Genomic DNA, 72,089 nt, shown 5'->3' with positions numbered 1-72,089 from the left:
CTTGCGATACTTGGTTGAGCTTGTAACATCAAAGCATTTATAACTTACTATAATTACGATATCAAGAAACCGATGACACGTTGACCCAAAAGATTCTTGATCGCACACTTCGTTTAATCTTCGGTAAATCAGGCTCAAAACGTCATCACCCAGTTGTGTAATACACCAACTCTGTTTTTTGTCACTTACGTCCATTCCTGAATCTCGATCAATCAATATTATATTATACTACTCTGTAGATTAAAACACAATAAACAAACAACAGTACATCAATTCAAATTTTAAAGAATATAGAATGTAATTATTACAATTATAATTGAATTAAAAATTAAATAGTTTAATTCAATTACCTGGTCAGGACTGCTGCAATCCAGTTCTCTTCGCAGAGTTTTGTTTCACAACTGGTTTCGTAGAATTTAAGGATTGTCGATAGGTTGAAACCTAACCTTAAAGTACCAATAAATTTCATATTTAGTCCCTGGTCTCTTTCAGTGATACAGGTTTGTACCCTTTTACTTTCTTGTTCACATTTTTAGTTCCAAGCTTACATAATACTCCGTATTTTTATTTTCTTTTTCTCTTTTATGATTTTATCCACTAAATTTAACAAATAGGCCGTTAAAATCTCCTTATATATGTATAGATGAAGGTGAATTTGATACAAAATGCTAAAAAGTGTTTTAACTTTTTACCACAGTAAAATTCCCTTTAAAGACAACCATCCTTGTTTATTTGGTCGTCCCTAAGACTATTTGTAATGGTTGGGGCGTGAGTTGCTTTTTGTATATTTTTTATGACTAGAACGCGTGGGTTGTTTTTGTGAAGTAGTGGTGGTGTGGGGTTTTGGTGTGAATTAGGAGTATTATGATGACGTGTTAAAATATAATTGGGTTAAGTATTAAAAGGGGGTAAAAATAAGATTTTTAAAACAATAAAAATTAATAAAATTGCAACCCACTCTATTGCTTTTTTCGTTGAAGGGCAAGGAACGCCTCAAAAAATGCCCCATCCCACGCATTGATACATCATAAATTGGTGATGATTGCTTGCCACCTAGGCTTGCCACGCCCCCAAACTTAACCGATACAATCGGTCTAAGAAGTTCTACATGTAACAGGTTGAAAGAGCCTGATAAACAACTGGATTCCAGCGTATTATATTGTATACACCAAGAGAACTGATGCATATCAGCCACAATAACACACTTGGAGCGGGAAAAAAACCCAACTCGATGTGTGTCGTAGTCAGTGCTGCAAAAGCCAGCCGACTTGGCCGATGCGTCGATTGACGCGTCGTTTTTTAGGCATGGCCGATGCGTCGTAGCTAAAAAGTCGATCGAAGGTAAAAAGTCGGTCAAAATAGGAAAAAAGTCGGTCAAATTCGAAAAAAGTCGGTCAAAGTCAGTCAAAGTCAGTCAAAGTCGGTCAATTTTACTTTTTATTTTTTGTAATATTGTTAATAATTATTATTAATTATTCATATTTATTGTAAATGTAATTTTTATTTTAAGATTCGATATATATATATATATATATATATATATATATATATATATATATATATATATATATATATATATATATATATATAGTGGTAGGATCAAGAGGGAAGTAACCAATCGGGGGGAAGCGGGGGGAAGCAAAAACTTTTTTTTTTCTTTTCATTTTTTGAAAAAACTTTGTTCACAAACATTATAGATGGGATGAAAATATGAACATTTAGTAGAGACACTTTGTGATAAATGTTTTTATTTTGGCGAGAAAAAGCTCGAAGAAGTAATATATAACAATTATCGTGTTTTTCAAGTGTATGTTGAGGTTTTAGCTATTGGGCTTTAGATATTAGGGTTTAGATATTAGGGTTTATAGGGTTTAGATATTAGGGTTTAGAAATTTAGGGTTTAGGGTTTAGATTTAGGGTTTAGATTTAGGATTTAGATTGAGTTTTTAACACGAACGGTTTAGAGTTTAGGGTTTAGGATTTAGGGTTTAGGGTTTGGTGTTTTGGGTTTATGGAATAAACCCAAAACACCAAACCCTAAACCCTAAACTCTAAATCGGGCTAAATTTTAATTCACAAAACATGAAAAAAACGTTCATATTCTTCACGAACAATATTATCTTGAATGTTATTTTGGTTGATCGTTTTCCCGCCTAAATAATAACATTCATCACGAAGTGCTGTGACGACCCGAAAATTTTCGACCAAATTTAAACTTAATAATTATATGATTTCGACACGATAAGCAAAGTCTGTATTGTTGAGTCTTAAAATACTTGGACTGTTTGCATAGATTCAGTTAACCTTTGAATATTCTCGACGATTCACGAACTATTATTTGTATATATATATATATATATATATATATATATATATATATATATATATATATATATATATTATTAGAAATAATAAAATATAATTTAAACATTAGAATTATATATGTAAAAACAAAATATAAAATAATTATGTTGTAAATTAAAATTTATCTATATATATAATTAGATATGATTTCTATGTATAATTATTATCATTACATCCATAAGTATTATAATTATTATTATCATTATTATTGTTATATTGATATCAGCATTATCAATTTAACATATAATGTATAAGATATGAGATTTGATAAGCATAATTTGTTATATCAATGTTATTATATTTACTCTCATTATTATCAATATTAATTAATATTAATAACTGTATTATTAATATTATTATATATAATATATAGATAAGGAATTTGATACATTTGATACGTTATATTATTAATATTATTATTAATATTATTGTTATCATTACTAATAACATTATTATTATAATTAGTAGTAAAAACATTTTGATTTAATTATTATTATGATTATTATATTTAATATTATTACTGTTACCATAGTTATCATTATTACTACTATAAAAATAAATACAATTTATTAGTATTATTAGTAATGATATTATTATTATTATCATTTTTATTTAGAATTTATATGATTATTAGTACTTTTGTCATTATCCTTATTATTAGTTTTATTTTGATTATTAATATTATTAATATTATTTCTATTAATATTTGTATTTTTATTAATTCTAATATTAATAATTTTATTATTATTATAAATGTATTTATATTTAATTATTATTAATATCAAATATATAACAGCATGTGTATATAATTGAATTCAGCTGTATATCACAATCTAACTATACTTGATTGTCCTTCTTGTCTCTAATCTAGTCATCAATCGAACCCAATCACAAGAAGCAAACAAAATCTGTTATACATCAATGATAATTGTACAAATCAGTTACAGCAAAAATCAAACTTTTTATTTTTTTTATTCTAGTTTCTGTCCTTGAGAATCAATCTGTCGATGCCCGTGTGGTTATACAACATGTGAATTCTCAAAGCTATTAGAAAAATCATTGAACTTGTCAATTACATTATCAATAATCACTATCCATTACAGCAACTCAAATTAAAACAGAAAAGAGAAGAAGCTGAAAACATATAACCTCTTTTCTATGATCAAACCAAACCATCATTTGAAACCGCCACCTTCCTCCACCCTAACGCCTAGAATCACCACCTCCGTTTAGGCAAACCACCAAGAAACTATCAGACCATCATCACCTTCATTGAACTATCACCATCTAACTTCATATAATATCCACAAGTTGATTCATAGTGCAATATTAATTGCATTTTCTCTTCCAACAAACAAATAAATGACAACACCCAGTTGATATCAATTATCAGAGGTAATTACATGTACATACATATCATCATAAGTTGCAAATCATCACCTTAGCGTTTCAATTTCTTTCTTTTCTGTTTTTAATCAAACCGCCACCACGACCTTTCTTCTTTTTCTATTCGGCCACCTTGTATTTTTGTGAAATCTAAATCGAACCAAAGGATCACTACCTATATATCCATATTCGAGTACATACATATATTATAGAATTATAAACCATCGTATCTGTTTGTGTCCCTAATCAACATCTTAAAACTATACACTATCATACACCCATGCTATCTCCTGCCTTTCGTTTCATATCCTATTCGACAAACCCAAACAGCCATCAACAACATAACCAGAATCTGCTACTATGCTACGTTTCGGTTTCTCTTTAAACCACCTGCAACTGCAACCAATTGAACCATCTTCATGCTGTCTGTCCTGTTCTCTAATTATTATCACCACCATTCGAACCCCATAACCAAACCTTGCAGCCGCTAGACTCCCTGTGTACACCCATTAATCATCATAAACAATACCCTCTTCCATTGTGAACATCCTAACTGCAACCTTTATTTTTTTTCTTTTTTTTTTTCTTTTTTTCTCTGATTGATTTCTGCTGCATCCTCTTTCTACTTTTAGTTGATAATGATGATAAAAGAAGAGAGAATGATAATGATAATTATGTTGGAGAATTATTTAATAACCAAAGACCCCACCTTGTTCCTACCTAATTCACGATATAAAGTACTGATATTTAATCGACTTGGATTTTTTTTTTCCTGTTTTGGGACTGCTAATCGAAACCCTATTGCTACCGGTGATTGGATTGATCGGTTTCTTTTGCTGAAAATTCTATATGGGCCATTATTTACTAATTGGGCTTGTTTAAAATCTGGGTTTATTAAAAAGCTGTTGGGCCGAGGGAGATTGGAGGGAGATTGGGCCAGAATATATAGAAGAGAATGGGATATATAATTATTATTATGATGATACTTAGATATTGATTATAGTAAGTCAATTGATGATGGTTAGATGATAAAAAGATACATGAAATGATAAATATTGTAGAGACCCGTCCTAATCCATCCGGACGGAGTCCATATCGATTATAAACGATTCACAACAGTTGATTACATCACGAGGTACTTGACCTCTATATGGTACATTTTACAAACATTGCATTCGTTTTTGAAAAGACAATCTTTCATTACATCAAAAGTTGACGGCAGGCATACCATTTCATAATATATCTAACTATAGTTGACTTAATAATAATCTTGATGAACGCGACGACTCGAATGCAACGTCTTTTGAAATATGTCATGAATGACTCCAAGTAATATCTCTAAGATAAGCACATGTACAGCGGAAGATTTCTTTCGTGCCTGAGAATAAACATGCTTTAACGTGTCAACCAAAAGGTTGTTGAGTTCATTAGTTTAACATAAATAATCATTTCATAATTTTAATAGACCACAAGATTTCATATTTCCATTTCTCATAAACATACGTCCCATGCATAGAGAGAAAAATATCATTCATATGGATTGAACACCTGGTAACCGACATTCACAATATGCATTTAAGAATATCCCCATCATTCCGGGATCCTCCTTCGGACATGATATAAAATTTCGAAGTACTAAAGTATCCAGTACTTTGGATGGGGCTTGTTGGGCCCGATAGATCTATCTTTAGAGTTCGCGTCAATTAGGGTGTCTGTTCCCTAATTCTTAGATTACCAGACTTAATAAAAAGGGGCATATTTGATTTCGATCATTCAACCATATAATGTAGTTTCGATTACTTGTGTTTATTTCATAAAACATTTATAAAAGCGCATGCATTCTCAGTCCCAAAAATATATACTGCAAAAGCATTTAAAAGGGGAGTAATGAAACTCACGCATGTAAATATTGTAAAATAGTTAATAAATCATTTGCATGTATTCTCAGCCCAAAAACGTAAAGGGTAAAAGGGGCAAATGAAAACTCACCTATTGTATTTTGTAGTAAAAATACATATAACGACAATGATCAAGTGTAGGGTTGGCCTCGGATTCACGAACCTATATTCAATATGTATATTAACACATATAATTGTAATTGAACAAATTATATATGTATTCATTAGTGATATCGTTTTATAGCTTATATGTTTCATTAAATTATTAATATAGTTATTTTGTATGTATTGAGTATATTTTTACATAATATTACTTGTTTTAAAATAATAGTTATAATAATACTAAAATAATATAAGTAATGATAAAAATAATAATAATGTTAATACTACTAATAATAATAATAATAATAATAATAATAATAATAATAATAATAATAATAATAATAATAATAATAATAATAATAATAATAATAATAATAATAATAATAATAAAGAGACTACCTTGTAAAAGGATCTTTAAAAAAAAAAATTGCCCCAGTAAGGAATCGAACCCAAGACCCCTCGCTCATACTCAAACACACTCAACCATCTAACCATTCTTGTTTTACTGTTACAATCTCTAACCCAAATCAATATAAATCGTTTCTGTTTCGTTTAACTTCTTTAAACCAAATCATATAACCCCATCAAATATCACGCCCCAAATAGCAAATCAAGGATTGTGGCCCAACAGAAAATAAAGGAGTTGGACCTTAATCTAGGAGGAGTAGTGCGGCCCAATCAATAAGTTCAAAGGATATCAGTTGCAGCTATGTTTCTGTTCGATGGAATTCAGGAACCGAAAATAAAAGAATATTAGTCCACTAACTTCATGTAGGGTTTAGGATTCAAGAGGTATCATGGAGTATTATGTCATTATTAATAAAACGATCCATCTGTCCTCCACTTCTCCTTTTTATATTCCAAGTGCTGCATAGAATTGTAGGCCATTAGCACGTTCAAAATATAATCACTTCTTAGTGATAGAAATCGTTGCTTCGAACAGGCAGAGAAAAGAAAAAAAATATTCGATACAACAGCACGCCATATTTTTCTGTGTTGGTGAGTTTCGAAGGTACCAGAAACAGAAGCAAACAAATAGCAGGAAGATATGGGGGTTAGGCTGTTGTGAGTTCGAAGAAAATTAAGAGAGAGATTGAAAGAGAGAAAGAGCTAGAGAGGAAGAAGGTGGCGACAATGGTGGTTCATGGTGGTGATGATTGTGGTCATGGTGGTTACGGGTTGTTCATGATGGGAGTAAGGAGGGTGGCGATTGATCAGAAATAGAACACATAAGTAGCAGTAGAAACGGGTGACTTGTGGGTTTTATTGAATAAGAAAAACAGGAAATAGAAAGTGTTCGTTGGGTTAGGGTATTTGTGGAGGTGATCGGTGGTGTGAATTGTTGCCTGAGAACAGAAGTACAGTGGCTACAATTGCAGCGTAACAGTTTATTTATAAACAGAAATCACGAAGATGATTTGCAGGTTTTCGAATAAAAAAAATATAACAAGTGGGGTTCGATTTCAGGTGATGATGGGATGAGTGGTGGAAGGTTGGAAATGAAAAAAGTGATCGTAGGGGTGGTGTCGTGGGGCTGTTACACAAAAGCAAGCAGAGCAAGCAGCAATGGAGATGATCTCGGTTAACAACAACAAATCAATTATGTAACGACCCTGGATTTTCCAACGTTTAATTAATAATTATTATTATTAATACTTGTGATTTAACGAATGTATTGCTATACATTTACTTGCTACCATACATGATTCTTGAATGCCGGAAACGTCTTTGGGATACACGAAACTTTCACGAATAATATTTTTAGAATATTATTTACATTCATGATTAAGTTTATTAATCATTTTGATTAACTATGGTTATTAGTTAATCACTTGGGCTTTTATTGGACTTACTTGTTAATTACTTGAACATGGGCTTTTATTAATGGTTATTGGACTTAAGAGCCCACTCTACTTCTTTAATGGACTTGTTAGCCCATTTTTTTTATGTAAGTATTACTCTTAAGATGAAACTAGATGGTTAAGTGCATGGAAGACTAGTTACTATGTAGTTGCACCTTATCCCCATGAACACACCCTTATTAACCATCTTTTTTGACAATTACATGAGATTAACTTGTGGATATTTCCTTCCCTTTTGATTCCCTTCAAGCCGCTGGCCAAGGGGCCTTTTGGTGGAGTTTTTGATTTACTTTTTGTATTACTTACTCTTGCTTTCATTTCACTAAAAACACACATTCACTTGCTTGAATATTTTCTCTCCTTTTTTCTCTCAAATACTTGTAAGTATTATGAACAAATCCTCTCTTTTTCTTTATCTTAAAACCGAACCAACGACCCTTAAATCATCATCATCTTTGTTCTGTGTTGTTAATTGTTTGTAGTTGTTAGTTTTTGTTACTTGTTATCATTTACTTACTTACTGGGTTTCAAGAATCAAACTTACTAGTTTCATTCTTCTTTTATCTTGTTTTTACAAGAACACTCAAGAACATAAACAGAACATAAACTTACTAGTTTATGTTCTACACTTAATGTATCAAAAGATTGTAAGTTCATAGTTGTTAAACTCATACTTGTAATTCATGTTAGTAAACTTTAAAGTTTACTTTCTTAAAGATCAAACTTTGGTTTGAGTCTTTAAAGTATAAACAACAATGAACTAGTTACTTGTTTACTTAGTTTATATCTTCATTTTATGCACTTTTATTTCATGTTTTTTGGTTGTTATTGGTCAAATGTTACTAGTTAACTTTGATCTCATTAATCTTGAACTAAAATTAACTTTAAAAGTTCAAGAACATGTAAGTAAGTTTCTTTAATTATAACTTGGTACACTTATGTTAGATCTAGACTTTTGAGTCTTGGATCTTCAAGATCAAACTAAAGAACTATGTTCTACAACTCAAGATCTTGATTTCATGAGTTTACTTTCAAGTTTGTAACTTATTATTAGTTTTAAAGTTCATGTATGTGTTAGATCTAAGACTTTGATGTAACTTTGGTTCATCAAACTTCATACAACTCTTAAGTGAGTTGTGCTACATGTCTTAGACCTACACTTGTGTCATAATAGTCAAAACTTTGTTAATATTACTTTTACATTTCATGTATGTGTTGAATCTAAGACTTTGATATAACTTTGGTTCATCAAAACACTTGCAACACTTAAGTGAGTTGTGCTTCATGTCTTAGACTTACACTTGGGTTATGATGGTCAAACCTTGGTTAAAATGATGCAAACACATCAACGAGTTGTATACTTGAAGCTATATTCATCAAGGATGAGAACCATGATAAGCATCGAGCACCAAGAACCACCGGAACCTACTGACCCTAGAGTTTTTCCGTTTCTGGGTCTGATCAGTAAGACCTTGGCTGTTTTAATGTTGATTTTCAGATAGCTCTATTCTAGTAGATAACTTTTCATATAGGACTCTTCTAAATCCGAGTTACGGTTTAGGATTTATGGCCCTCCGATCGTCACTATGTCCTTTTAACGTTGTGCAGAAATTTCTGACCTACTCGCAGTTAGACCGTCGCCACGGTCAAACGAAGACGAGTTTGCTTTTGTAAATTTTACCACACTTAAAGGACTCATATACGGAGCTGTAGCCAATGGTCTCACCTTATTTCAGTAAGGGTAGAGGCCGTGGTGACTGACTGAAGTCAGCCTTTGTTTTAAACTACTTTCATAAACGAAACGTACTTTACACCTTTTGTTAAATGATGAATGATGATGACCCTTAAGACCTTATTTACATAATTTTAAACCTATTCGGAAGATTTACTGACTTAGTACTATTTGACTTAGGTTGAGGACCCGTTTGGACGACCTTCATCACTTGCACACTTTTCCCGACTCGACTTTACCGCTACTTTATCATTGTGAGTTATAGCATTCCCTTTTTACTTTAACTTATTTTGGGAACTGAGAATACATGCGGATTTTATGTTTTACATACTAGGCACGAGTACTTAAACTTATATATGTGTGGGTTATACAACGGCATAAACATTCCCTTTAGCTCGGTAACGTTTAATCATTGGTTTTTGAACCGTGAACGCGAATCTTAGATACGGATCCATAGGGTTTGACATCCCCACTCGGGCTAGTCGTGCTAGCATTTAATGAGTGTTTAATACTTCGTAAACATACGCACTTGCCAAGTGTACTTTCAGGGGGTGATATATTATTTAAACGTTAAGTTAGTTACCGAGTGCCCACGGTTGAGCATATACTTAAACATACTGATTTGGATTACTATTTTGAAACGCTCGTTGTAGCACTGAAATCTCGTGGCCTACTTACATTACTGTTATACTTAAACTATAGCTCACCAACCTTTGTGTTGACGTTTTTAAGCATGTTTTTCTCAGGTGCTTAAGGTTGCTTCCGCTGTTGTACTAGTCTTGCTGTAGACAACCCGCTGCTTTAGAGATGTCCTGCATGAACGTTTACTTTTGCATACAAACTTTATTACAATTATTATTTGCTTCTACTTAGTGAAGCATGCTTTTGGGTTGTAAAACATTCGATGTTGGTTATGACATCACTATTTATATGAATGCAAACTTCTTTTGAAATCGCATATAGTACTTAACCTTGTAATGATCCTGTTGTTGATGGTCCGTACATGATGATTTAGTACGGGGCATCACATTTGGTATCAGAGCATTGGTTGTAGGGAATTAGGTTGCATTAGTGAGTCTAAGACCGACCCGATTAGGATTCACTAATAGGACTAATCTACAACTTGTTGGTTTACTTGTTTCTGCTGAACTTACTGCATGCTGCTGCTTACTTTTACTACTATATGTCGTATGCTACTACCTGTTTTGACTACTGCATGCTATTATCTACTTTCGATTGCATGCTACTGTGTTATATTACTGCATGTTACCGTTTACTACTACTGCCTGTCACTGCTTACTTCTACTGCTGTATGAACTTACTGCATGCTACCGTTTCCTTTTACTGCTATGTAAACTCGCTGTATGCCTTTGTTTACTCTCGCTACTGTAAACTACTATCTGTATTTAACATGTTACCTCGGTATGATACTGTTACTATTGCCATGCTACGTGTTGCCGTAAACGATCTAGGCTGCTGTAGTTGATATGCCTGATTACACTCTTGCTACATGCCTATTGTTCGCTATACCGACTTGGAGAACTCATCTTTCCGAGTTCAGATGTTTTCCCGAACTACTTTCCCACTCGTCTAACCATAAGAACTAATAGTGTAATCCACCTGTTACTACTGCTCCACCGTTCCAGAGATCAAAACATTACTTCACGCGATCTAGAAGACTGTACAGTTGACACATATCCTGTACGCTTTTGTGACCGTCACTTAACTCTTTCATTCCTTACCACAGCTCGACGGTCTAACGACACTTCTGGACTTAGGTCCCTAACACTTCTATATTTGGGCATTGAAGAAGTCGGGAAGGCATTCCCTTTAACGAGGTCATAGTGTCTTCTACTGATGCTCAGCCATACCCACGGACTTGGGAGTCGCCTTGAGACATATCGTATCACTACTTGCTACACGTACAACTCGGCACGAGACCCAGATTGAATTTCTAGAAAGGAATCTAACGATGTTACTTGAACCCGAATATTTTGAAGAAATTTTGGAGCACTTATGCATTGATGCCTGACCTATGGAGCTTACGCATCCACACCGAGAAACCGTAAGATTGATTATGTAGATTTTATTTTAAGACAACACAGGTAAAGCACTGTTAGATGAAATTGAGTAGAACTTGAAGTGATCACGTCACATTGACAATATGAAGTGATATTGGAATGAACGTACGATTTAGTACAATATAATGATGCCAGGCCAGCATGATTATATTGAAGTAAATCATGCAGAAGTTCCAATGTTACTACATGAGGAATATGAGGTGGTCGAGGGAAAATTTTGGCAGGGATCACTTGAGCATACGCATTATAGTCTATTAAGGGTAAGGAAGGAATAACCACGTAGCCCAGATACTGTACAAGAGGGGCCTTGATTGCAGAATTGATAACCCGAAAATTTGTTATAGATATCGACACCCTGAGCATTTAATGAAAAAGTTCTCATATAGGAAAAACTTTAAACTTACCTGCGGTAAAGAAATCATTATGGAAACTTGCATGGATCCTGATTCTTGTTAGGGTACATTTCGGCACAACGTTTTATTGTTTCGAAGTTGTTTAATACTAGAATGATAGAAACCTTACATCTAAGAACCTTAGCATTATCATGAATAGTAAACCATCAACAACCATGAGAATTAAGTATTCTATAGGACACAAGCAAATGGTAAACTGAGGAAGATAGAGGAATAATTTAAGGTAGTACTTTAAGATTAATAGGTGGGTCATTGGAGATGACCTGGTATTAACCAAACTTGGAAGTTTTAATGTAGTAGTTGAAAAGGGATTAGTTACCTACGTACATGCATACGCTATTCGAAAAGATTGATAGAATTTTTCACAGTAGTACAGTAAGATTTGATTTGGGATGAACTTTAAGATTAACCTAATACTCATCGAGCCAGGAAGCTTTGATGAAATAGTTGGAACGAACTGACTTTCAAGGAGGAAAGCGGAATTTATTTATAATGGGAAAAATTTATTTGTATACCTCGCAAGAATGGTGAAACTATTATGGGGAGAGATGTAGCCCGAAAACTGAACCTTATTAGTTACATGACAACACCCCGAAATCCCACAATGGAAATGGGAAGAAATTCATCATTAACTACCAGAGACGGTATGCTGATAGGACATCATCTGGGTTATTATTGACCATCTCGCCAAAACTGCTCACTTTCTAGCCATGAAAGAAACCGATACAATGAACAAACTTGCACAGCGATACTTAAAGGAAATTGTATTCCGTCACTTCAGCAATTCAAATTCTATATTGAGGATTACCCAAGAATCTCATTTGGTACTCATTCTTACGCAACTCTAAATCCTAATTTATTACGAGGAATTTCTTAATCGATGATAACCACAACCTCATCCTTCTCACTTCAATATTAGTCATACCAGTTCAAAATTTTCCAAAAATCAATGAGTGGTTAACCCTCATCCTCATACTGTCCCATTCGTACCTCACTCATAAGCAACAGCTTCACACTTAGGCATTTTTGGTCAAGGGACTTATGCCCTACTAATAATTGTCAATCTCATCTAAATTTAATGGTTTTTATTACCTCAAATATCACTCGAAATTTTCAAAAGTCTTTTACTCGATTCTCATCAATCTTTTCCAACTTGTAACCTCCAAAATATGAAAAATTTTGTTTGCCAAAATTTTACACACATTATTTTACTGTGCTATCCTCTCAAAGCTTTATAAAAATAAATTTATTTTATCTGCCATTCATGCAAATTTTTGAAATCGTATCCGTTATGTAAAATAAAGTAAATGATTACTTATTTTTGACAAATACATATGAAACTTTACTTTCACTTTTACAAATCAAATCTTTTATTCAGAAGATATTATAATTTGAACGGTACGTGTTGTACATAACCCTAATTTACTAAGAACTTCGTTTCTTCTCTTGCATTGTCACCATAAACAATTTCTATAAAACTTTCATTGCGTATTATACAAAACTTTTCGTGTTATTCGTATCCAAGTCATCCTAAAAGCTTTATAACCGTCGAAATTGAAAGATTCATGTGTATGTGATAAAGGCACTGACTACCACGTCATGTAAGGCCTTCGGGCGTCCGCTAACACTCAAACCATTCAAAACTATTACGTTACCCCATGTATTTATTTCACCACACGTGTTGGAACAATGCTCTTTCTTACATGGCTCTAAGTCCTGACTCATTCCAAGGAATTCTCATTTAGTGGTATTAATACCATCATTATTCCGGCTTTAATACTAGTCATAACCTGTTTGACACTTTGCAAATTCAAGAAGCAATTAACTTCTCGTCGTCGTGCTTTATCCTTCGTACCTCATTTTTAGCAACGGCTTCGCACGTAAATATTTTTGGCCCAAAGACTTGTGTCCTGATAATTACCAAAACTACATTTATGTCATTAGTTTTCATTACCTAGTAACTGGTCACCCGAGGATTCCAAGCTTTTTTTTTTTCACTCAATCTTTTTCAACTCGTAACCTTTGAAATACGAAAAACTATGTTTATCAATTTTTTTTATTTCACGTTGTTTATTTATTCTAAAAAACTTTTCGGTCACAAGATTTACAGACAATGAAAGTACTAAAAACTTTTCCGTCACTTAAACGATTTATAAAATCATATATGTATAAATTTATACTTACTTATTTTGATACTAAGTTATATCTTCAAAATATTTAAAAACCGCTCCTTTACCGAGTTATTCAACTTAAGTCAAATAGTTTTAAGCAAAATGGTACACGTTGTACCTACTCCTAAATTTACTAGGAACTTCGTTCCGTCTACATTGTCACAACAAGCGTTTAAAGGTTTTATTTTTCAAAACCCCCTTAGTTAATTTTATTAAAGGTTTTCATATTAGACTACACCATGTATGGATCACACTTTTCTCGCCCTCCGTTAGAGATGAAACTTACTATTAAGATCTTTGTTATAAAAAAAACCCTTGAGCCACTTTGGATGGCGGTTTTATAAAATTTGTGAGAAAATCTTTGCGCCCATAAAATGTTCTTTTAAAAGCTAAACATGACAAAAACGAGGGCCGATAAATCAATTTTTTTTAGGTACACTCATTGGCCACCCTATTGTAGGAAAGGTACTAGGTGGTTTACTGTTCTCAATACTCCACGGCAAATCACAACACCCTCGTAAACCTCATCTCTATGAATCAGTATGTTGAGACACAAGAATCATATTTGGAGATTCTTTTCACTCGGAGTAAACCATTCGTTAGAACCAAGGGTTCACGTATCTTCTCATCCGCACAACCCCTTAAGTACACGGATAAATTCGGAACAAACCACTCAAAGAGTTCACTCTCGATTCAAAGACCACACCTTTCGTGCGACTTTCCTTCGGAAATGTAATATAAGATACTTTGAGAACCTATGAATCTTGTTATCCCTTGGGAGGGGACTGCTTAAAACATTTGCGACACTGATGTGGATACTCTATATGTTCCTTCCTTCATTGGTTGCAACTGTATGTTGCTCTAGTTAACGTTAACCCTACTTCAACATGTAACTGAAAGGATGAAGTTACATTACAGAACTGTGCTTTCATTACATCCAAGGGTAGGTTCACCTGCAGTATGGTAAACTAGGTGATATTCCTCATTATTAGTTCAGACCGTTCTGAAGGCACTATGAATAATTATGGCTTGCAAGTCCGATTGATCACTTTTAGCTAAAATCTCAATTCACTTATTCAAATGAAACGTTCTTAAATATCGAGTTCCTATGCCTATGGCCTCCTTCCGAAACCAAGAGATTGGTAAAATCTGTGGCTAGCGCTATCCAGACATCAAATCGCATGGTTGTAATCACTATGTTTTCCATTCTACCGTCAGCTTATATTACGACATTCACGCTCAATGTTTTAGATGAGCTTAGAATCATTCATGATGCATTTCACGCATCCAACTTACCGAAGATGCCTGTAAGGCTAGACACACCATCTTTCTTTTTGTAGATATACATTCAGATGACATACTCAGGTTAATCGGAAACGGAATCAATTTGTTGATCTCTTAGGACAAGAGACTTAATTAATGGCATGTACCCATTCTTACTTTCATACACCGAAATACCTTTCAGGGTAAATAACTTACTTCTGAGCCCACGGGTCTCACGGAACTTTGATACACCCCTCTTAATCGATTACGGTACCATTGTTGGTCACTCCTTAAAATTTCGGGACGAAATTTTCTTTAACAGGTGGGTAATGTAACGACCCTGGATTTTCCAACGTTTAATTAATAATTATTATTATTAATACTTGTGATTTAACGAATGTATTGCTATACATTTACTTGCTACCATACATGATTCTTGAATGCCCGAAACGTCTTTGGGACACACGAAACTTTCACGAATAATATTTTTAGAATATTATTTACATTCATGATTAAGTTTATTAATCATTTTGATTAACTATGGTTATTAGTTAATCACTTGGGCTTTTATTGGACTTACTTTTAATTACTTGAACATGGGCTTTTATTAATGGTTATTGGACTTAAGAGCCCACTCTACTTCTTTAATGGACTTGTTAGTCCATTTTTCATGTAACTATTACTCTTAAGATGAAACTAGATGGTTAAGTGCATGGAAGACTAGTTACTATGTATTTGCACCTTATCCCCATGAACACACCCTTATTAACCATCTTTTTTGACAATTACATGAGATTAACTTGTGGATATTTCCTTCCCTTTTGATTCCCTTCAAGCCGTTGGCCAAGGGGCCTTTTGGTGGAGTTTTTGATTTACTTTTTGTATTACTTACTCTTGCTTTCATTTCACTTAAAACACACATTCACTTGCTTGCATATTTTCTCTCCTTTTTTGTGACGACCCGGAAATTTCCGACCAAATTTAAACTTTAATCTTTATATTATTCTGACACGATAAGCAAAGTTTGTTAAGTTAAATCTCAAGAATTTTAAACTGTGTTCATACATTCATTATAACCTGACCAAATTCCGACGATTCACGAACCGTTATATATAAATAGATATGTATATGTATATATATATTATAACTTAAGAATGTTAATGAAGTATTAAACGTATAATACTTTACACGAACGTATTTGTTTCAATATGATTTTCGACAAAATAAAAAAAATATATTAAATGATTGAATTATCAGAAACATTGAATTATGATTACAAGTCTCTGTTGAGAGGTCCACTATGATTTGAGAAAATCTATTCCTCTTAACGATATTCAGAATAATTTGTAAAGTTATTTATAAATAAAAACAAAAAGTGTCATTTACGAAAGTTAGACAAAAGTTAGTGGAGAATTGGTTTCCATAATATTCTATTAATCTATTTTCAAACGTACAAAGACGTTTTCAGTTTAAAAAGAACTTTATTATTAAAACGTATATAACCTTTATAAATACCTAGAATTATTTTTGACAACTCATTACTTAACCAGTATAATAAATATAACGATATTTATATTTTATTTCATTAAATATATATAACTATTTAAATTAATATTATATATATTTATACGCGTATTATACATACATAGTTTTTATACTTTTACTATACTTTAACTTTACCTTTACTTTACTTTACTTTTACTTTACTTTAACTTTAATAATTCACTTTAATAATTCATACTTTAATAATTCACTTTAATAATTCATACTTTAATAATTCACTTTAATAATTCATACTTTAATAATTCACTTTAATAATTCATACTTTAATAATTCACTTTAATAATTCATACTTTAATAATTCACTTTAATAATTCAAAAATCTATTATAAATAGAATTCAATAGGTTTCATTATTTCATAGAAACTTGAAAATATATTTCTCTAAACTCTCTCAATCGATTTATATATATATATATCTATATATTTGCTCTGTATTATTTCAAGATATTATTAGTATACATAAAATATTACGACGGAGTGCTGTTCGAGTGATTTCAAAATAGTTTTTTTTGAATGAGTCGAAGCTAAGGAAATTATGGGTTATAACTATGGAGGTGATGGGTATGGTTCATGGGTATGCTCGTGAGGTCAATCTAGTGTTTATCATCTCCGTTACATCTACGTACTTTCCTGCAATATTGAATCTCAATATTGATACGTTCGTGAATCCGAGGCCAACCTTGCACTTGTTAAATGATGTTATATGTATTTTTACTACGAAATACAGTATTGTGAGTTTCATTTGCTCCCTTTTTAATTGCTTTTGCAATATATATATTTTTGGGCTGAGAATACATGCGCTGTTTTATAAATGTTTTACAAAATAGGCACAAGTACTAAAACTAATTCTACGTGGGTTTAAACCAGAAATATACCCTTAGCTTGGTAACATTAAACTACTTGTCTATGTACGGTAGGCGCGAATCCTAAAGATAGATCTATTGGGCCTGACAAACCCATCCTGACTATGGGATGCTTTAGTACTTCGAGGTTATTTTAAACACACCTGATCTGGTGTACTTCAGAGGGTAAAACATGAACGTTAAGGCTTGTTACCGGGTGCCTACAACTTATAGAATACTTTTATACACTTGCGAGTGTACATATATTTATAAACGGAAATCTTGTGGTCTATTAATATATTGAAATGATTGTTATGATAAACCTATGAACTCACCAACCTTTTGGTTGACACTTTAAAGCATGTTTATTCTCAAGTATTAAAGAAATATTCCGCTGTGCATTAGCTCATTTTAAGGATATTACTTGGAGTCATTCATGGCATATTTTGAAAGACGTTGCATTCGAGTCATTGAGTTCATCAAGATTATTATTAAGCCAATTATAGTTGGATGTATTATGAAATGGTGTGCATGCCATCAACTTTCGTTGTAAAGAAAGTTTGTCTTTTAAAAACGAATGCAATGTTTGTAAAATGTATCATATAGAGGTCAAATACCTCACGATGTAAGCAACTATTGTGAATCGTTTATAATGTATATGAACGGGTCCTTTCAGTTGGTATCAGAGCAGTGGTCTTAGCGAACCAGGTCTGCATTAGTATGTCTAACTGATAGTCGTTAGGATGCATTAGTGAGTCTGGACTTCGACCTTGTCTGCATGTTAAAAGTTTTGCTCATCATTTTTGTCGAAAATTACCTGCTTATCATTCTTAGTCTAGACACATCTTATTGCATTGATTGCATGAATAGTGTATAGACAAAATTCATATATTAGCGTATCTTCTAATTCATATCTTAGTGTATCTGTTACTGTAAACTTTGCCTGACATATTCCGTAAATTCCTCCGTAATCTACGAAACCTTTTGCTCTATATAATTAGAATACCACCCGATAGCCGGAAAATCATTTCATATCGAAAAATTCTTTATTCAATCGTACGAAATAGAATTCGTCATTAGTTCAAGTCCCTCGGATTCTGAAATGGAATCCCACTCAAGTTCCGAAAGCAGTGTGACCGGAATGGATCAACCAATTAGTCATCATCTATTCTGGATGAATTGGGGATGGGTTCGTAGCCTCCTTAATTATTGGAGACAAGAAGAAGGTGATCCCTTCCATCCACCACATTGCCCTCTTGGCGAAGAACCTGAAGCACTTACCGGCGAACCTATCCGAAACACCATTTTCTCTCTTATTTCTAGAGTATCTCGTCACGATTACATACTACACCAAATTCTAGATTTTATTTATCCGCTCGTCCGAACCGACAATCACCCCGGTGTAATAGAAGAAGTCAACGAGCTTCACGCTCGGGTAGTGGCTTTGGAGAATATGGTGCAAAGGTTACAAACACCAGCACCAGCACCAGCAGCATAAACAGTACCACCATCAGCAACACCAACAGTACCATCACCACCACCAACAACAACATCCACATCTCACACCGCAACATCACAATCTGTATCTCAAACATCAATGTCATTCGCCCTGTAAATATCCAGGAATATCAACAACAACAAATGATGAAGTATTAATTCATAAACTTCATTGAAGAGATATCTCTGCGGCAGTTATGTAATCTCCAAAATCTTAGAGATTATTTAATTCTTACCGTAAATCGGATGAGTGAACAGAGATGGTAGAGTAGAAACTTTGATCGAAAATGGTGTACGATTTACAAGCTAGAATTGTTTTACCAACAGCATCAACAGGACCGTAGCATCATCAACACAGTTAGTGCCGTCAGTATCGTCAGAATCAACAGCACCTGTAACATCACAAACTCTGTCAGTTCAAGAATCATTGTGGACATCATTACGAATCAACAACAAATATATTGTATCAACGAGTTATGAAGTATCAACTCATTTCCAATCGAAAGATTTATATGTATATTTTATATGTATAAATTTTTAAACCATAATAAATCTTCCCGTACTAAGCTATTATGTGTGAATCTTAACTACTCAGTTAATTCATATTACAAATATGCAATGATGTACGTCCTTCATCCGCAACTTAACCATTGTTAATTACAATCTCTGTCTCAATTCAATAAAAATCCAATTCATAATAAATCAAGTGTATTATTCGAATATATGTTTGATTTTACACTTTCATCATCGATGTACTCGAAACTTTTCAAATAACATCATTCGTACCTTGCGAAGTTCACAAGAATTTCACGAAAACCAACAAATAACAAAGTAATAATTCATAATTTCAATATTATTGAAGAAATACTTATGCAATTTATAAAGTTTTAGGGATTACTCAATTCTAGTTCCAACCATAAAACAAATGAGTTTAATTTAATATTAACTCTTTAAATCTATATTACATCTAAAGAAAATATACACATATATTTTCATAAAGACTGTAATAAACTTCTTTTGTACAAAATATTAATTGTGAAATTTTTTTTACGAGTAGGTAATACCCGAGAGATATATAAATTCACAATTAATTTATTACATTTTTCGAAACTGATCCAGCAATCATCAACTATACTCCCTACTTTCACAACAATATCCATTCTTTCATATAAATCAAAACAATCATACTCATTCAAATTCAATTACATATTCTGATTTTGAAATCGCATAATTCAATTCGAAATATAACCAGTATCATCACTCTTAGATTCCTATATCTTTCAAAGCTAGACTTTGACTTCAAAACTGTGTTAGAACATCATATGTATTAACAATTACAATATGTGCTCAAACCTTTTGAAATTCCTGAAGACACTTCAACTAAGGAACAATCGAGATGATGATCCAGCCACATGTTACCCACAGTTATACACCTGAAAAACTCTCAAAACCCAAGTCATAGTTCGACACGTATCCGTGTTAGACCCTTTGGCATTTACTATCTAAAATAACTTTTCAATTCCGTTTCAAAATAGACAGTTTTGTCACAGCTCCAGCAAGTCAACTTCGACTTCTCAATTAAAACAGTCTTATTATAACCTCGATAGATACGTTGCCCTTTCGCCAACGTTACCGGGGAATCGTTTATATTCACCACATTAGCAATAAACTTACCAACAACTTCACTGATCTTTGACTTTCCAAAAAAAAATCATTATAATTATCGAAACCCTATCATATACTCATTCGTACCTTATAACAAGAATTGCCATACCAATTATTGAGAATCAGCAATCAGTATTTTGAAACCTTGCAGCATGTCTACATCAACAATTACTTATACACACAACGTCTACCTCAAAGACTTACATTCTTTGAATGAGAAATTTCTGAAAAATACCCTAGACTGCGAACCAGTTCTCGAAATTTTGAAAAATGCTGATGAAGCAGCAAAAACTGTAAACGACCTTAACAGTAAAAAGTTGGATGATAAAGGATAGTATATTGGCAAAGCTCAGAAAAAGAGAAGCTTTGGAACTGGAAAACGGATTGAGCAAAGTATGAAGGAGGCCGTGGACAAATCACAAAGGCTGAACCTACCTTCAAAGAATCCAAATGATTCAGTACTTGCTGAAGTCATTAACGAATACCTTGCTCCTGACTCTAAACCCCTACGGACAATATCCTTCATCATCCTCTGATATTAGACATTCTAAGATATCATCGTATCTTTCATTATAAATATCATCCATACTTCTGAAGATATTTTTATAATTATTCTTATCTGAAATCATTTACCTCTTCGCGCTATCTGTATTATATCATAAAAGAAACTATTTTAGTTTCTAAATTCTGAAACATTCGAGTTTAAAATAGGAATATTCTTGAAGAAGTGTTGGGAGCTGAAGCATGAGTTAGTATAATATAATGACACTTGATCAACGTGATTATATTACAGTAATTCATGCTGAGTTTCTAAATGGAACATGATGATTCACAGATCATAACGTCATCATGTGCTATGTTACAAGACTCTTGTATTCTCTTTGATCTCTAAATATCAAAAAAATATTTCTTGATGATTCGGCCTTTTCCGAGGTATTCTGGAAATTTGACAAGTCAAGATCGTGCCATTACAATTTCCTTCCTAGAACATTAACAATGTTCATTCCGAAATTTATATCTGCGAATTCTGGACCATTACAAGCGGTGCTTAATCGCAAGAAGAAGAAACGAAAGGACAAAGCTCCAAACTAGAAATGGGAGTATAAATCATAGCAAATAGAAGAGAGCATTAACTGTGGATGACAATGATTATAGAAGAAGCAAGGACTTTGAAATATAAGGGAAGATATAAAACCCAACAACAACCCAGAAATCACAAACCGTATATATCAATGCATATAGCAATATAAAGACACGGGAGAACTAAAAACACTATAAAACCAAGAGTATAGTAGAAGTAAATAGATTCTTCCGGAGGCAGATGAAAAAGAAGAGCGACAGATATGAAAGTGAGGAGTATATCAAGAATCAGCACTGGATGAAGCATATTGACAAATACTTTAAAATATGAGTTGAGAAGGTGTGAGTTGTAAGAAAACAAATGAGGTGGATTTATAGTGAAATATCCGACAGAGAAATCAAAATGGATTATCGAATTAATTCGAAGAGGATCATAATTTCCTTAATCGCTGAATAATCAAATCCAATATAGATTACAAAGATTTTCTTTTCGGAGATCAATCGTGATGACGTCAAAAGATACGACGAATCACTATTATCTTATTTCATTCATTTACGATAACTTCACTCACACGCTTCGAGTAATCGAATTATTTTATCCATTCTTCTTCAACATAATAAAACTCTATAATCGTTATAATAACATTCTCATTGTTAGTCATGACGACCTCTATCAAATTTCGGGGACGAAATTTCTTTAACGGGTAGGTACTGTGACGACCCGGAAATTTCCGACCAAATTTAAACTTTAATCTTTATATTATTTCGACACGATAAGCAAAGTTTGTTAAGTTAAATCTCAAGAATTTTAAACTGTGTTCATACATTCATTATAACCTCGACCAAATTCCGACGATTCACGAACCGTTATATATAAATAGATATGTATATGTATATATATATTATAACTTGAGAATATTAATGAAGTATTAAACGTATAATACTTTACACGAACGTATTTGTTTCAATATGATTTTCGACAAAATAAAAAAAAATATATTAAATGATTGAATTATCAGAAACATTGAATTATGATTACAAGTCTCTGTTGAGAGGTCCACTATGATTTGAGAAAATCTATTCCTCTTAATGATATTCAGAATAATTTGTAAAGTTATTTATAAATAAAAACAAAAAGTGTCATTTACGAAAGTTAGACAAAAGTTAGTGGAGAATTGGTTTCCATAATATTCTATTAATCTATTTTCAAACGTACAAAGACGTTTTCAGTTTAAAAAGAACTTTATTATTAAAACGTATATAACCTTTATAAATATCTAGAATTACTTTTGACAACTCATTACTTAACCAGTATAATAAATATAACGATATTTATATTTTATTTCATTAAATATATATAACTATTTAAATTAATATTATATATATTTATACGCGTATTATACATACATAGTTTTTATACTTTTACTATACTTTAACTTTACCTTTACTTTACTTTTACTTTACTTTAACTTTAATAATTCACTTTAATAATTCATACTTTAATAATTCACTTTAATAATTCATACTTTAATAATTCACTTTAATAATTCACTTTAATAATTCATACTTTAATAATTCATACTTTAATAATTCACTTTAATAATTCATACTTTAATAATTCACTTTAATAATTCATACTTTAATAATTCACTTTAATAATTCATACTTTAATAATTCACTTTAATAATTCAAAAATCTATTATAAATAGAATTCAATAGGTTTCATTATTTCATAGAAACTTGAAAATATATTTCTCTAAACTCTCTCAATCGATTTATATATATATATATCTATATATTTACTCTGTATTATTTCAAGATATTATTAGTATACATAAAATATTACGACGGAGTGCTGTCCGAGTGATTTCAAAATAGTTTTTTTTGAATGAGTCGAAGCTAAGGAAATTATGGGTTATAACTATGGAGGTGATAGGTATGGTTCATGGGTATGCTCGTGAGGTCAATCTAGTGTTTATCATCTCCGTTGCATCTACGTACTTTCCTGCAATATTGAATCTCAATATTGACACGTTCGTGAATCCGAGGCCAACCTTGCACTTGTTAAATGACGTTATATGTATTTTTACTACGAAATATAGTATTGTGAGTTTCATTTGCTCCCTTTTTAATTGCTTTTGCAATATATATATTTTTGGACTGAGAATACATGCGCTGTTTTATAAATGTTTTACGAAATAGGCACAAGTACTAAAACTAATTCTACGTGGGTTTAAACCAGAAATATACCCTTAGCTTGGTAACATTAAACTACTTGTCTATGTACAGTAGGCGCGAATCCTAAAGATAGATCTATTGGGCCTGACAAACCCCATCCTGACTATGGGATGCTTTAGTACTTCGAGGTTATTTTAAACACACCTGATCTGGTGTACTTCAGAGGGTAAAACATAAACGTTAAGGCTTGTTACCGGGTGCCTACAACTTATAGAATACTTTTATACACTTGCGAGTGTACATATATTTATAAACGGAAATCTTGTGGTCTATTAATATATTGAAATGATTGTTATGATAAACCTATGAACTCACCAACCTTTTGGTTGACACTTTAAAGTATGTTTATTCTCAGGTATTAAAGAAATCTTCCGCTGTGCATTAGCTCATTTTAAGGATATTACTTGGAGTCATTCATGGCATATTTTGAAAGACGTTGCATTCGAGTCATTGAGTTCATCAAGATTATTATTAAGCCAATTATAGTTGGATGTATTATGAAATGGTGTGCATGCCGTCAACTTTCGTTGTAAAGAAAGTTTGTCTTTTAATAACGAATGCAATGTTTGTAAAATGTATCATGTAGAGGTCAAATACCTCGCGATGTAATCAACTATTGTGCATCGTTTATAATGTATATGAACGGGTCCTTTCATTTTTTTTTCTCAAATACTTGTAAGTATTATGAACAAATCCTCTCTTTTTCTTTATCTTAAAACCGAACCAACGACCCTTAAATCATCATCATCTTTGTTCTTTGTTGTTAATTGTTTGTAGTTGTTAGTTGTTGTTACTTGTTATCATTTACTTACTTACTTGGTTTCAAGAATCAAACTTACTAGTTTCATTCTTCTTTTATCTTGTTTTTACAAGAACACTCAAGAACATAAACTTACTCGTTTATGTTCTACACTTAATGTATCAAAAGATTGTAAGTTCATAGTTGTTAAACTCATACTTGTAATTCATGTTAGTAAACTTTAAAGTTTACTTTCTTAAAGATCAAACTTTGGTTTGAATCTTTAAAGTATAAACAACAATGAACTAGTTACATGTTTACTTAGTTTATATCTTCATTTTATTCACTTTTATTTTATGTTTGTTGGTTGTTATTGGTCAAATGTTACTAGTTAACTTTGATCTCATTAATCTTGAACTAAAATTAACTTTAAAAGTTCAAGAACATGTAAGTAAGTTTCTTTAATTATAACTTGGTACACTTATGTTAGATCTAGACTTTTGAGTCTTGGATCTTCAAGATCAAACTAAAGAACTATGTTCTACAACTCAAGATCTTGATTTCATGAGTTTACTTTCAAGTTTGTAACTTATTATTAGTTTTAAAGTTCATGTATGTGTTAGATCTAAGACTTTGATGTAACTTTGGTTCATCAAACTTCATACAACTCTTAAATGAGTTGTGCTACATGTCTTAGACCTACACTTGTGTCATAATAGTCAAAACTTTGTTAATATTACTTTTACATTTCATGTATGTGTTGAATCTAAGACTTTGATGTAACTTTGGTTCATCAAAACACTTGCAACACTTAAGTGAGTTGTGCTTCATGTCTTAGACTTACACTTGGGTTATGATGGTCAAACCTTGGTGAAAATGATGCAAACACATCAACGAGTTGTATACTTGAAGCTATATGCATCAAGGATGAGAACCATGATAAGCATCGAGCACCAAGAACCACCAGAACCTACTGACCCTAGAGTTTTGCCGTTTCCGGGTCTGATCAGTAAGACCTGGGATGTTTTAATGTTGATTTTCAGATAGCTCTGTTCTAGTAGATAACTTTTCATATAGGACTCTTCTAAATCCGAGTTACGGTTTAGGATTTATGGCCCTCCGATCGTCACTATGTCCTTTTAACGTTGTGCAGAAATTTCTGACCTACTCGCAGTTAGACCGTCGCCACGGTCAAACGAAGACGAGTTTGCTTTTGTAAATTTTACCACACTTAAAGGACTCATATACGGAGCTGTAGCCAATGGTCTCACCTTATTTCAGTAAGGGTAGAGGCCGTGGTGACTGACTGAAGTCAGCCTTTGTTTTAAACTACTTTCATAAACGAAACGTACTTTACACCTTTTGTTAAATGATGAATGATGATGACCCTTAAGACCTTATTTACATAATTTTAAACCTATTCGGACGATTTACTGACTTAGTACTATTTAACTTAGGTTGAGGACCCGTTTGGACGACCTTCATCACTTGCACACTTTTCCCGACTCGACTTTACCGCTACTTTATCATTGTGAGTTATAGCATTCCCTTTTTACTTTAACTTATTTTGGGAACTGAGAATACATGCGGATTTTATGTTTTACATACTAGGCACGAGTACTTAAACTTATATATGTGTGGGTTATACAACGGCATAAACATTCCCTTTAGCTCGGTAACGTTTAATCATTGGTTTTTGAACCGTGAACGCGAATCTTAGATACGGATCCATAGGGTTTGACATCCCCACTCGGGCTAGTCGTGCTAGCATTTAATGAGTGTTTAATACTTCGTAAACATACGCACTTGCCAAGTGTACTTTCATGGGGTGATATATTATTTAAACGTTAAGTTAGTTACCGAGTGCCCACGGTTGAGCATATACTTAAACATACTGATTTGGATTACTATTTTGAAACGCTCGTTGTAGCACTGAAATCTCGTGGCCTACTTACATTACTGTTATACTTAAACTATAGCTCACCAACCTTTGTGTTGACGTTTTTAAGCATGTTTTTCTCAGGTGCTTAAGGTTGCTTCCGCTGTTGTACTAGTCTTACTGTAGACAACCCGCTGCTTTAGAGATGTCCCGCATGAACGTTTACTTTTGCATACAAACTTTATTACAATTATTATTTGCTTCTACTTAGTGAAGCATGCTTTTGGGTTGTAAAGCATTCGATGTTGGTTATGACATCACTATTTATATGAATGCAAACTTCTTTTGAAATCGCATATAGTACTTAACCTTGTAATGATCCTGTTGTTGATGGTCCGTACATGATGATTTAGTACGGGGCATCACAAATTAGGTTTTGTGGTGGTGATTGAATGATACCTAAACAGAAGGAGAAGAGGTTTGTGGAAGTCTTTGGTGGAGTTTATATGGGTTTACAATGATGGTGAAAATCGAATTACTCTCCTTAACAATATGAAGTGATCCTTTGATTCGTTGAATAAAGGGGTCGACAGAATATTTAGCCAGGAAGGAGAAGACAAAAAATAAACAAAATAAAAGTGGTACGATTGTAACAGAATTTAACTTCATCTATTGGAATCGAATTTTTGTGTACTGGATGGGATTAAGACCTGTAACAAATTGAGGATAGAAATAAGATTATGCACAGTTGGATGTGGATTGAAAACAGATTACGTACCTTTTTCTCTATATCCATTATGCACTAAATTTTTAATAACTAATAAATACATTATTAATAATATTAATACTAATTAATATTAATTACATTATTTAATAATAATAAGATATTTATATAATAAATAAATAAAAAATATAATGATAATCATATGATGATATTAATAATAACCAAAGTGATAATTTTTAATAAATTTTGTAATAATCATTAATAAGAATGATAATAATAATATTGTTAATGATACTAATAATAAATTGTATTACTTATATTCACTTTAATATCAATTTAATTATTCTATATATTATTTTACCTTTTTGATTCCAATTGAATAAGGTATATTTCATTGATTCAAAATATTATATATATTCTCTTATATTTATATATCTATATATTTACACCAAATTGTTCGTGAATCGTTAGGCATAGCCAAAGGGTAAATGATTACATGAATGTAATTCCAAGATTTTTGAAATTCAACTTTAAAAACGATGCTTATCGTGTCAAAAGTATTAAATCGTGTCGAGAGTTTAGTTTAAATTTGATCGAAAATTTCCGGGTCATCACAGTACCTACCCGTTAAAGAAATTTCGTCTCGAAATTTGATCAAGGTGGTCATGGATAACAATAAGAATGTTTTCATGACGAATATGAGCTGATAAATAGAGTTTTATCATCATCGAGTAATATAGATAAAACAATTCGATTACTCGAATAGTACGAATGAAGCTATCACTAAATGGTGAAATGAAAAAGGCAAGTTTTATCATAACTTTTGACTAGTCATGGTTGAATTTAGAAAATAAGGTGCGTCTTAACTTTTGTCGTTGTTTTGGTTGAATTCCGGAATTTAAGGGATTTGAAGAAAATCTTCGAAATGTAAAAGATTTGATTCTTCTGCGAATAAGGAAATTTAGATTTCTATAATTAAATGCGGTGATCTGCCTTGATTCCTTTGTCTGATATTTTCACTAAAAATTATACCTTTTCCGTTCCATTATTCTTCACCACTTCAATACTCAATTCCCAAATTCAAAAGATCGTGAAATGCTTAATCCAGTTCTGATCCTTGTCCTTATCCTGATTATCGCAACAATCATTCTCCTTTTCCAACTTTCACCGGAGGAATACGTTTATTTCTACTATGCTTTAGGGATTATTGTATTTATAATCCTCCCGTGTCTTTATATTGTTATACGCATTGATATCCACGGTTTGTAATTTCGGTGTTGTTGTTGGACTTTATATTTTCTCTTATATTTTGGAGCTCTTTGCATTTTTATTATCCTCCCGACCTCTAGTAAAGCGAGTAATGGTCCAGAATTCGTAAGTATGGAATTTTGAATAAACATCGTGTTCTAAATAAGAACTAATGTATTAGCAATATTTGATTTATCAAATTACCAGAATCACTGAGAATAGCACTATCAAGAAAATACTTTCTCGATATGTTCAGAAGTTAAGCATAATGAAAGAGTTATGTAACATGGCACGTGATGACGTTAGGATCTGTGAATCATCACGTTCCATTAGAAACTCAGTATGACTTACTGTAATATAATCACGTTGATCAAGTGTCATTATATTATACTAACTCATGCATCAGTTCCCAACATTACTTCAATAACATTCGTATTTTAAGCTCAAAAGTTTACAGAATATAGAAATTAACAGTTTCTATATGATGTAATACTGATAGCACGAAGAGATTAATGATTTCAGATAAGAATAGTTATAAAAATATCTCCAGAAATATGGAGGATATTTATAATGAAAGATACGATAATATCTCGGAATATCTAAGATCAGCGGATGATAGAAACTATTGTCTGCAAGGGTTTAGAGTAAGGAGCAAGATATTCACTAAAGACTTTAGTAGACATTGAATCATTTGGATTCTTTGAAGTCAAACTTATTCTTTGTGATTTGTCCACGGCTTTCTTCATAGTTTCGCATAATCTGCTTTTCGGTACTAAATTTTCTCTTGAATGTTTCCATTATAATGATACACATGAAGCACGAAGAGCTATATAATTTCGGACGAGAATATTTATGAAAATATCATCAGAAATATCGAAGATATTGATGATGATATTTTGGAATTTCTAAGTTCGATGGTTGATGGAGAAAGATTTTTTGCAAGATTTTAACATGACTTCGGTGCAAGATATTCTCTAAAGATTTCAACGGATCCAGAATTATCTGGATTCTTTGAATATAGGGTATGGTCCTTGTATTTGTCCTTGGTCTCCTTCGTGGTTAGCTCAATCCGTTTTCCAGTTCCAACTTTTCTGAGCTTTTCCAACATACTATTCTTTATCATCAAACTTTCGATGATTAAGGTCGTTTACGGTTGTCTATGGTTTTTGCTGCTTCATTCAGCTTTTTCAACATTCAGAGTATTGATTCGCAGACTGGGTGCTTTTCAAAATTCCATAATGGAAGATCATAATTCTAAGAGATAAGTGTTATATGTATACATATAACTGTTGATGTAGTAATGGTGTGAGTTTTCAAAGTACTGATTGCTGATTTCCCGGTATTTGGTATGGCAGTTCTCTTTACAAGATGCGGATGGGTATGTGATAGGACTTTAATGAACAATTATAATGGTTTTTCGGAGATAAACTTAAGTTAATGAATAATGAATTTGCTAGTAAGTTTACTGCTAATGTGGTGGTATATAAACGGTTCTCCGGTAACGATGATGAAGGGGTAATCTTTATAATAAAGTTTATTCGAATGAAAAATTGAAGTGGATTTGTTGGAGCTGTGACAAAATTGGCTAATTGTGAAAAAGAATTGCAATGTTATTTTGGGTGATAATAACACTAAGGAATTAGCACAACTACGTGTTAAACGTTTACTCAGTTTCCGAGAGTTTTTCAGGTGCATAACTATATGCATAAGTTCTTTCTTTCGTAGGTATCGTGTGGTTGGTTCATCTCCTCGATTGAGGTGTTTTCAAGAATCATGAAAGGTTTGAACGCAGATTGTAATCGTCAAGATACAAATGAGGTTTAAGATGAAATCAAGTGGCAAACTTGAAGAATTGTTTTGTTTCATATGTTATAATCAATATTTTAATTCATTTTAATTGTCCAATGTTGGTAGTCCTCAGTTGATAGTCCACAGTTGACAGTCCAATAATTCATATATAATTTAATATATAATATTCGAATTAATTAATACGTATCGTGACCCGTGTACATGTCTCAAACTGGATCACAACTCAAACTATATATATTATTGTAGAATCAACCTCAACCCTGTATAGAGAACTCGATCATTACTGCATATAGAGTGTCTATGGTGATTCCAAATAATATATATAGATGCGTCGATATGATATGTCAAAACCTTGTATACGTGTCCCGATATTTAAAGTGCGTAAAATGAATAACAGAAAATAAATGACGATAATTAAAGTGCATAAAGTAAATAACAGAAATTAAATGACGATGAATAAAATTGCGAGAATATAAATTGCGGAAAAAATAAAATGTAACCAGTTAGCTAGGAAAAGTTAGCGTGAATTCTTAACAATATTTCAATTAGTTAATTCGTTTGTTTCTAGCAAATTTTATTTTGTTCAATGTTTTCTTCATTATGCCACTTGTTGGATTCTGAGAAGTCAAAATCCAAATATGAAATTGAATAAAAATGGTTATTCTGTGGTGAACGGATTCGTATATCGATGAATGTAAATAGGATAGTAAATGACTGTTGAATCAGCTTCGTCGAATGTACAGTGTAACTTATTAAAGTGAAATCTAAATATTCCTCGAGTATTACCTACCCGTTAAAAATATTTTCACCATTAACAGTTTGTACGTAAGAATTTTTAATTACAATCTTTATGAAAATATATAGACATATATATTTTCTTCAGATATAATCATGAATTTAATGAGTTAATGTGATATTAATCTCATTTGATTTACCGTTAGAACAAGAATATATAATCTCTAAAACATTAGAGATTACATAATCGCCATGTCGAACGAAAATAAAATAGATAGAACGATACGTAGAACGATGATTATACTCGAGGTACAGAATGAGATGTTGAAGCTGGTGATGCGGATGTTGTTGTTGGTGGTACTAATGATGTTGGTGCTAAGGTTGGTGATGTTACTGGTGTTGGTGATACTGCCGGTGCTTGAAAATTGTGTACCGTGCTCTCTAAAGTTAACACTCGAGCTCGGAGTTCTTTAACTTCTTCTACTAACCCTGGTTGGTTATCAGTGTGAGGTAGAGATCGGATATCTTCTCTAGTTCCGTTAATGGTAGTCTCAAGACGAAAAATTCTGGCAAAAAGGGTATAAACGGTGTTGCGAACAGGTTCGCCGGTGAGCGGGTCGAGTACTCCAAGGTTAGGTGGTAGATTCGGTTCATGATATGGAGTACCTTCTTCCCTTTTCCATATGGTGAGTATGTCGCGAACCCACCCCCATTTTCTCCAGTAATCACGGTAGTTGATTGGTTGGTGTGCTCCTGTCACGCTGTCTTCGGAGTCAGAGGAACTTGGTCGATTCGTAGAGGCCATCTTACGCAATCTCAGGAAAGATTTTTGGTATGAAGTGTTTAGTGACAGCAATTGATAGTTGGATGTATTCTCAATGCATAATATGCATAGATATATATAATACCAGGATCCCTTAAATTACGGAGAGGTTTACGAGAGATATCAGGCAAGGTCTACAGTAACAGATACGCTAAGATATGAATTGTCAGATACGCTAAGATATGAATTTTGTCTATACATTATTCATGCAGTCAATGCAGTAAAACGTGTCTAGACTAAGAATAATGAGCAGATAATTTCCTAAGGATGATGAGCAGATGATTTCCGACACGAAATGATAAGCAAAACTTTTTGACATGCAGACACGGTCGAAGTCCAGACTCACTAATGCATCCTAACGACTTATCAGTTATACACACTAATGCAGACCTGGTTCGCTAAGACCACCGCTCTGATACCAACTGTAGAGACCCGTCCTAATCCATCCGGATGGAGTCCATATCGATTATAAACGATTCACAACAGTTGATTACATCGCGAGGTACTTGACCTCTATATGGTACATTTTACAAACATTGCATTCGTTTTTGAAAAGACAATCTTTCATTACATCAAAAGTTGACGGCAGGCATACCATTTCATAATATATCTAACTATAGTTGACTTAATAATAATCTTGATGAACGCGACGACTCGAATGCAACGTCTTTTGAAATATGTCATGAATGACTCCAAGTAATATCTCTAAGATAAGCAAATGTACAGCGGAAGATTTCTTTCGTGCCTGAGAATAAACATGCTTTAATGTGTCAACCAAAAGGTTGGTGAGTTCATTAGTTTAACATAAATAATCATTTCATAATTTTAATAGACCACAAGATTTCATATTTCCATTTCTCATAAACATACGTCCCATGCATAGAGACAAAAATATCATTCATATGGATTGAACACCTGGTAACCGACATTCACAATATGTATTTAAGAATATCCACATCATTCCGGGATCCTCCTTCGGACATGATATAAAATTTCGAAGTACTAAAGCATCCGGTACTTTGGATGGGGCTTGTTGGGCCCGATAGATCTATCTTTAGAGTTCGCGTCAATTAGGGTGTCTGTTCCCTAATTCTTAGCTTACCAGACTTAATAAAAAGGGGCATATTCGATTTCAATCATTCAACCATATAATGTAGTTTCGATTACTTGTGTCTATTTCGTAAAACATTTATAAAAGCGCATGCATTCTCAGTCCCAAAAATATATACTGCAAAAGCATTTAAAAGGGGAGTAATGAAACTCACGCATGTAAATATTGTAAAATAGTTAATAAAGCATTTGCATGTATTCTCAGCCCAAAAATGTAAAGAGTAAAAGGAGCAAATGAAAACTCACCTATTGTATTTTGTAGTAAAAATACATATAACGACAATGATCAAGTATAGGGTTGGCCTCGGATTCACGAACCTATATTCAATATGTATATTAACACATATAATTGTAATCGAACAAATTATATATGTATTCATTAGTGATATCGTTTTATAGCTTATATGTTTCATTAAATTATTAATATAGTTATTTTGTATGTATTGAGTATATTTTTACATAATATTACTTGTTTTAAAATAATAGTTATAATAATACTAAAATAATATAAGTAATGATAAAAATAATAATAATGTTAATACTAATAGTAGTAATAATAATAATAATAATAATAATAATAATAATAATAATAATAATAATAATAATAATAATAATAATAATAATAATAATAATAATAATAAAGAGACTACCTTGTAAAAGGATCTTTAAAAAAAAATTGCCCCAGTAAGGAATCGAACCCAAGACCCCTCGCTCATACTCAAACACACTCAACCATCTAACCATTCTTGTTTTACTGTTATAATCTCTAACCCAAATCAATATAACTCGTTTCTGTTTCGTTTAACTTCTTTAAACCAAATCATATAACCCCATCAAATATCACGCCCCAAATAGCAAATCAAGGATTGTGGCCCAACAGAAAATAAAGGAGTTGGACCTTAATCTAGGAGGAGTAGTACGGCCCAATCGATAAGTTCAAAGGATATCAGTTGCAGCTATGTTTCTGTTCGATGGAATTCAGTAACCGAAAATAAAAGAATATTAGTCCACTAACTTCATGTAGGGTTTAGGATTCAAGAGGTATCATGGAGTATTATGTCATTATTAATAAAACGATCCATCTGTCCTCCACTTCTCCTTTTTATATTCCAAGTGCTGCATAGAATTGTCGGCCATTAGCACGTTCAAAATATAATCGCTTCTTAGTGATAGAAATCGTTGCTTCGAACAGGCAGAGAAAAGAAAAAAAATATTCGATACAACAGCACGCCATATTTTTCTGTGTTGGCGAGTTTCGAAGGTACCAGAAACAGAAGCGAACAAATAGCAGGAAGATATGGGGGTTAGGCTGTTGTGAGTTCGAAGAAAATTAAGAGAGAGATTGAGAGAGAGAAAGAGCTAGAGAGGAAGAAGGTGGAGATAATGGTGGTTCATGGTGGTGATGATTGTGGTCATGGTGGTTACGGGTTGTTCATGATGGGAGTGAGGAGGGTGGCGATTGATCAGAAATAGAACACATAAGTAGCAGTAGAAACGGGTGACTTGTGGGTTTTATTGAATAAGAAAAACAGGAAACAGAAAGTGTTCGTTGGGTTAGGGTATTTGTGGAGGTGATCGGTGGTGTGAATTGTTGCCTGAGAACAGAAGTACAGTGGCTGCAATTACAGCGTAATAGTTTATTTATAAATAGAAATCACGAAGATGATTTGCAGGTTTTCGAATAAAAAAAAATATATAACAAATGGGGTTCAAATTCAGGTGATGGTGGGATGAGTGGTGGAAGGTTGGAAATGATAAAAGTGATCGTAGGGGTGGTGTCGTGGGGCTGTTACACAGAAGCAAACAGAGCAAGCAGCAATGGAGATGATCTCCGTTAACAACAACAAATCAATTAGGTTTTGTGGTGGTGATTGAATGATACCTAAACAGAAGGAGAAGAGGTTTGTGGAAGTCTTTGGTGGAGTTTATATGGGTTTACAATGATGGTGAAAATCGAATTACTCTCCTTAACAATATGAAGTGATCCTTTGATTCGTTGAATAAAGGGGTCGACAGAATATTTAGCCAGGAAGGAGAAGACAAAAAATAAACTGAATAAAAGTGGTACGATTGTAACAGAATTTAATTTCATCTATTGAAATCGAATTTTTGTGTACTGGATGGGACCAAGAACCACCGGAACCTACTGACCCTAGAGTTTTGCCGTTTCTGGGTCTGATCAGTAAGACCTGGCTGTTTTAATGTTGATTTTCAGATAGCTCTGTTCGAGTAGATAACTTTTCATATAGGACTCTTCTAAATCCGAGTTACGGTTTAGGATTTATGGCCCTCCGATCGTCACTATGTCCTTTTAACGTTGTGCAGAAATTTCTGACCTACTCGCACTTAGACCATCGCCACGGTCAAACGAAGACGAGTTTGCTTCTGTAATCTTTACCACACTTAAAGGACTCATATACGGAGCCATGGCCACTGGTCTCACCTTATTTCAGTAAGGGTAGAGGCCGTGTGACTGACTGAAATCAGCCTTTGTTTTAAACTACTTTCATAAACGAAACTTACTTTACACCTTTTGTTAAATGATGAATGATGATGACGACCCTTAAGACCTTATTTACATAATTTTAAACCTATTCGGACGATTTACTGACTTAGTACTATTTGACTTAGGCTGAGGACCCGTTTGGACGACCTTAATCACTTGCACACTTTTCCCGACTCGACTTTACCGCTACTTTATCATTGTGAGTTATAGCATTCCCTTTTTACTTTAACTTATTTTGGGAACTGAGAATACATGCGGATTTTATGTTTTACATACTAGGCACGAGTACTTAAACTTATATATGTGTGGGTTATACAACGGCATAAACATTCCCTTTAGCTCGGTAACGTTTAATCATTGGTTTTTGAACCGTGAACGTGAATCTTAGATATGGATCCATAGGGTTTGACATCCCCACTCGGGCTAGTCGCGCTAGCATTTAACTAGTGTTTAATACTTCATAAACATACGCACTTGCCAAGTGTACTTTCAGGGGGTGATATATTATTTAAACGTTAAGTTAGTTACCGAGTGCCCACGGTTGAGCATATACTTAAACATACTGATTTGGATTACTATTTTGAAACGCTCGTTGTAGCACTGAAATCTCGTGGCCTACTTACATTACTGTTATACTTAAACTATAGCTCACCAACCTTTGTGTTGACGTCTTTAAGCATATTTTTCTCAGGTGCTTAAGGTTACTTCCGCTGTTGTACTAGTCTTACTGTAGACAACCCGCTGCTTTAGAGATGTCCCGCATGAACGTTTACTTTTGCATACAAACTTTATTACAATTATTATTTGCTTCTATTTAGTGAAGCATGCTTTTGGGTTGTAAAACATTCGATGTTGGTTATGACATCACTATTTATATGAATGCAAACTTCTTTTGAAATCGCATATAGTACTTAACCTTGTAATGATCCTGTTGTTGATGGTCCGTACATGATGATTTAGTACGGGGCATCACAAATTAGGTTTTGTGGTGGTGATTGAATGATACCTAAACAGAAGGAGAAGAGGTTTGTGGAAGTCTTTGGTGGAGTTTATATGGGTTTACAATGGATGGTGAAAATCGAATTACTCTCCTTAACAATATGAAGTGATCCTTTGATTCGTTGAATAAAGGGATCGACAGAATATTTAGCCAGGAAGGAGAAGACAAAAAATAAACAAAATAAAAGTGGTACGATTGTAACAGAATTTAACTTCATCTATTGGAATCGAATTTTTGTGTACTGGATGGGATTAAGACCTGTAACAAATTGAGGATAGAAATAAGATTATGCACAGTTGGATGTGGATTGAAAACAGATTACGTACCTTTTTCTCTATATCCATTATGCACTAAATTTTTAATAACTAATAAATACATTATTAATAATATTAATACTAATTAATATTAATTACATTATTTAATAATAATAAGATATTTATATAATAAATAAATAAAAAATATAATGATAATCATATGATGATATTAATAATAACCAAAGTGATAATTTTTAATAAATTTTGTAATAATCATTAATAAGAATGATAATAATAATATTGTTAATGATACTAATAATAAATTGTATTACTTATATTCACTTTAATATCAATTTAATTATTCTATATATTATTTTACCTTTTTGATTCCAATTGAATAAGGTATATTTCATTGATTCAAAATATTATATATATTCTCTTATATTTATATATCTATATATTTACACCAAATTGTTCGTGAATCGTCAGGCATAGCCAAAGGGTAAATGATTACATGAATGTAATTCCAAGATTTTTGAAATTCAACTTTAAAAACGATGCTTATCGTGTCAAAAGTATTAAATCGTGTCGAGAGTTTAGTTTAAATTTGATCGAAAATTTTCGGGTCATCACAAATATGATGTATTAAACTGAGAAGAATAGATTACGAGGATGAATGAAGTTCTGTGTAATTTACAATCGACTAATGTATAGATGACGTAGAAACAGAAAGCATACGGGATTAATAGAAGAAAATGGGTATGATATAAACAGAAAAGCGAAAATGGAGGAGTGGTTATGGATGTTAGTGGGTTAGCGGGAGGTCTTGGGTTCGAGTCTTGTGTGAGGCACTTTTTTTTGGGAAAAGCCTTTTAACTCTTCAAAGGTAGCTTATCCTCATTTTTTTATTATTATTATTAGTATTATCATTATAACCATTATTATTATTACTACTAACATCATTATATGTATTATTATTAATATCATTAAGATTATTAGTACTATTATTAATTTATCTTTATTATTATTTTTAACATTATTATTATTATTATTATTATTATTATTATTATTATTATTATTATTATAACCATTATTATAACCTTATTATTATGTTTTCATTAATATAATTGTTAAGTATTATTATTAATATAATTGTTAAGTATTATTATTATTATTAATCCTTATACACTAAATGTGGTGGAATTTAGTGTAGCTTTAGATAAATTCGATTGTCGTTTTGAGTTTACGTTCACATTACAAATGGTCCCTCAACTTTGACTACATTTACATAACAGCCCCTCAAGTTTCCATTTACCCAGGGGTTAAAAGTGTAAATATAGAATTTTATTAAAATAAAAGGAATTTAGTGTAGTTTTAGTTAAATTCTATTGTCGTTTTGAGTTTGCGTTCACATTACAAATGGTCCCTCAACTTTGGCTACATTTACATAACAGCCCCTCAAGTTTCCATTTTTTCAGGGGTTAAAAGTGTAAATATAGAATTTTATTAAAATAAAAGAAACTAATTCCACCCGAATTTATAACGGGCCCTATCTTCTCGCTCGGTGCGAGTTAAATTTTTCCGAGGCCACCGTTCAATTCGGAAAAATCTCATGAACCCAACGGGACTAACTATACGCGAAACGGACAATTTTTTAAAAAAACGCTAAACACAACGACTACCCGTATCTTCCCGCTCGCCACGAGTTAAATTTTTTCGACGGCAGCGTCAGACTCGAAATAATTTTATGAACAAAACAAAACTAACCACGTTCGAAACGGACACTTTTTAAAAAACGCTAAACACAACGACAACCCGTATCTTTCTGCTCGCCGCGAGTTACATTTTTCCGACAGCACCGTTACACTCGAAAAAATTTATTGAACAAAACAAAACTAACTACGTTCGAAACAAATACCTTTTTAAAAAACGTTTAACACAACGACATCTAAAACGACGCTTAACACATGAGTCGTGTTCCCCTCTGTAAATACACAACGCTACATTAAATATGAATACGCAGCCCGAAAGCCCCCGCCGCAACGCGCGGGTCGGTCCGGACTAGTTATTATGATAAAACATTGTAAAGATTACAATTGTATATATAGGTATAACTATAAATAAGCCATGATCTAAATAAAATATTATTACTATTATTGTTATAAGTATTATAAGTAATATTATTATCATTAGTATTAACATGATTGTAAAAATTATCATCATTATTATTAATGGCATTTACTATTATTATTATTATAAAATAATACAACTTTCTAGTCAATATTAATGACAATATTTTATTAAATAACTATTAGATATATAAAACTAAACTTAATACATAACAATATTAATTTTATATATATATATATATATATATATATAAATGAATATACTTAATTTATTAAGGAAACATATAAGTTAATAATATAAAATTTACATCATTAATAAATATATATACATAAATTTGTTATATTTCAATTATATGTGTTAATATAAATATAAATGATATAGGTTCGTGAATCCGAGGCCAACCTTGCATTGTTCAGTTCAGTCGTATGCATATTTTTACTACAAAATATCGTACTGTGAGTTTCATTACTCCCTTTTTAAATGCTTTTGCACTATATAGTTTTGGGACTGAGAATACATGCGCTTTTATAAATATTTTACGAAATAGACACAAGTAATCGAAACTACATTATATGGTTGAATGGATCGAAGCCGAATATGCCCCTTTTAGCCTGGCAATCTAAAAATTAGGGAACCGAGCCCCTAATTGACGCGAATCCTAAAGATAGATCTATTGGGCCTAAGAAACCCCATCCGTTGTAGCGGATGCTTTAGTACTTCGATTTTTTTTATCATGTCCGATGGATGTCCCGGAATGAGGGGGATATTCTTATATGCATCTTGTTAATGTCGATTATCAGGTGTTCAATCCATATGAATGATTTTTGTCTCTATGTATGGGACGTATATTTATGAGAAATGGAAATGAAAATCTTGTGGTCTATTAAAATAATGGAAATGATTGTTTATGATAAACTAATGAACTCACCAACCTTTTGGTTGACACTTTAAAGCATGTTTATTCTCAGGTATAAAAGAAATCTTCCGCTGTGCATTTGCTCATTTTAGGGATATTACTTGGAGTCATTCATGACATATTTCAAAAGACATTGCATTCGAGTCGTTGAGTTCATCAAGATTATCATCAAGTCAATTATAGTTGGATGTATTATGAAATGGTATGCATGCCGTCAACTTTCGATGTAAAGAAAGTTCGTCTTTTAAAAACGAATGCAATGTTTGTAAAATGTATCATATAGAGGTCAAGTACCTCGCAATGAAATCAACTGATATGAATCGTTTATAATCGATATGAACGGGTTCTTTCAGCGTCTCTTCTAAATGTTCATATTTTCGTGTGATCTTGATGTCGGAAAAAAAAATTCCAAAAAAAACGAAATTTTTTTTTTTTCTTCCCCCCGATTGGTTACCTCCCCATTGATCATGCCCATATATATATATATATATATATATATATATATATATATATATATATATATATATATATATATATATATATATATATATATATATATATATATATATAAACTATTTTAAAAAGTCAACGCCCGTTGCATCGCTGTTGCGTCCCCGTTGCGTCCGACGCGTCATTTTTTAGGCATGGCCGACGCGTCCCTGACTCGCGTCTTTTACAACCTTGGTCGTAGTTCTGTTACTAACGTCCGTTAGTTTATAAAATATTGCAGTTTTCATAATGATAGTCTGATTTCAAAACTAGGACAAACTAATAGAAACCAATTAACCAATGAATTATTCAAATCATAGTTCTAAAAAAGTCGAACTTAATATACCTTGATAAACTTAAGAGATGATAGATCGTGTATTATCCTATCTTTTGAGTTAACACTTGTTATCTTCTCAATGATAGTTTGCACATAATCTAAATATGAAATAAGGTGTAGCAGCGCAGCATCTCAAAAATAGTATAATTAGGCAAGAAACCTTGATCAATCATTTCCTTTAGAAGATTCTTAGGACCTTGACACTCATTTCTTCAAGAACTCTTGAACGAAAATATTACAAGCGTGATCTTCCATCTTACCAAGAAATTCCTTGGCTTTATCAAAAAAAAAAAAAAAAAAAAACCTTTTTGTCAAGAACTCTGTTGGTAATCGATTTTTTTTTTAAAAATAGTAATTTTTTTAATCAGACTTTCAAAAATGGAAACTGTATCAAAATCGTTTGGAAAATGGTAAAACCGAACTTCCAAAGTTCGGTTTTGGTCAAACCCGAAGTTTGGAAGTTCGATTTTGATATTTTATGCATTTCCACAGTGACTTGGCAGACACGTGTACTAGGTTAGCCACCCGTGTCCTAAACCGAAGTTTGAAACTTCGATTTTGCAGGCTTTTCAGCAAAACCGAAGTTTCAAACTTCGGTTTTGGTCCTGCCTTTTTTTGTTCACTCTTAACCAGAATCTTGCTTTTGCAGGTCGTAATCTATGCTTTTTTACATTTATTTATACCAGTTGAAACTCCATTCTCAATAACAACATCACATACAACACAACCACATTTCAAACACCTCAAACTGAGTTTTAATTTTCACTGAATTGAGCAGTTGAAAACTAAAAGAAACACAAAATCACATTCCAAAAAAAATGGCCAATGATGAGAACGATGGATGAGAATACCTACTTGATATTGATGATTGCGATCTCACTCAATCTGTATCAGTTTCAAAACCCACTCAAACCATATTGGTGCCCACTGAGTCGCTACCATTCCCCCGACCTTTAGAGACCCCCCAACTTAACCGTCAAAAACAAAAGCAACCTATTTCACAACAACGACCTGTTCTTCGTGGTTCCGGGTCTAACAAAAAGAACAAAATATCCTACCGAATCCCTGGACCCTCTGGTGTTTTTCAAGATGCGTATGAACTTCGAAATAACGAGAATAACGTTGTGGATGACATGTCTACGCAAGATTTTGTAAGGGAAATAATCAACAGACCTGAAGCAGATGATTCATTTACACTGGATCCGTGGCTACGCGCGATGGAGTTTGCATATCTGTACGGAGGTAAACAACAAAATTGTATACTCATTCTTGAAACCATAAGCCAGCAGTTTATGTGTATTGTTGTAAGTGCAGGTAGATCTGATATAGCAAGCATTTTGAGACAACGTAGATTTTTACCAGCTGATCAAGTTGTTGGTGTTGTTAAGACTTATGAGAAAAATTGTGTCGGTGATCTGTCTGTAACGCTCAAAGTGAGCTTACATCACTAACGTATGTATATTTTCCTAATTGTATTGTGTTGACTAAAACTGGTTAATGTAACTATATTCATTTATGTTTAATAGGACACTACGGGTACTATTCGAGGAACATAGCTTCTATGGTTTCACACCAAATAAATGTTACCTGTCTAGGCGTTAACGCCGAAAGTAGGGAGCGAACTGTAGACAATACATGTGCTGGCGTATTTTTGTTAGTCCGTTTACCATGACACCTACATATGAATAACACATACAAATGAATATAGTTACAATAACTAAAGGTTTAAAGTTACAATGATCTCTTACCTAGAACCATAGGGTGCTGGAATAAGTGGAATCTGGTTCGGTGGCAAGCCCTCTGGAATCTTTCGTACATCATTTTTGTGACGACCCGAAAATTTCCGACCAAATTTAAACTTGATCTTAATATGATTTCGACATTATAAGCAAAGTCTGTAATGTTGAATCTCAAAATATTGGAACTATTTTCATGAAACCCTTTGACTATCCCCGATGATTCACGAACCATTGCTTGTAAATATGTGGATATAAATAAATATGTGTATATATAAATATATGTATAATATATATAATAACATGAACATTAATAAACTATTATATACATTTATGGTTATAAATAAATATGTAAAATAAAATACATTGTAATAAAAACTATTATTTTATATGTATATTTTTTTGTATATATATAATGTTATATTTAATTTAATTATTTAATATATATTTATTTGCGTAGTAAATTTTATTATTTAAAACTGTTTATATATATATATATATATATATACATAGTGTATATTAAATATAATTAATTTTGAGCTTAAATGGTAAATGTCTGTAACTTTCGGTTGACGTTTATTTGTTTTTTAAAATAGGTCTAATATATATATATATATATATATATATATATATATATATATATATATATATATATATATATATATATATATATATATATATATATATATATATATAAGAAGTTTTAAAATAAAAGTTGTTCCAAAATTTGATTAAAAAGATAATAGTTTTGATAAATATTTTTTTTTTACCATTTCAATCTAAGTTTTTGTACTCCGTACATATAAATTGGAACAGAAAATAAATAATTATCGAATCTTTTTGACCAGGTTTCAAACAGGTAATGACCAAAATAAATAAATGGTCTTAACTATAAAATTTGGGATTTTTAGGAACATTTTTATATTTTAACTGTTTAGCAATGGACACGATACACTTCCCGTGGAAACCGTCGGCAGTATGTAGCCAAAGAAATAGGCTTATCACATGTTTTTCCTTCCTTATTCATATTTAAATAATATATTACTATTATTAATTATTGTTAGATAACAGCTATGAGGTTATATATGTGAGATACATTACATTACAATCTTCATAATACAAACCAAATCAGACACAAACAAATAACAATTTAACCATGACTTTGAAAGGACGGTAACGGACGAATGATGTGCAGTACATGAACATTTTATGAATGCAAGCTTTCCAAGTATTCAAAAACTTTGGATTTGCATGTAAATAATTTTTAATTTATAACTTCTAATAATTTAGAGATGAACGACCACCGAGCTACAGTCACTCGTTTTCAAAACCCATTTCTTTTGTTTTTGTTTGAAACCGAAAACAACCACCACGATCGCCATTAACTCATCACCTCACCTACAAGAACAATCGTCGATCACCTTCATCACCTCCATAAACTACCACCACCTACTTCACCATGAACTGCCACTCTCAAGACAAACAACCCACCACTGTAAAGCCACTAATATATCCTCATCACCTTCACCTTCATTCAATACACCACCACTTTGATGACCCGGAAATTTCTGACCAAATTTAAACTTAATCTTTGTATGATTAACATTTTCGACACGATAAACAAAGTCTGTAAAACTGAATCTCAAAATTTTTGAACTATTTTCATATATTCAAATACCTTTCGGTTGTTCTCGACGATTCGCGAACAATTATATGTATATAGATACATATATATATATATATACTATAACTTGAAAACGTAACAATGTATTAATTTTTTTGATACCGTACATTAAACTTATTGGTATAAATATTTATTAGAATATATATGATAAGTTGGAATATTAATTGTACGAATAACTTACGACGTATATTTAAAACGTGTTTGTGAATGTTTAAAATATATATTAACTTGGTTATAAAACGATTTGTTATTATATATATATATATATATATATATATATATATATATATATATATATATATATATATATATATATATATATATATATATATATATATATATATATATATATATATATATATATATATTAACAAATAGCGAGACAATGATTTATAGAAGTAAATGACCAAAACACTCGAAAGTTTAAGATACACTTTGAATGATATAGTTTATTGATAATTTAAGACTATATTTTGACAAAAGTACGAGTCACAAAACGTAAATTGCGAGTTTTCTAAGCGTACAAAAATGCGTTCGAGAAGCCGGAACCGGGACATAAGTCGAGTGACAACGTACGAGTCATCGGAACGAAAATTACAAGTCAACTATGCACATGAATTTAATATATAATTAATTATTTAAATTATATATATTATATTTAATTATGTCGACAAACAAGAAAACAAAAAATATGTGAGCTGGATCTGACGGCCATGCGATCGCATGAGAAATAGGCATAAAACCCATGCGATCGCATGGGCATCAGAATCAGGAATTATGGCTATAAATACCAGGTTTCTTGCGCACGTTTTTTTTACACATATTACTCCGTATTATTTATTATATTTATATTATTATTATTATTATTATTATTATTATTATTATTATTGTTATTATTATTATTATTATTAAGATTAATATTATTATTAATCTTATTATTATTAGTAGTATTAATATTATACATAAAATACTACGACGAGGTCTTGAGCGTATCACTTTCAAAATGGTTTTTCGAGCGGGATAGAACTAAGGAAATTATGAGTTATTGCCAAGGAGGTTATGGGTAATGTTCGGGGGTATATTTAACCTCGAGTTTATTATCTCCGTTACGTCTACGTACTTTTCTGAAATATTGAATCACAATATTGATACGTAAGCATTTATATTTTATCTTTTATAAATTAATAGTGTATACATGTCTAGTGCTCGAGTATATATATTTATACATGCTTGTATACTAAATTTCGTCGTTAAATAGTTTATAATAGATCACGAATTAAATACATATATTACTGGTAAAAGGTATATGATATACATGTTTTTGAAAAGCTGGCGAAAAATCAATAACTTTTCATTTAGAAATCGCGTAATTTCGATGAACGAATCAAAAGATATGGTCAACTGAATTATAATTGACGTTAATTGGAATTGCTTTTGAATCTGCAATTAATATTTAAACAACCTGTTTATGAGATTGATAAAATACTACTAGCCAAGTAAATGAATCCTTATATAAGGCACGTCTCGTTTTGTTGAACAATTGTCAAAATTGACTTTTTGAAATGACTTTTGATAACTTTTGTATGTCGATCTCGAGCATTAGGATTGTGATACACTATAACCCAACCTAGTTTATTAGACATGTATTGACCAACATATGTTCTCTAGGTTGAGATCTACGGTTAATCTTGCATTCCGAGTTACGGTCACTTTTTGATGAATGACGTTATGTGCTGCTAAGGTGAGTTTCATTTGCTCCCTTTTTAAATGCTTTTGCAATATATATTTTTGGACTGAGAATACATGTACTTTATTTTAAACAATGGACACAAGTACATACTAAATTCTATACTGAGTTTGAACCGAAAATCCCTTAGCTTTGGTAACTAGTAACTGCCGGTTATAAGAACTGGTGGGCGCGAGTAGTAGTATATGGATCCATAGGGCTTGATATCCCCGTCCGAGCTAGAGCACTAGCCTTTTAACGGACGTATGCTATTTGAGAAGCGTACACGTTGGTTTGCGTGTATTATTAAGATGATTATACAAAGGGTACAAATTATATATACGTTAAGTTTAGTTACCAGGGTGCTCAATTTCGTAGAATATTTTGATAAATGTTTCGGATGAAATAACTGAAATCTTGTGATCCATCTTTATATACAGATTATACGAAACATTAAAATTATGAACTCACCAATCTTTGTGTTGACACTTGTTAGCATGTTTATTCTCAGGTTCCCTAGAAGTCTTCCGCTGTTTGCTTATATGTTAGACAAGCTATGTGCATGGAGTCTTACATGGCATATTTATCAAGGAAACGTTGCATTCACCAAATCATCACCATGTATCTTATTTTGACTGCATTGTCAACGGAAGTACTATTGTAAACTATTATTTACGGTGATTGTCTATATGTAGAAATTATCAGATGTCGAAAACCTTTGATTTAAATATTCATTTATGGTGTGACTTTTCAAAAGAATGCAATGTTTACAAAACGTATCATATAGAGGTCAAATACCTCGCAATGAAATCGATGAATGACGTGTTCGTCCATATGGATTTGGAGCGATCATCATAGTTGGTATCAGAGCGTTGGTCCTAGCGAACCAGGTCTTGCATGAGTGTGTCTAACTGATAGTTGTTAGGATGCATTAGTAAGTCTGGACTTCGACCGTGTCAGCATGTTAAAAGTTTTGCTTATCATTTCTTGTCGGAAATTACATGCTTATCATTCTTAAGTCTAGACATGTTTTCCTGCATTTATTGCATAAATAGTGTATAGACAAAAAATTCATATCTTAGCGTATCTGTTACTGTAAACTTTTCCTGACATCTTCCGAAAATTTCTCCATGATTTATGGAATTTGGTATTATATATACATATGTAAATTATGTATTGAAGAATACCAAACTAAATTTTATAATCTAATTCATATCAAAAATCATCTCCCTAATTATACAAGATGGATCCCGTATCTAGTTCAAATTCCTTAAACTCCGACAGCTATTCCGGTATGGATATTCACCTGAATTTCGAAGACAGTGTAACCGGAATGGATCAACCAATTAGCCATCATCTATTCTGGATGAATTGGGGATGGGTTCGTAGTCTACTTAATCATTAGAGATAAGAAGAAGGTGATCCCTTCCATCCACCACATTTCCCTCTTGGCGAAGAACCTGAAGCACTTACCGGTGAACCTGTTCGAGACACCATTTTCTCTCTCATTTCCAGAGTATCTAGTCACGATAATATACTATCTCAAATTCTGGATCTTATTCATCCGCTCGTCTGAACTGCCAATCATCCAGGGGTAGTAGAAGAAGTCAACGAGCTTCGTGCCCGGATAGTGGCTTTGGAGAATATGGTGCAAGGGTTACGAACACCGACAACAACACCAACAGTACCATTACCACCACCAACAACATCCGCATCCCAAACCTCAACTTCACAATCTGTTCCACGAGCATCAACGTCATACGCACCGTAGTTACCAAGAAATACCAGCAACAATAACCGATGAAGTATTAACTCATTTCCCCTGAAGAAATTTTATGTATATTTAATATATATGAATTTTGAAATCAAAATAAATCTTTTTGTACTAAGCTATTACATGTGAATCTTAACTAGTAGGTACTACTCGGTTAGTTCATATTACTAATATGCGATGATGTACATCCTTCCTTAACAACTTAACCATTGTTAACTACAATCTCTGTTTCAACCCAATGAATTCCATTTTATAATAAACCAAGTGTATTATTCAATTACCTAATTGATTTTACATTTTCATTTACTCGAAATTTTCCAGAAAACATCATCCGTGCCTTATAAAATTTACAAAAAAAATTCCACGAGCATCAACATCCTTCACCGAGGAATATCAATAAGAATAAATAATGAAGTATTGATTTCATTAGTGAAATACTCCGCGAAGATTATGTAATCTCTAATGTTTTAGAGATTATTCATTTCTAATTCAAGCCGAAAATCAAATGAGCTTAATACGATATTAACTCATTAAATCTGTATTACATCCGAAGAAAATGTACATACATATATTTTCATAAAAACGGTAATAAAAATTCTTTTGTACAAAGTATTAATTGTGAAATCTTTAACGGATAGGTAATACTCGGGAAATATATAAGTTCACAATTAATATGTTATACTGTACATTCTTCAACTTTGATTAAAAAATTATTAACAATGCTCACAACGATATACAATCGTTTTCATACAAATTCAATTACATATTCCGATATTGACGGATCAGAATCCAAGTCATAACTCTGAACCGGTGAAATCATTCTTAGATTCTTACATCTTTCAAATGCTAGACTTTGACTTCAAAACTGTGCTAGAACATCACTTCTATTCATAAACTCAGAAAAAAAAAAAAATTGTATCGTTCAAAATTCTAGAACATCATATGTATCTTGACAATTACAATCTTCATGCAAACCCTTCAAACTTTTGAAAACACCTCGGATTGATAACCAACGATTCGGTTATGATAACTTTGAATGCTGATGAAGCAGCAAAAACTGTAAACGACCTTAACAGCCAAAAGTTTGATGATAAAGAATAGTGTGTTGGCAAAGCTCAGAAAAAGAGAAGGTTTGGAACTGGAAAACGGATTGAGCAGACCATGAAGGAGGCTGTGGACAAATCATAAAAACGAATTCTACCTTCAAAGAATACAAATGATTCAGTGTCTGCTGAAATCCTTAGCAAATACCTTGCTCCTTACTCTAAAACCTTTGCGGACAATATTCTTCATCATCCTCTGATATTAGAAATTCTAAGATATCATCTTATCTTTCATTATAAATATCCTCCATATTTTTGGAGATAATTCCATAATCATTCTCATCGGAAATCAATTTTCTCCTTGCGATATCTGTGTAACATCATAAAAGAAACTATTTTAGTTTCTAAATTCTGAAACCTTCGAGTTTAAAATATGAATATTTTTGAAGTGGTGTTGGGAACTGAAGCATGAGTTAGTATAATATAATGACACTTGATCAACGTGATTATATTACAGTAAGTCATGCTGAGTTTCTAATGGAACGTGATAAAGGTTCACAGATCACACCCTCATCATGAACCATGTTACATAACTCTTTCATTCTATTTAACCTCTAAACATATCAAGAAAATATTTTCTTGATGATTCGGTCTTTTTCGGATATTCTGGTAATTTGACAAGTCAGATTGTGCTATTACCGTTTTTTTAAGAACATTAATTATGTTCATTCCGAAATTCATACCTACGAATTCTAGACCATTATTCGCTTGATTTAAAGTCGGAAAGATAAAACAAAAGCATGAAGCTTCAAAATATCAATGGGAGTATATATAAATCACAGTAAATTGGAGAGAGTATTAACTGTGGATGTCAATGATTATGGAAAGACAGAAGCAAAGACATCGAAATATAAGGGAAGATATAAAACCCAACAACCACCCAGAAATTACAAACCGTGTATATCAATGCGTATAGCAATATAAAGACACGGGAGAATGAAAAACACTATAACCCCAAGGTAATGGTAGAAGAAAATAACTTCCTCCGGTGGTAGATGAAAAAGAAGAATGACAGATATGAAAGTTAGGAGTATATCAAGAATCAGAACTGGATGAAGCATTTTTTACAATCTTTTGAAAATAGGAAATGAGGAAGAAGATGTAAGAGTGATGAAAATAATGAAACGGAAGAGGTCAATTTATATCGAAATATTAAACATAGCAATCGAGGCAAATTACGCATTTAATCAAAAGAAATTTTAATTTCCTTAAATTCCGAAGAATCAAATCTTATTTAGATTATGAAGATTTTCTATTCCTTAAATTACGGAAATCAATCGTTAATACGTCAAGAGTTAAGACGAATCTCTATTCTCCATTTCACTCTTTTACGATAACTTCTCTCATACACTTCGAATAATCGGATTATTTTATCCATATTATTCAACGGTGATAAAACTCTATTTATCAACACATATACGGCATGAAAACATTTTTATTGTTAGTCATGATGACCTCACTCAAAATTTCGGGACGAAATTTCTTTAACGGGTAGGTACTGTGATGACCCGGAAATTTCTGACCAAATTTAAACTTAATCTTTGTATGATTAACATTTTCGACACGATAAACAAAGTCTGTAAAACTGAATCTCAAAATTTTTGAACTATTTTCATATATTCAAATACCTTTCGGTTGTTCTCGACGATTCGCGAACAATTATATGTATATAGATACATATATATACTATAACTTGAAAACGTAACAATGTATTAATTTTTTTGATACCGTACATTAAACTTATTGGTTTAAATATTTATTTGAATATATATGATAAGTTGAAATATTAATTGTATGAATAATTTACGACGTATATTTAAAACGTGTTTATGAATGTTGAAAATATATATTAACTTGGTCATAAAACGATTTGTTATTATATATATATATATTAACAAATAGCGAGACAATAATTTATAGAATTAAATGACCAAAACACTCGAAAGTTTAAGATACACTTTGAATGATATAGTTTATTGATAATTTAAGACTATATTTTGACAAAAGTACGAGTCACAAAACGTAAATTGCGAGTTTTCTAAGAGTACGAAAATGCGTTTGAGAAACCGAAACCGGGACATAAGTCGAGTGACAACGTACGAGTCATCGGAACAAAAATTACAAGTCAACTATGCACATGAATTTAATATAATATATAATTAATTATTTAAATTATATATATTATATATATTATATTTAATTATGTCGACAAACAAGAAAACAAAAAATATGTGAGCTGGATCTGACAGCCATGCGATCGCATGAGAAATAGGCATAAAACCCATGTGATCGCATGGGCATCAGAATCAGGAATTATGGCTATAAATACCAGGTTTCTTGCGCACGTTTTTTTTCCACATATTACTCTGTATTATTTATTATATTTATATTATTATTATTATTATAATTATTATTATTATTATTAAGATTAATATTATTATTAATCTTATTATTATTAGTAGTATTAATATTATACATAAAATACTACGACGAGGTCTTGAGCGTATCACTTTCAAAATGGTTTTTCGAGCGGGATAGAACTAAGGAAATTATGAGTTATTGCCAAGGAGGTTATGGGTAATGTTCGGGGGTATATTTAACCTAGAGTTTATCATCTCTGTTACGTCTACGTACTTTTCTGAAATATTGAATCACAATATTGATACGTAAGCATTTATATTTTATCTTTTATAAATTAATAGTGTATACATGTTTAGTGCTCAAGTATATATATTTATACATGCTTGTATACTAAATTTCTTCGTTAAACAGTTTATAATAGATCACGAATTAAATACATATATTACTGGTAAAAGGTATATGATATACATGTTTTTGAAAAGCTGGCGAAAAATCAATAACTTTTCATTTAGAAATCGCGTAATTTCGATGAACGAATCAAAAGATATGGTCAACTAAATTATAATTGACGTTAATTGGAATTGCTTTTGAATCTGCAATTAATATTTAAACAACCTGTTTATGAGATTGATAAAATACTACTAGCCAAGTAAATGAATCCTTATATAAGGCACGTCTCATTTTGTTGAACAATTGTCAAAATTGACTTTTTGAAATGACTTTTGATAACTTTTGTATGTCGATCTCGAGCATTAGGATTGTGATACACTATAACCCAACCTAGTTTATTAGACATGTATTGACCAACGTATGTTCTCTAGGTTGAGATCTACGGTTAATCTTGCATTCCGAGTTACGGTCACTTTTTGATGAATGACCTTATGTACTGCTAAGGTGAGTTTCATTTGCTCCCTTTTTAAATGCTTTTGCAATATATATTTTTGGGCTGAGAATACATGCACTTTATTTTAAACAATGGACACAAGTACATACTAAATTCTATACTGAGTTTGAACCGAAAATCCCTTAGCTTTGGTAACTAGTAACTGAAAGGACCCGTTCATATACATTATAAACGATTCTCAATAGTTGATTACATCACGAGGTATTTGACCTCTATATGATACATTTTTCAGACATTGCATTCGTTTTTAAAAGATAAACTCTCTTTACATCGAAAATTGACAGACATGCATACCATTTCATAAGATTCAACTATAAATGACCTAATCTGTCATTTACTTAATAATAATCTCTATTAAACTCAACGACTTGAATGCAACGTCTTTTGAAATATGCCATGAATGACTCCAAGTAATATCTTTAAAATGAGCAAATGCACAGCGGAAGATTTCTTTAACACCTGAGAATAAACATGCTTTAAAGTGTCAACCAAAAGGTTGGTGAGTTCATTAGTTTATCATAATCATTTATTTCCATCATTTTAATAGACCACAAGAATTTCATTTCCAGTTCTCATAAATATACGTCCCATGCATAGAGACAAAAATAATCATTCATATGGTAAACACCTGGTAACTGACATTAACTAGATACATATAAGAATATCCCCTATCATTCCGGGATCCTCCTTCGAACATGATATAAATTTCAAAGTACTAAAGCATCCGGTACTTTGGATGGGGTTTGTTAGGCCCAATAGATCTATCTTTAGGATTCGCGTCAATTAGGGTGTCTGTTCCCTAATTCTTAGATTATCAGACTTATCAAAAAGGGGCATATTCGATTTCAATAATTCAACCATAGAATGTAGTTTCACGTACTTGTGTCTATTTTGTAAATCATTTATAAAACCTGCATGTATTCTCATCCCAAAAATATTAGATTTTAAAAGTGGGACTATAACTCACGCACATAAATATTGTAAAACAGTTAATAAAGCATTTGCATGTATTCTCAGCCCAAAAACGTAAAGAGTAAAAGGGAGCAAATGAAACGCACGCATATAAATATTGAAAAATAGTTATTAAAATATTGCATGTATTCTCAGCCCAAAAATATATATAAAAAGGGAATAATGAAACTCACCATACTGTATTTCGTAGTAAAAATACATATAACGTCATTGAACAAGTGCAAGATTGGCCTCAGATTCACGAACCTAAATTAATTATATATATTTATGTGTTGGTCAATATTTGTCTAACAAATTAGGTCAAGTCATAGTGTACCACAATCCTAATGCTCGAGACTAATATGCAAAAGTCAACAAAAGTAAATTTGACTCAAAATAATTTCCAAAAATCTATACATGATTAATATATAGTTTAAATATCGTCGTTTTATATTTTTAAATATTTTTAAAAGATTTATTAGAGTAAATAATATAATTTATTTATTAATAAATAAAATTTTATATTAAATTTATATAATAAAATATACTTTTATATATATTAAGTAATAAAATTTATAGGGTTCATTTAATATCATAAAGATAATATGATAGGTATTATTAAAGTAAGTTATTACAAGTAGTAAAATATGTTTGTATCACATATTTATTTGATAAAATAATATCTATAATGATAGTAAGTAAAAGTTGTATTATTTTGTAATAGTAATTATTATTATAAAAATATCAATATTTATAATTACTAAGATGACATTATGATAAAACGATAATTCTAATTATGATAACTTTAATATTTACGATAAGTTTTAATATTATCTTTAAAATAATAATTCTATTTAAAATAATAATAATAATGATATTTTATAGTAACAATGACATTTCTATTAAAATGATAATTTTTGTTAAAATGATAGTTTTAATACTAACGATACTTTTAATAATAATAGTAATGATAAAAATAATAAGAACTATAATTTTATCTAAATCAATATCTTATAATATTTTAATTTCATCATGATACTCTTACTCATTATTTTCTAATCGTTTCGTTTAATAGCTTTTAATCGTCTTTTATATCGTGTTCATAATAATGATAATAATAGTAATCAAAATAATTAGGTGTTACAAATATTTGTTTTAATTACACTAATATTAATAATGATAGTTACTATAACATTATTAACAATAATACTAATAATTATCTTAATGATAATATAGTAATAATAGTAATAATAATAATAACAATAACAATAACCATTTTTAAATAATGATATATATATTAATAATGATAATAATAATAATAATACTAATAATAATAATAATACTAATTATAACTTTAACGATAATAACGATAGTAATAATAAAAAAATAACAATTTTTAATGATAAATCCCTTTTATTGATAAAGATAATAATAATGATAATAATAAGATAAAACTAGAACGACGATAAAAACGACGATAATAATAATCATTTTTAATAAAAATATCGAAAATTCAATTGATTATAACTTCTAATCCGTTCATCGAAACCATTCGATATCTAAAGGAAAAGTTCTTAATTTTTCGCTTGCTTTCCAAGGACATGCATATCTTATACCTTATCTCAACCGCAAGTGTAACTAATTCAAGATTCAACCTAACCTGTCTAAGGGCAATATCAAAAGTACAAGCATGCATAATTCTAAATACTCGAGCACTAGTCAGGGATACACTATTAATATGTAAAAGTTAAATTATGAGTACTCACGTATCAATATTGAGATTCAATATTGCAGGAAAGGTACGTAGACGCAACGGAAATGATAAACACTATATTGACCTCACGAGCATACCCATGAACCATACTCAATCACCTCCATAGCTATAACCCATAATTTCCTTAATCCTATCCTACTCGAAAAACAATTTCGAAATCACTCGGACAGCACTCTGTCGTAATATTTTATGTATACTAATAATATCTTGAAATAATACGGAGTATATATATATATATATATATATATATATATATATATATATATATATATATATATATATATATATATATATATATATATGTATGTAAATCGATTGAGAGAGTTTAGAGAAAAATATTTTCAAGTTTCTATGAAATAATGAAACCTATTGAATTCTATTTATAATAGATTTTTGAATTATTAAAGTGAATTATTAAAGTATGAATTATTAAAGTGAATGATTAAAGTATGAATTATTAAAGTGAATTATTAAAGTGAATTATTAAAGTATGAATTATTAAAGTGAATTATTAAAGTATAAATTATTAAAGTGAATTATTAAAGTTAAAGTGAAGTAAAAATAAAGTAAAGGTAAAGTTTAAGTATAGTAAAAGTATAAAACTATGTACGTATAATACGCGTATAAATATATATAATATTAATTTAAATCGTTATATATATTTAATAAAATAAAATATAAATATCGTTATCTTTATCATACTAGTTAAGTAATGAGTTGTCAAAAGTGGTTCTAGATATTTATAAAAGTTATATACGTTTTAATAATAAAGTTCTTTTTAAACTGAAAACGTTTTTGTACGTTTGAACTAAATAGATCAATCGAGTCTTTATGAGATTCAATCTTCCACTATCCTTTGTCTAGTTCTCAATGATTGACAATTTGTTCTTATTTATAAATCACTTTACCATTTTCTGAATATTGTTAAAATAGAAAGATTTCTTCAAATCAACGTGGGCCTTTCAACAGAGACTTGTAATCATAATTCAATATATCTGATAATTCAATCATTTGATCTTATCTTCTAATTCCATTGATAAACATTTTAAAACAGATACAATCATATAAAGTATTTAATCTAATATTTTGTTTACGTTTCAAGTTATAATATATATACACATATACATATATAATCATATTCGTTTAATGGTTCGTGAATCGTTGGAACTTGGTCGAGGTTGAATGAATGTATGAACATAGTTTAAAATTCTTGAAATTTAACTTAACAAATATTGCTTATCGTGTCGGAAACATATAAAGATTAAAGTTTAAATTTGGTTGAAAAATTCCGGGTTGTCACAGTACCTACCCGTTAAAGAAATTTCGTCCCGAAATTTGAGTGGAAAGGTCGTGAATGATAATAAGTATGTTTTCATGATGCATACGGGCTGAAAATTAGAGTTTTATCATCAGCGAATAATTTAAATAAACAATCCATTTATATAAAGAGTACGAATGAAGCTAACATAGAAGAGTGAAATGAGTAAGTGTAGATTCATCTTATCATTTGACGTAGATATGATTATTCCCAGATTTCAAGGGATTTGAAGAAAATCTTCTTAATAAGATTTGACTCTCCGGTAATCAAGGGAATTAGGATCCGCTTTAAATGCGATCGTCCATTTTAATTGTTCTGTCGGAGATTTTCTTATAAATTCACCTCCTTCGTTTCCTTACAACTCACACCTTCTGTTGATGCATTTTATGCAAGTCCTTAGATGTAGAGACCCGTCCTAATCCATCCGGACGAAGTCCATATCGATTATAAATGATTCACAACAGTTGATTACATTGCGAGGTACTTGACCTCTATATGATACATTTTACAAACATTGCATTCGTTTTTAAAAAGACAAACTTTCATTACTTCGAAAGTTGACGACAAGCATACCATTTCATAATATATTCAAACTATAAATGACTTGATAATAATCTTGATGAACTTAACGACTCGAATGCAACGTCTTTTGAAATATGTCATGAATGACTCCAAGTAATATCTCTAAGATGAGCAAATGCACAGCGGAATATTTCTTTCATACCTGAGAATAAACATGCTTTCAAGTGTCAACCAAAAGGTTGGTGAGTTCATTAGTTTAACATAAATAATCATTTCATAATTTTAATAGACCACAAGATTTCATATTTCCATTTCTCATAAACATACGTCCCATGCAAAGAGACAAAAATATCATTCATATGGATTGAACACCTGGTAACCGACATTCACAATATGCATATAAGAATATCCCCATCATTCCGGGATCCTCCTTCGGACATGATATAAATTTCGAAGTACTAAAGCATCCGGTACTTTGGATGGGGCTTGTTGGGCCCGATAGATCTATCTTTAGAGTTCGCGTCAATTAGGGTGTCTGTTCCCTAATTCTTAGATTACCAGACTTAATAAAAAGGGGCATATTCGATTTCGATCATTCAACCATAGAATGTAGTTTCGATTACTTGTGTCTATTTCGTAAAACAGTTATAAAAGCAGCGCATGTATTCTCAGTCTCAAAAATATATATAAAAAGGGAGTAATGAAAACTCACACATATAAATATTGTAAAACAGTTAATAAAGCATTTGCATGTATTCTCAGCCCAAAAATGAAATGAGTAAAAAGGGAAGCAAATGAAACTCACCATACTGTATTTTGTAGTAAAAATACATATAACGACACTGAACAATTGTGGGGTTGACCTCGGATTCATGAACCTATATCATTTGTATATATATTAAAACATATATCGTAATCGAATAAACTTATATATATATATATATATATATATATATATATATATATATATATATATATATATATATATATATATATATATATATAAATTTATTAGTTATTTCATTTTTATATTAATAACTTATATGTTCATTAATTATATATATTTTAAATAAATAAAACTATTAATATAGTTAAGTTATGTGTATTAAATATACTTTTATATAAATATCATTTATTTGTTAAATTAACGATAATACCAAAATAATGATAATAATTAATTAGATTTAATAATGATGTTGAAAATATTAATTTTGGAAAAAATAACATTTGTCACTTTATTTATAGTAATAATGATTGTGATAATGATAGTATTAATAAAGTGATTCTATTGAGAAATAAAAAAAAATGTAAATTTTTAATAAAAATGATATTCTTAATAATCATGATATTAGTAATACTTGTTTTCATGATAGTTCTAATAATTTTAATAATAATACTTTTAACAATAATAATAATAATAATCCTAATCATAACAATAAAAATAAATATGATAAATATAATATTCATAATACTTAATAATACTAATACTAACAATAATAATATTGTTAATACTAACAATAATAATAATACTAATACTTATAAATAACAATAATAATAATAATGATAATAATAGTAATTCTTAAAAATGAAACTACCTTCAAAATAATTTCTTAAAAAGAAATGCCTCGGACGAGACTCGAACCCAAGACCTCTCGTTCAACACACAGGACATAAAACCAATGCTCCATTTATTACATTCTTATTATAAGATGTAACTAGAATTTTATAACTCCATTAATTCGAATAGCCCAACAAGAAGTTAGCCCAATCAGAAACAGAAATGAATTCGGCCCAATACTTAAGTCTCGGCCCAAACTTTCAACATAGTCTTCTATTGTTAAAAAAAAAAATGTAGCCGCCTAGATTCGAACCCGCAACCTCTCGTTAACCCAACACTACACCAAACCATCCAAGCTATTCTGTTTTCATGATTAATACACATTTCATATTTATTTAAACCAGTAAAAATCTTTTTCCTTCATCTTTTTCACTCGACAGCTCAAACACAGACACCATAATCAAAATTGTGTATTAAATTGTTGAGTGTAGGTATAATAATAGAGACAGATACGTTCGGTTTGTGTAATTGAATTAACAAATAACAAAAACAACAACAAAAACAACAAAAAAAAAAAATAATAATAATAATAAAAAAACGAGCAGCCTTGCTGCTGTCGCTGAGTATAAACAAAAAAAAATTGAAATCATTAATAAGACTATTTCAAGTTATGTTTATAACATGAATTAAGTTAGAAAATAGTCAAGGAAACTTTTCCAATCAACAATTTCAACAGAAACCGTCTTCAAAACATCAATTCGATCTTTGAACAATCCTTTGACTTTTTGATATAAAAACTTTGACCTTCGAATTCGGTTTCGTTTTGTAAAATTAATCTTTGAAAGTTTGCAGATACTTTTAATAGATGAATCCTAACAACTCCTCAATTCTAGATTTTGACAATAATTCGATTTCGAGTTTTGAAGAAAAAAAATATGAAACAGAGGTTTCAAGCTCGAAAAAAAAAATAGTTTAATTTTAACAGTTAACTGTGTTAATTGTGAAAAAGAGTAGAATGAATTGTTTGACAAAAAAAAAAAAATGGGATCGATTGATATATACACTGTAAGTGTTTTTGACAGATTCTTCAATCCACAGAATAACAACAAACCTTTTATAAAACAGATAGTGAAATAAATAATTAAAAAATTAAGTCTGAGTTTGATACTTAACTGCTTTTGGTTTTAATCGTGGACAAGAATTGACACATAACAAATTCGAATACGGAATTAAAAAGATGAAACTGATAGGAAGAGGAAATCACGTGTTATTCAGAAACTTATATATATTCTAATTAATATTAATTACTAATAAATATATAAATAATAATACTGGTTTCCTTATATAATTTTCTGTATTTTATGTATACATAATTATATGTAACCGTATTTATATATTCTGATTATGTAACGGTATTTATATATATCCCAAATTTCGTATTTTTTTGTTAATCTTAACTAATATAATTATACTAATACTTATTTGTATTAATAATACTAATAATATTATTATTAATAAATATGTTATTGATAAAGACTAATAATAATAAATGACAACAATAATATGATAATATTAATACTAGTAATGATAACTTTAATTACTAATAATAATTATTATCATCATACTACTAGTAATTAATAATACAAATAATAATATTAATAATAATAATAATAATAATAATATTTATAAAGATACTAATATGATAATATTAACAATAATGATAATTAAATTTGATATTAATAATCTTATTAATGATACTAAAATAATATTAGCTATAACTTGTATATTTTAACTTGTAATTAGATTTAATATGTAGAATTTATATCTTACTAAATATTTAATAATTAATGAATATATTATAGTAACACATTTTGAATATTTATTACTTACACATTTTAATATATTATGATATACATAGAATCAATATTTATGCACAGAAATCATATATAGATACATATTTTGAACTACTATATATATAAATATGTTTAAAATATACAATAGTTAATTATATATGGAAACAAATACACTCAAAGTATAACATTATATATTTAGTACTTTGTTATCGTTGACAAATTATGTTCGGAATCAATTATAATATATATACTCAATATATTTAAAATAACAAGTTTTAATTATTTTAAGTTATTTTTAATAATAACTGAAACACATAATAGTTCGTTAATATAATTAAACTATCATGTAATTATTTATATCTACATTTCTGTTTAAGATCAAAGGTTCGTGAATCGTCGGAAATAGTCAATGGTCACATGATATATAAAACAGTTCAACAGTTTTGAGACTCAATATTACAGACTTTTCTTATCGTATCGAAATCATATAAAGATTAAGTTTAAATTTAGTCGGAAATTCCTGGGTCATCACAGTACCTACCCGTTAAAGAAATTTCGTCCCGAAATTTGAGTGAGGTGGTCATGGTTAACAATAAAAATGTTTTTATGACCAATATGAGTGGATAATTAGAGGTTTATCATCATTGAATAATAATGATAAAATAATTCGATTATTTTAAGGATACGAGTGAAGCTATCGCAAAAGAGTGAATTGAAGAAAAATAAGATTTTCCTCAGCTTTTGACGTAAACAGGGTTGAATTTAGAAAATAAGGTGCGTTTTAACTTTTTACGTAGTCATGGTTGAATTCCGAAATTCAAGGGATTTAAAGAAAATCTTGAAGATCTATAAGATCTGATTCTTCGGGATTTATGGAAATTAAGATCTCTTTAATTAAATACGGTGATCTGCCCCGATTACTACGTCTGATATTTCCTTTATAAATTTAACTTTTCCGTTCCATTTATTTTCACCACTTCTATACTCAATTCCCAAATTCAAAGGATTTATGAAAATGCTTAACCCTGTTCTGATTCTTGTTCTTATTCTAACTATCGCAATGATCGTTCTTCTTTTCCAACTCCCACCTGAAGAATCTGTTTATTTCTATTATGCTCTAGGGATTATTGTATTTATAATCCTCCCGTGTCTTTATATTGCTATAAACATTGATATACACGGTTTGTAATTTATGCGTCGTTATCGGGCTTTATATCTCTCCTTATATTTCAATGTCCCCCTTTCTGTTTCCTATAATCATTGTCATCCATAGTTAATACTCCCTCCTATTTGCTGCAATTTATACTCCAATTTTTATTTCAGAGCTTTGTCCCTTCGTTTCTTCTTCTGGCGATTTGGCATCTCTTGTAATGGTCCAGAATTCACAGATATAAGTTTCAGAATGAACATTATTAATGTTCTAAATAAGAAGGAACGTAATAGCACGATTTTAATTGGTTAAATTACCAGAATTACAGAAGATAGAACTATCAAGAATATATTTTCTTTGATATGTTCGGAGGTTAAATAGAATGAAAGAGTTATGTAACATGGCACATGATGACGTTAGAGTCTGTGAATCATCATGTTTCATTAGAAACTCAGCATGACTTACTGTAATATAATCACGTTGATCAAGTGTCATTATATTATACTAATTCATGCATCAGTTCCCAACATTACTTCAATAACATTCATATTTTAATCTCGAAAGTTTACAGAATATAGAAACTAGCAGTTTCTATATGATGTAACACTGATAACACGAAGAGATTTTTGATTTCAGATAAGAATAATTAAAAAAAATATCTTCAGAAATATGGAGGATATTTATAATGATAGATACGATGATATCTTGAAATTTCTAATATCGAAGGATGATAAAAACTATTGTCTGCAAGGGTTTAGAGTAAGGAGCAAGATATTCACTAAAGACTTTAGCAGACATTGAATCATTTGGATTCTTTGAAGTCAAACTTATTCTTTGTGATTTTTCCACGGCTTTCTTCATAGTTTCGCATAATCTGCTTTTCGGTACTAAATTTTCTATTGAATGTTTCCAATATAATGATTCACAGGAAGCACGAGGAGGTATATAATTTCGGACGAGAATATTTATGAAAATATCCTCAGAAATATCGAAGATATTGATGAGGATATTTTTGGAATTTCTAAGTTCGATGGTTGATGGAGAAAGATTTTCCGCAAGATTTTAACATGACTTCGGAGTAAGATATTCTCTAAAGATTTCAACGGATCCAGAATTTTCTGAATTCTTTGAATATAGGGTATGGTCCTTGTATTTGTCCTTGGTCTCCTTCATGGTTAGCTCAATCCGTTTTTCAGTTCCAACTTTTCTGAGCTTTTCCAACATACTATTCTTTATCATTAAACTTCTGACGATTAAAGTCGTTTACGGTTGTCTATAGTTTCTGCTGCTTCATTCAGCTTTTTCAACATTCAGAGTATTAATTCGTAGACTGGTTGCTTTTCAGAATTTCAGAATGAAAGATCATAGTTCTAAGAGATAAATGTCATACATATAACTGTTGATGTAGATATGCTGTGAGTTTTCAAAGTACTGATTGCTGGTTCTCAGTAACTGTTATGGCAGTTCTCGTTACAAGATGCGGATGAGTATATGATAGGGTTTCAATGAATAAATATAATGATTTGTCAGAGAGATTTAATCCAAAGAAAAAAAATGAGGTTGCTGGTACGTCTTCTGGTAATATGGTGGAAATAAAAGAATTCTCCGTTATCAAAAGGGTAATTGTATATATCAGGATTATAGTAAGGCTACTTCGAATGAAGAGTCGAAGTTGACTTGCTGGAGCTGTGACAAAATTGGCTACTTTGAAAGGGATCGCAAAGTTATTTTTTTTTTATTTTTTTTTGCTAATAAATGCCAAAGGATCTGACTCGGCTACGTGTTGAACTTTTACTCAGTTGCCGAGAGTTTCTCAGGTGCATAACTATATGCATAAATCTTTCCTTCCGTAAATGAAGTGTGGTTGATTCATCCTATCGATTGAGATGTTTTCAAGAATCATGAAAGGTTTGAACGCAGATTGTAATCGTCAAGATACAGATGAGGTTTAAGATGAGATCAAGTGGCAATCTTGAAGAAATGTTTAGTTTCATATGTTATAATCAATATTTTAATTCATTATAATTGTCCAATGTCGACAGTCCATATTTGATAGTCCACAATTAACAGTCCGATAATACATATATAGCTTATTATATAATATTCGAATTAATTAATACGTATCGTAACCCGTATACGTCTCAGACTCGATCACAACTCAAACTATATATATTATTGTAGAATCAACTTCAACCCTGTATAGAGAACTCGATCATTACTGCATATAGAGTGTCTATGGTGATTCCAAATAATATATATAGATGCGTCGATATGATATGTCAAAACCTTGAATACGTGTCCTGATATTTAAAGTGCGTATAATAAATAACAGAAATTTAATAACAATAAATAAAATTGCGAGAATTAAATTGCGATAAAATAAATTGCGATAATTAAATTGAGATAAATAAAATGTAATACAGAATTAACAGTTGGCTAGGAACAGTTAGCTAGGATTTTGTTAGCGTGGATTCTTAATAAAATTTCATATTGTTAATTAGTGTGTTTCTAATCAATTTTTATTGTGTCCATTTTTTTCTTCATTATGCCACTTGTTGGATTCTGATATGTCAAAATCCTAATATGAAATTTGAATTTGAATGAAAATAGTTTTTCTTTGGTGAACGGATACGTATATCGGTGGATGTAAGTATGATAGTATATGTCTGTTGAAACAGATTTGAAGAACGTACAATGTAACTTATTAATGTGAAATTTAAATATTCCTCGGGTATTACCTACCCGTTAAAATATTTTCATCATTAACAGTTTGTACAAAAGTATTTTTAATTACAATCTTTATGAAAATATATATACATATATATTTTCTTAAGATATAATCATGGATTTAATGAGTTAATATGATATTAAACTCATTTGGTTTACCATTAGAACTAGAATACATAATCTTTAAAACATTTAGAGATTACTTAATCGTCATGAAGAACGAAGATAATCGATGTAGAACGATACGTAGAACGATGATTATACTCGAGGTACATAATGAGATGTTGAGGCATAGATTGTTGATGGTACTGGTGCTGTTACTGATGGTACTGTTGGTGCCGGTGTTGTTGCTGAAGCTGGTACATTTTGTACCATATTCTCCAGATTGATTACTCGAGCGCGAAGTTCGTTGACTTCTCCTATTATTCCAAGATGATTATCGGTCGGAACGAGCAGATCAATAAGGTTTAGAATTTTAGATAGAATATAATCATGGTGAGATATTCGGGAAATGAGGGTGGAAATGGTGTTTCGGACTGGTTTGCCGGTAAGTGCTTCAGGTTCATTGCCAAGAGATAAATTCGGTTAGTGAAGGGGATCGTCTTCTGCGCGTTTCCATTGATTAAGTCGACTACGAACCCATCAGATGAATTAGAGAATGGCTGATTGGTTGATTCATTCTGGTGACATCGCTTTCGGAGCTTAGGTGAATATCCATGTCGGAATATCTGTCAGAATAACTATCGGATTAGCTATCGAAATCTGAGGGACTCGAACTGGTTGAGGAATTCATCCAGTACAATTAGATGAAGGATTTTCGATAAGAAATAGATTATAGGATATAGATTAGTACCCTGCAATATATAATTTACATATTCATATATAATACTAAAATCCCATAAGTTACGGAGGAATCTACAGAAAATGTCAGGCAAAGTTTACAATAACAGATACGCTAAGATATGAATTAGTAGATATGCTAAGATATGAATTTTGTCCATACACTAATCATGCAATCAATGCAGTAAAACGTGTCTAGACTAAGAATGATAAGCAAGTGATTTTTGACACGAAGTGATAAGCAAAACTTTTGACATACAGACACGGTCGAAGTCCAGACTCACTAAAGCATCCTGATGACTTAACAGTTAGACACACTAATGCAGACCTGGTTCGCTAAGACCACTGCTCTGATACCAACTGTAGAGACCCGTCCTAATCCATCTGGACGAAGTCCATATCGATTATAAACGATTCACAACAGTTGATTACATTGCGAGGTACTTGACCTCTATATGATACATTTTACAAACATTGCATTCGTTTTTAAAAAGACAAACTTTCATTACTTCGAAAGTTGACGACAAGCATATCATTTCATAATATAATCAAACTATAAATGACTTGATAATAATCTTGATGAACTTAACGACTCGAATGCAACGTCTTTTGAAATATGTCATGAATGACTCCAAGTAATATATCTAAGATGAGCAAATGCACAACGGAAGATTTCTTTCATACCTGAGAATAAACATGCTTTCAAGTGTCAACCAAAAGGTTGGTGAGTTCATTAGTTTAACATAAATAATCATTTCATAATTTTAATAGACCACAAGATTTCATATTTCCATTTCTCATAAACATACGTCCCATGCATAGAGACAAAAATATCAATCATATGGATTGAACACCTGGTAACCGACATTCACAATATGCATATAAGAATATCCCCATCATTCCAGGATCCTCCTTCGGACATGATATAAATTTCCAAGTACTAAAGCATCCGGTACTTTGGATGAAGGCTTGTTGGGCCCGATAGATCTATCTTTAGAGTTCGCGTCAGTTAGGGTGTCTGTTCCCTAATTCTTAGATTACCAGACTTAGTAAAAAGGGGCATATTCGATTTCGATCATTCAACCATAGAATGCAGTTTCGATTACTTGTGTCTATTTCGTAAAACAGTTATAAAAGCAGCGCATGTTTCTCAGTCCCAAAAATATATATAAAAAGGGAGTAATGAAAACTCACACATATAAATATTATAAAACAGTTAATAAAGTATTTGCATGTATTCTCAGCCCAAAAATGAAATGAGTAAAAAAGGAAGCAAATGAAACTCACCATACTGTATTTTGTAGTAAAAATACATATAACGACACTGAACAATTGTGGGGTTGACCTCGGATTCACGAACCTATATCATTTTAATATATATTAAAACATATACTCGTAATCGAATAAACTTATATATATATATATATATATATATATATATATATATATATATATATATATATATATATATATATATAAATTTATTAGTTATTTCATTTTTATATTAATAACTTATATGTTCATTAATTATATATATTTTAAATAAATAAAACTATTAATATAGTTAAGTTATGTGTATTAAATATACTTTTATATAAATATCATTTATTTGTTAAATTAACGATAATACCAAAATAATGATAATAATTAATTAGATTTAATAATGATGTTGAAAATATTAATTTTAGAAAAAATAACATTTGTCACTTTATTTATAGTAATAATGATTGTGATAATGATAGTATTAATAAAGTGATTCTATTGAGAAATAAAAAAAATGTAAATTTTTAATAAAAATGATATTCTTAATAATCATGATATTAGTAATACTTGTTTTCATGATAGTTCTAATAATTTTAATAATAATACTTTTAACAATAATAATAATAATAATAATCCTAATCATAACAATAAAAATAAATATGATAAATATAATATTCATAATACTTAATAATACTAATACTAACAATAATAATATTATTAATACTAACAATAATAATAATACTAATACTTATAAATAACAATAATAATAATAATGATAATAATAGTAATTCTTAAAAATGAAACTACCTTCAAAATAATTTCTTAAAAAGAAATGCCTCGGACGAGACTCGAACCCAAGACCTCTCGTTCAACACACAGGACATCAAACCAATGCTCCATTTATTACATTCTTATTATAAGATGTAACTAGAATTTTATAACTCCATTAATTCGAATAGCCCAACAAGAAGTTAGCCCAATCAGAAACAGAAATGAATTCGGCCCAATACTTAAGTCTCGGCCCAAACTTTCAACATAGTCTTCTATTGTTAAAAAAAAATGTAGCCGCCTAGATTCGAACCCGCAACCTCTCGTTAACCCAACACTACACCAAACCATCCAAGCTATTCTGTTTTCATGATTAATACACGTTTCATATTTATTTAAACCCGTAAAAATCTTTTTCCTTCATCTTTTTCACTCGACAGCTCAAACACAGACACCATAATCAAAATTGTGTATTAAATTGTTGAGTGTAGGTATAATAATAGAGACAGATACGTTCGGTTTGTGTAATTGAATTAACAAATAACAAAAACAACAACAAAAACAACAAAATAATAATAATAATAATAATAATAAAAAAAACGAGCAGCCTTGCTGCTGTCGCTGAGTATAAACAAACAAAAAATTGAAATCGCGAATAAGATTATTTCAAGTTATGTTTATAACATGAATTAAGTTAGAAAATAGTCAAGGGAACTTTTCCAATCAACAATTTCAACAGAAACCGTCTTCAAAACATCAATTCGATCTTTGAACAATCCTTTGACTTTTTGATATAAAAACTTTGACCTTCGAATTCGGTTTCGTTTTGTAAAATTAATCTTTGAAAGTTTGCAGATACTTTTAATAGATGAATCCTAACAACTCCTCAATTCTAGATTTTGACAATAATTCGATTTCGAGTTTTGAAGAAAAAAAATATGAAACAGAGGTTTCAAGCTCGAAAAAAAAATATAGTTTAATTTTAACAGTTAACTGTGTTAATTGTGAAAAAGAGTAGAATGAATTGTTTGACGAAAAAAAAATATGGGATCGATTGATATATACACTGTAAGTGTTTTTGACAGATTCTTCATTCCACAGAATAACAACAAACCTTTTATAAAACAGATAGTGAAATAAATAATTAAAAAATTAAGTCTGAGTTTGATACTTAACTGCTTTTGGTTTTAATCGTGGACAAGAATTGACACACAACAAATTTGAGTACGGAATTAAAAAGATGAAACTGATAGGAAGAGGTAATCACGCGTTATTCAGAAACTTATATATATTCTAATTAATATTAATTACTAATAAATATATAAATAATAATACTGGTTTCCCTATATAATTTTCTGTATTTTATGTATACATAATTATATGTAAACGTATTTATATATTCTGATTATGTAACGGTATTTATATATATCCCAAATTTCTTTTTTTTTTGTTAATCTTAACTAATATAATTATACTAATACTTATTTGTATTAATAATACTAATAATATTATTATTAATAAATATGTTATTGATAAAGACTAATAATAATAAATGATAATAATAATATGATAATATTAATACTAGTAATGATAACTTTAATTACTAATAATAATTATTATCATCATACTACTAGTAATTAATAATACAAATAATAATATTAATAATAATAATAATATTATTTATAAAGATACTAATATGATAATATTAACAATAATGATAATTAAATTTGATATTAATAATCTTATTAATGATACTAAAATAATATTAGCTATAACTTGATTTAATATGTAGAATTTATATCTTACTAAATATTTAATAATTAATGAATATATTATAGTAACACATTTTGAATATTTATTACTTACACATTTTAATATATTATGATATACATAGAATCAATATTTATGCACAGAAATCATATATAGATACATATTTTGAACTACTATATATATAAATATGTTTTAAATATACAATAGTTAATTATATATGGAAACAAATACACTCAAAGTATAAGATTATATATTTAGTACTTTGTTATCGTTGACAAATTATGTTCGAAATCAATTATAATATATATACTCAATATATTTAAAATAACAAGTTTTAATTATTTTAAGTTATTTTTAATAATAACTGAAACACATAATAGTTCATTAATATAATTAAACTATCATGTAATTATTTATATCTACATTTCTGTTTAAGATCAAAGGTTCGTGAATTGTCGGAAATAGTCAATGGTCACATGATATATAAAATAGTTCAATAGTTTTGAGACTCAATATTACAGACTTTGCTTATCGTATCGAAATCATATAAAGATTAAGTTTAAATTTAGTCAGAAATTCCTGGGTCATCACATTAGACATCTACTCACGTCCATTGCAGGTACAACAGTTTACAGGCCACCATGATTGCTCGTTATTATCCTATCCGTGTTTGTATGTGGTTACAGGAACTGCAGGAACGAGATTTAGATGTTTGACTATGTTAGACTTAGTCAGACGTATGAGTGAAGCCTCACTAGTACGGCTGACAGGCTCATACGCACGGTTGATGCTGAGCTAAGTCACAATTACAACCTAAATGAGAAGACACAAGTGAGTGATCACCCGTACGGCTGATGAAGCCAACTCCTACGTGTGATGAATGAATCGTATGGGTGAGTCAACAGCAGGGGTATATAAAGTCTTATGTTCTTCATTTTAGGTTAAGCCTCTCATTTGTTACACACACTCAGATCTAGTGAGCTCCTCCGATTCTCTTTCAGTCCAAATCACCCAGGTGGTGAATAATAGCTCTAGGTGTTGATTTAATCATACTTGATTTAGTTGTGGTTTAACTAAATTAATCAAAAAAAAACTTAACCTATTCACTAGAGGATTTGATTCACTTATTCCGCCATTGTGTGAATTAAATATGTTGATTTTTAAGTTCCTAGTCATGTTTCATCACCTTCTATTCTTTCCCCCTCAACTCATATTTTAAAGTATTCATCAATATGCTCCATCCAGTTCTGATTCTCGATATACTTCTAACTTTCATATCGGTCATTCTTCTTTTTCATCTACCACCGGAAAAATCTATTTACTTCTACTATACTCTTGGGTTTATAGTGTTTCTAGTTCTCCCGTGTCTTTATATTGCTATATGCATCGATATATATGGTTTATAATTTTTGGTTTGTCGTTGGGCTTTATATGTTCCCTTATATTTCAAAGTCTCTGCTTCTGTCTTCTATAATCATTATCATTCACAGTTAATGCTCTCTTTTATTTGCTGCAATTTATACCCCAATTTCTATTTCGGAGTTTTGTCCTTTCGTTTCTTCTTCTTGCGATTAAGCACCGCTTGTAATGGTCCAGAATTCACAGATATGAATTTCGGAATGAACATTGTTAATGTTCTAGGAAGGAAATTGTGATGGCACGATCTTGACTTGTCAAATTACTAGAATACCTTGGAAAAGGCCGAATCATCAAGAAATATTTTCTTGATATTTTAGAGGTTAAATAGAATACAAGAGTCGTATAACATGGCACATGATGATGTTATGATCTGTGAATTATCACGTTCCATTTAGAAACTCAGCATGACTTACTGTAATATAATCATATTGATCAAGTGTCATTATATTATACTAATTCATGCTTCAGTTCCCAACACTACTTCAAAATATTCCTATTTTAAACTTGAATGTTTCAGAATTTAGAAACTAAAATAGTTTCTTTTATGATGTAATACAAATAGCGCGAAGAGGTAAATGATTTCAAATAAGAAAAATTAAGAAAATATCTTCAGAAATATGGAGGATATTTATAATGAAAGATATGATGATATTTTAGAATTTCTAATATCAGAGGATGATGAAGAATATTGTCCGCAGGGGTTTAGAGTCAGGAACAAGGTATTCGTTAATGACTTCAGCATGTACTGAATCATTTGGATCCTTTGAAGTCAGGTTCAGTCTTTGTAATTTGTCCACAGCCTCCTTCCTACTTTGCTCAATCCGTTTTCCAGTTCCAAAACTTCTCTTTTTCTGCGCTTTGCCAGCACACTTCATCATTATCATCCAGCTTTTACCGTTTAAAGTCGTTTATAGTTTTTGCTGCTTCATTAGCATTTTTTCCATTTTCGGAGAACCAATTCGTAGTTCGGAGTGTTTTTCAGAAACTTCACATTCAAATTAAGTCCAGAAGATAGACGTTATATATACACATATAACTATTGGCGTAGACATGCTGCGAGATTTCAAAATACTGATTGCTAATTCCCAATGATTCGTATGGCAATTCTCATTACAAGATGCGAATGAGTAAATGATGGGATTTCAATGAATAATTATAATGACTTTTTGGAGAGGCTAAAGTCAAAGGGTAATGAAGTTGTTGGTACATCTGCTAATAATGTGGTGGAATGTAAAAGGTTCCCTGGTAACGATGGTGTATATCTCAAGGTTATAATAAGGTTAGTTTGACTGAAAAGTCGAAGTTGACTTGCTGGAGCTGTGACAAAACTGGCTACTTTGAATAGGAGTCGCAAAGTTATTTTTGCTAATAAATGCCAAAGAATCTGACGCGGATACGTTGTTTAAACTTTTACTTTGGTTTCAAGAGTTTTTCGGGTACATAACTGTGGGTAACATGTGGTTGGATCATCATCTCGATTGCTCATCATTCGAAGTGTCTTCCGAAATTTTCTAAGGGTTTGAACACAGATTGTAATTGTTAACATACATTTGATGTTCTAACACAGTTTTGAAGTCCAAATATAGCTTGTGAAAGATGTAAGGATCTAAGCGTGATGATTTTGGTCATATCTCAAGTTAAATTTTGAGATTTCAAAATCAGAATATGTAATTAAATTTTGAATGAGTATGGTTGTTTTGATTTCTATAAAAGAATGTATATTGTTGTGAAAGTAGGGAGTATAATGGATGATTTGCTGAATCAGATTCGAAGAATGTAACATATTAATTGTGAATTTATATATCTCTCGGGTATTACCTACCCGTTAAAAAAAATTTCACAATTAATATTTTGTACAAAAGAATTTTATTACAGTCTTTATGAAAATATATATATGTATATTTTTTTCTTCAGATGTAACATATATTTAATGAGTTAATGTTAAATTAAACTCATTTGATTTACGGTTGAAACTAGAATTGAATAATCCCTAAAGGCTTTAAAAAGTACATAACTTTTACGCAGTATTTCTT

Source organism: Rutidosis leptorrhynchoides, chromosome 8 (assembly GCF_046630445.1).
Source record: "Rutidosis leptorrhynchoides isolate AG116_Rl617_1_P2 chromosome 8, CSIRO_AGI_Rlap_v1, whole genome shotgun sequence".
Taxonomy (NCBI): domain Eukaryota; kingdom Viridiplantae; phylum Streptophyta; class Magnoliopsida; order Asterales; family Asteraceae; genus Rutidosis; species Rutidosis leptorrhynchoides.
This window is presented reverse-complemented; position numbering follows the sequence as displayed.